At 42.7% G+C, this 72089-nt stretch overlaps 1 protein-coding gene and 1 long non-coding RNA gene across 2 annotated transcripts in view; one reads left to right on the plus strand and one right to left on the minus strand.

Moving 5' to 3' along the window:
* Window positions 1-3891: 3891 nt before the first annotated feature.
* On the plus strand, window positions 3892-56044 carry LOC140740548 (palmitoyltransferase ZDHHC1-like). The gene is made up of 11 exons (XM_073069798.1): window positions 3892-4017; window positions 8806-9021; window positions 11620-11795; window positions 13025-13126; window positions 21139-21263; window positions 26725-26880; window positions 35266-35381; window positions 39282-39352; window positions 40564-40666; window positions 43850-43951; window positions 55344-56044. The coding sequence occupies exons 2-11, from the start codon at window positions 8806-8808 to the stop codon at window positions 55422-55424; spliced, it is 1248 nt and encodes a 415-aa protein (XP_072925899.1). The 5' UTR covers window positions 3892-4017; the 3' UTR covers window positions 55425-56044.
* A 14674-nt stretch (window positions 56045-70718) lies between these two features.
* Window positions 70719-72089, minus strand: part of LOC140740953 (uncharacterized) — a 1680-nt gene continuing 309 nt past the window's right edge. Inside the window, exons 2-3 of the long non-coding RNA XR_012101968.1 lie at window positions 71671-71781; window positions 70719-70892 (exon numbers count right to left, since the gene is read on the minus strand). This is a non-coding gene — a long non-coding RNA (uncharacterized lncRNA). The remainder of the gene's footprint in view (window positions 70893-71670; window positions 71782-72089) is intronic.

A 72089-nucleotide genomic window follows, 5' to 3' on the forward strand; every position in this document is an offset into this window, starting at 1 on the left:
AAGCCATTTATAGCTAAGCAGCAAATTAAAGAAATACGTAAAATTAATGGGGATCTGACAACTGACCACTTTGAAATTAATGACACTTTTAGGGAATTTTATTCCAAATTGTATAGCTCTGACTCTGTTAATGATAATACTGCAATGAATAATTTTTTAGATCAATTAAATATTCTTAATCTTTCGATAGATGACCGTAGGCAATTGGATCAACCCATTTCCCAGGAGGAAATTGCTCAGGCTATTCAAGAATTGCATTCTGGGAAATCCCCAGGACCCGATGGATTCTCTGGAGAGTTTTATAAGGCTTTTTCCTCCTTGCTTATATCACACTTATGTTCTACCCTTACAGATTCCTTCAACATAACAGCATTATGAAGGACCCCATACACCCCTCATACAATCTCTTCTCCCTTCTGCTGTCTGGGAAAAGGCACCAAAGCATTCGGGCTCTCACGACCAGACTATGTAACAATTTCTTCCCCCAAGCTGTCAGACTCCTCAATACCCAGCCCCTGGCCTGACACCTTGCCCTATTGTCCTGTTAATTATTTATTGTAATGCCTGCACTCTTTTGTGCACTTTATGCAGTCCTGGGTAGGTCTGAAGTCTAGTGTAGTTGTTGTGTGTTTTTTTTCTCTCTGTGTTTTTTTTAAATGTAGTTTTGTGTACTTTTGCTTCTGTTTAGTTTCTCAACATTTTTTAAAGTTAGCCAAACCTTGTGGCTCTTCTGAAGTGGGTGAGGACTGTCTTTGGGAAACTCCCGGTCTCTTCCTGATATATTTCTCTCGGTCTCCTCCCGTCTCCTGCCTTCTCGATTCTCGCATTATTTCCCAAGCGGAGCGGGATAATTCCTCAGTCAGGCTTTCCCTCGATTTGGTCACGCTGACGGGCAACCCTCTGGCCTTCATGTCTGCAGTCACCTCTTCCACTGTCTGGTACAACCGCGTCCCATTGTCATAAAACACTCGAAGTTTAGCAGGTTACGGAGTTTGAAATCTAATCGTATTTTGCCTTAGTACTCGCTTTACTTCAGAGTATTCTTTGCATTTCTGGAGGACTGCGGGGGGGGGGGGTAATCTTGGTCGAAATATATTAATTTATCCTCGAAAAACACTCTCTTCTTACCCCAGGCCCTTCGTAGAATCTCCGCCTTGGTGCTGTACCGAAGGATTTTAATTATTATTGAGCGTGGCTTTCTATCCTGGGTAGGTTTTGGGACTAATGCGCAGTGGGCTCTTTCGACTTCCAGCTTCATAGCTGGGGGAAGATCCGCAGTAACTTTCCGACAAACTCCGTCATAGACGAGCCCTCTGCTCCTTCGGGAACGTTGTAGATTCTGATATTTTTTCACCGTGATCTTCTCTCCAGGTCAAGCAGTTTACCTTCTTGGTGATATATGATTTTTATTGTCTTACTCAGTATCCGTTCCACGTTTTGAATGCAATCTTCCACCTTCTCAATTCGAGTCTCTGCTACCGCTATTTTTTTTATTAATGCTGGCGAGCTCTGCCTTAATATCATGGCGCTGCTGTTCTATTTCTTTCCGGAACTCCCTTATCTCTTTCAGGATTTCAAAGATATTCACCGCTTTGCCTGAACGAGGCCCAGCAGCCGCCTCGCTCGCACGCGGTCGGGTTGGAGCGCCGCTCGCTGCACTCCTCTCGGCCGCAGGCTCCACAGTGTCGCTTTTTTTATTTCCATTACTTTTCCCCAGTCTTGCCCCTCTTTTCAGTTCAAACATTTTTTGAAAGATATTATATTTGGTGAATTAACGGGGCTTAATACGCATTTTTCCGGAGGAGCTAGCGACTTAAGCTGCCATTTTTGACAACGGCATCACCGGACAAGCTCTCTTGTTTCTATGCAGATATTTCCCCCTACTGTGATAAATGTACTAATGGAGTGGCCACACTAATTCATATGTTTTGAACATGTCTGAGACTTGAAAATTTTTGGAAAGGTGTATTTCAAAGTTTTTCTGTACTCTTTAATGTGATTTTTAAGCCAAATCCCTTGACTGCCATGTTTGGTATTGCTGAGGATAGTATTACAAAACTGAAGCCATCTAATTTGCGGGTATTGGCCTTTATGTCTCTTATGGCCAGGAGGGTGATCTTGCTCAAGTGGAAGGAGGCTGCCTCACCCACTCATGTTCAATGGCTACCTGAAGTTATGTTGTGCCTTGATCTAGAGAAGATTCGTTGTTCGATTTCTGATTCTAAACATGATTTTCTAATGTTATGCTTATTCCTGATAACGATGGATAAATATCCTGCTGAGAAACAGAAGATGCGTCAATACAAAGTTACATACTTGGAGTATGGTTTTATTCCGTTCCCATCAGATCAGCAATGCTCCATGAGTCTTCTCTGTATTGCCTAATGAAGGAATGAAACCATCAAGATTGCAGGAACACTTCGGTAAAAGACACCCTCAAAAGGCCGCTTATGGTGTTACTCAGTTCCAGAAGATGAAAGAAGCATTTGAAAAGCGTTGAACACTCAAAGACCTTGATAGTGGTCTCATTGCTTCTTATAACATTTCCAAAATTATAGCAAAATGTGGAAAATCTCATGCAATTGGTGAAAGGTTAATAATGCCAGTGTATCAGAAATGCTCACCACTGTTTTCAAAATGGATACCAGCATTTTAAAATCAATTCCTAAGTAATTACTCTGTAGCTTGTCGTATTGACAAAATGAGTGAGGACATTGAGAATAATCTGTGCACAGAGCTACAAAAACAGAATTTCTGATACAATTGGATGAATAAACAGTGCAAGGCAACGAGGCATTGCTAAAGGCATATGCATGGTTTATCAAAATTGGAAAAGCTTATGAAGAGATTGTCCTTTGTAAAAAGTTAAAAACAAATATCTGTCAAAAGGCTGCTGCTTAACACGTTTCTATGATCTTTTTGACACGGTGGTTCAGTCTTTGCTCCAATTCAACAAGAGCTTGGGAAGTAAGATTGAACTTCTACATGGAGCTGTAGCGTACCAAGCCGATCTGTGTGACGAAATGAACATTCTAAATACGAAACTGTAGGGTGAGAATTTCAATTTAATCCAGGCAAAAAGCACAGTGTCCACTGTGGGTAAAGAGTTGGACGTTTGGAAATAAATAAGCAAAACATTGGGAGAAGTATGTTCTCACAGTTTCCCTGTGTGGAAAGTCTTTCACAGATGGTGACTTAACAGAGTACTGCAGTCACTGTAGAAAGATTTTCAGAATGGATTCAAGGACTTGAACGATCTGGAAAATCTGGACTGGGTAAATAACCCGTTTCTTTGCAAGATGGAAGAACAGGGAGAGCGCTTGCAAGAAGAAATGATCAAAATTCAGGATGATAAAGAAGCAATATTTTTTCAAAAATGTTGGCTTTTTTGGTGTGTGATTACACTGTCGTACGAAGTTTCCTAGTCTTTGGACAAGAGCCAAACTGCTCTTCATTGCATTTCCATCCTCCTACCTTGTTGAAAGAGGCTTCAGTGCAGTGAACGACATACAAAGAAAAAAGAAACCGCTTGGACATTGTTACGCGTGGGGTCTTAAGCCTTTTGCTGTCACAACTTGAACCCGATATTTCAACTCTTGCTAAAAAACCACCAAGCTCAAAGATCACAATGATATCGAAGATGCTGTACAACGTGGTGTGTAAGATAGCTTCTAAAGACAGATAAAAGTTTAAAGCAGAATCATTTTCTCATTTTAGCATATGGTAGATTTGATTTTACACTATGGGGGCGCCGGAAAGTATATTGCGCCTAAGAGGAGTGTTGGCAAGTAGGAAAGGTCGGAAAACACTGGGACTTTTTGGGAAGGGAGGAGCGGGCAGACGATCGGAGTTGGAAGAAGAAAACAGCCCCTCCCCCAGCGACCCGCAGTCTCCCGCGCCGCGCGGGCGTCGGAACGCGCAGGCGCAGTGTGTGTCGCGTCACGAAAGGCGGTTTGTGACGTGGACAGTGGTGACCATGGTGTTGGCGGTTGCAATGGCTCATAACGTGTTTGAAAGGTATGGCGAGCGGACGTGTTTTCTGCTCGGGGAGTGGCGGCCATCACTATCCGCTGTCCGCCCGGTCGATACCCGCCGTGGCGCGGTTCTTGGCGATATGGTGGTGCAGGGTGAAATCACAGCCGGTCATTCACTCGCCCTGCGCGATGGTGTGGGCAGCGCTCCGGTGCCGAGCCCCGGGTCGGGCTGCCGAGGGGAAGGGGATGGTTGTGTGTTGCTGAACCGAGTTACTTTTCACGGGGACGGATTTAACGATAATGATCCGCTTCGAAAGGATCTCAGACCCAGAGCCAATGTCACGACCCAAGGTAGGAGCATGGCGCATCGTAAACTTACATTGCGATGTCCTCCAGCGCCGGCCTTGTCGCCACCCTCGTCTACTACATTTACAATACTATCCCGAACATGCGAAGTAGTGACCAGGTATGACAGTGTAAAACCACTCTAGTCAGTTTTCTTTCAATTGTCGGCACAAATATTCATTTTCATCATCATTGTATGCCGTATCAGCCAAAGTGTTAGTGCTGTCAAATGGGACTTAACCTGCTGTAACCTGGGCTTGGGTGCCCAATTCTGGTTTTGCCTGGATCACACAGCAGAGGTGAAAATGTAGATGAGACAGCAATTTTCAGGTAGTGAGGTGAGAGTGACCAACATTGAGGCACTTCAGTGTGTGCAATGGCTTGTGGTATCAAGGAGTCCTGGTAAATTTGAAGCTTGCTGGCATCACTCTTCTGGCCCAGGTAGTGCCAGTGAACAACGCCACTTCAGGTTGATGTCCAGTCACAAACTGGAGAAAATCTGCAGATGCTGGAAGTCCAAGCGACACACACGAAATGCTGCAGGGGCTCAGCAGGCCAGGCAGAGAGTGCAGTTGACATATTGGGCCCACTGTACTCTTTTCCATAGACACTGCCTGACCTGCTGAGTTCCTCCAGCATGTTGTGTGTGTTGCTCAGGTCGATGTTCTTGTTGCTGTTCAAGGGATTTGTTTGTTGTGCCGGGGAGGGAGGGTGATGTTCTTGCTGCTGTTCTGGGGATTTTTTTTTGCGGGGGGGGGGGGGAATGTTTTATTTTGAATGGGTTTTGTGACTGTGGAGAATTTAAGTCTCAGGGTTGGCTACTGCATGCAATCTTTGATATAAATATACTTTGACCTTTGATCAAAGGGACAATAGAGAGACAGATTAGGGGTGCTGGAAAACTGGAGTGACACGTGCTGGATGCTGGAGGAGTTCGGGGGTCAGGCAGCAGCTAGGAGGGAAATGGACAATCCCTTCATAAGGCTGGAAGGAAGGGGGACATGCGCCAGAAGGAAAGGGCAAGAGGGGAAGAGGTGTTGATGGGTGATGGGTAAATCCAGGTGGAAGGTAGGTAAATGGGATTACTGTCAGGTGATAGAAGAGGCAAAAGGTTGAACAAGATGGAATCTGATAGGAGAGGGCAGTTGACTGTGGAATAAAGGGAAGGAGGTGAGGAATCTGAAGGTGCTGGTCTGTGATGTTGATGCAGGTTGGAGACTATCAGGATGGTATTGCTTTGAGCAAGCCTAACACTCTAACATGGTAGTCGAGGAGGCCCTGGACAGATACGTCAGTGTGAGAATTGGAAGCGGAATGGAATGGCTGCTCACGAGGATATCCTGACCGTTAGCATCTGGAATGAAGGTGTTCAATGCAGTGGTCCCCAAGTCTGCTTCAGGTCTCTGCAATGTAGAGCAGGTCACGCTGAGGGCACTGAATGCAATACATGGCGCTGATGGAGTTGCATGTGAAAAGCTGCCTCTCCTGGAAAGATTGTTTGAGGCCCTGAATGGTGATGAGAACGATGAGTAGGGGCAGGTTGCTGGGATAAGAGCCTGGAGGGGAGTTAGCGAGCGATGAGCAGACAAGGGAGTTGTGGTGAGTGATCGCTGCAGAAAGTGGAGAGGGGAGGGGAATATGTGCCCTAAAGTGGAACTCTTGTAGTTCTTCTCTCACATTTTGGACTGGGTCAGGAGTTAGCTTTTTCATTGCAGTGCTTGTAAATCTTTGAGATTCTCCGTTGTCCCAATGGATTGGAGCTGATCGACTACCTTCACAGCTGAGACTGACAGCTTTTGGTAGAATGATTACATGTTATAGTTCTTCAGTCATTATATAAACTGTTCAATCTCAGCAATAATATTAAAGCACAGTCTTCAGAAAGAATTTTAAATTACTTTGTATATTTAAAACAGTTTCCTGTTGCTACCTACATGATAATATCTTGTGGTTACCTTCCATTTCAAAAAGCTATCAGTTGCACTGAGTGCCTACAAGCTGACTGGGCTGGGAAATTTCAAACATTTACTCTCCTCAGTGAAAAGGTCTTCGTCACTCGGTCCTAAGTGACTGTCATCTCCTTGGATTTAGGTCTCTCTTTTCAGAATATACATCAAGGCTCATAGATTGTTAAAACCTAATGCAAAAATGTTACCGTGTGGTCTCCGCTTGTTCCTTTAAACTGAATGGGATGTGTGTCATGCAGGTGAGAAACTGCTAGAAAATTCATCAGTCTAATGAACAAATAGGCAATTAAAAGAGAGAGGACTCTGACTTGGTTTTGATAACACTTTTAATTGTGACCTTGAGAGAGAGAGAGAGAGAGTGAGAGTACGGCGCCAGCTGAGACACGAGTTGGGAAGTCACCATGGTAACAGCTCAGAGCAGTTGAGCTAACGGACGGCTGGAATTTCGAATGGATTATAAAAAGTTGAGGCTTTTGGTCTGATAACGGCAGAGGAGACACAATATGGGAGAAGTGCGGAAGCTACCCGAGAACCCACTGGTGGAGTTTAAGACCACCACGAGGGTGGAGGCCACAGACCGATTAATTTCCACCTGTAATTACCAGTGTGGGTAAGAGCTTGCCGGTGGGGGGTCTGCTGGTGGTGAACCCGTGCTGTGGGTTAGTAGACCGTTCCCTAGATGGGGCTCTGTCCGTCTGTGTGGGGTTCACACAAAGTGACTCTAAAGACTTTGGAAGCAAGAACAACTAAAGCTGCCAACTTAAACATCAACTCAATTAACTCTCTCTCTCTCTCTCTCTCCCCATCAATTCAACTCGACGCAGCACAAAGTGAACTGAACTACTTAAACTTACCTGACACCGTAAGACTGATATCTACCTCCGGGACTATTATCTTTGTATCCACACACATTTGTGGAGAGATATATATAATATAGTTTATAACCTGTATCGTATTATCCGGTTTAATGATATTAATTCGTAGTAGTAATAAATATAGTCTTAATTTATAGTAAACCAGACTCCAGGTGTGTTCCATTTCTGCTGGTCCTTTTCAACTTGTCACGGGATTCGTGACATGGGCCTGTTTGGATATATGGAACAATTTCCTTATCTCCGGGAACAGGAAAGTGTTGGATGCTATTGGAAAGAGGTTAAAGCTCGGGAGAAAGCACAGAAAAGAATGATTTGTCGGAATGAAAGGCTTTGTATGTTATGACAGACAAAAATAACTTGTTTTCACAAAGAGAATGTTAAATAAAATCTACATATTTTGTTTGAATTTGGGAGGTTTTAGTAAAACAGGTGTGCGGCTGACTGAAAGATAAAAATCAGAATCAGGTTTATTATCACTGATAGGTCATGAAGTTTGTTGTTTCATGGCAACAGTGCAACACAAAGATACAGTCTACTATAAATTACAAAATAAATAGTGCAAAATCCAAACTAATGAAGTAGTCTTTGTGGACTATTCAAAAATCTGCTGGCAGAGGCAGGAGGCTCCTGTACCTCCTCTCCAGTGGTAATTAATAGAAGCGGGCATGCTTGAGTGGTGAGAGTCCTTAATGATGGATGCTGCTGCTTTCTTGGGAGTCCGCCTCTTAAAGAAATACTTAATGTCGGGATGGTCTCTGCCCATGATGGACTGGCTGAGTGTATGTCCCTCTGTGTCCTCTGTCGATCCAGTCAGAATGCTCTCCACCACTCAACTATAGACATTTGTGACATGCCAAATCTCTTCAAACTCCTAATGCAGTACAGCATGGAGGTGCTTTATTTCAATATTTTGGGCCCAGGATAGATTCTCTGACACACAGAAGCTTGAAGCTGCGACCCTTTTCCACCGCAGACCCCTCAATGAGGACTGGTGTGTGTTCTCCCAGTTTCCCCTTCCTGAAGTGCACAGTTAATTCCCTGGTGTTGCTGACATTGAGCACGAGGTTGCTGTATGACACTTCTCAGCCAGCTGATGTATCTCACTCTCTCACGCCTTTCATTTTCAGATTACTAAAAGAACATGGGGAGATTATACTGCAAATACAACAATATGACAGGAAATACAGCAACATTAGCAGTATTTTGCAGAAAGGGCCACAGGATTATTGATTTAAATACATAGTGCAGATCCTTAGAATACAGACCTTTTTATAGAATTTGAGATATATAGGATTTCGATATCCTGATTCACACTCCACTTCAGAAGGTGGTGGTAATGCACCTCAAAGCTGTTTGCAAGCTGCCATATAGCCGGAGGAGAAGAAAAGTAACTAAAAGGAGAGGGTGTGGCAGATGTGAAAATGTTTGTGTAAGGAAAACCATCTCACAGAATAAATAAAATCAAGGTTTATACAAAGGGAAAGTGAATTGAAACTGCATAGGAACTACTATGAGAATTCATTTTACACTCATGACTGGGGCATAAAGTTAACGCAGTGTAAACTGAATTGCCTCTATAGTGGAACTAACATAACTTTCATTTCAACGTTAATTTACTTATGACTTTTTAATGTTACATTGCAGATGGATTGCTTCCGTAAGGGTCATAAAACTGAACCAGAGGAAAACCGTCGTAGTCAAAGACGCTGCACCCCCAGGCGTCCAAAGGTCAATGGTTGGAGCTGGCCACCCCATCCCTTTCAGATAGTATCTTGGATCGCCTGCTTGTACTTCCCTATCGTTGTAGTGGGTATACTTATCCCTCTTCTTCCATCGAGATGGGTACCTGCTGGCTACATTGTATCCTTTTTAACAGGACTGCAAGACCTTACTAGTGCGCGGTTAAGGAAATAGTTGCACAGCCTGACCTGTTTCCTTGCAGTGATCTTATTTGCGAGTTGCATCTTGCAGATAATCTGCTGGTTTCAGGTTTGGTGAGCATGGAAATTTACAAGCATTTGAGCTGATAAAGAACTGTAGTAGAAGTGGGTATTAATCATGTAAAAATATACTGTATGAATTTTATAATTTATTCTTCTGATTTAGCACATTTTCCTGTAATAAACTAGAGTCTAAAGTATTAAGGTGACTACAAGACCAGGAAATCTTACTGCAAATGGCTAGCAAGTACTGCCTGTCTCTGCAGGCAAACCCTATCATAGAATGGTTACAGCATAGAAGGAGATCATTTGGAGAATTGTGTCCATGCTTGTTGTCCATCCGAGTAGTTTGTCAGTTCTACCCATTGGTCATTTCTCTGCAGCCTTTCAAGATTTTCCTCACCATTTATTTATGCAAGGACAGAACGGAACCTGCCTGCGTCACATATGCAGATTACTATCATTCCAGATACTCATTGGCCACTTTATTGAATACAGGAGTGGAACTCCGTGTGTCCTTCTGTTGCTGGAGCCCATCCACTTCAAGGTTCAAACATGTTGTGCATTCAGAGAGGCTCTTCTGTACACCACTGTTGTAATGCAAGGTTACCTGAGTTACTGCCACGTTCCTGTCAGCTTGAACCAGTCTGGCCATTCTCTGACCTCTCATTAATGAGCCATTTTTGCCCACAGAGCTGCTGCTCACTGATTTTTTTTTTTCCTTTTTGGCACCATTCTCCGTAAACTCTAGAGACTGTTTTCTATGAAAATCCCAGGAGATCAAGAGTTTCTGCGATACTCAAGCCACCCAGTCTGGCATGGTCACAGTCACTTAAATCACATTCTTCCCCATTCTGATGTTTGGTCTGAACATCAGCTTCACGTCTTGACCATGTCTGCATGTTTGTATGCATTGAGCAGCTGCCACATGATTGGCTGATTAGATATTTGCATTAACGAGCTGGTGTGCCTAATAAAGTGAATATATATGTTGCATAATGAAAATGAGATTTATCTTAAGTCACTCTTAATTGATTTTCCCTTAGTTATATACCTGTGACTTTTAGTTCTTTACCCCTTCACCAGCGGGGACAGCTTCCCACTATCCCCTCTGTCCAGACCCCTCATCGCTATCAAATCTACACTCAGATTTCTCTTCTTTTAGAAAAGTGACGCAAACTTTTGTAATATTTCTAATTGTCGTATCACATTCCAGGAATCACTCTCATAAAGTTTTTTTATTGCAGTCTGTAAAACCTTCACATCTTTGCTGTCATGGGATGACCAGTACTGAATGTGATACATATGTTTATAAAGGTTCAGCATGACTTCTGTTTCTTTTAATAAAAGATAAAGTTGTCTCACATAGTCTACTGTAGTTTTGTGTTGTTTCATGTAGCGCCATGGTCCTGGAGGAACGTTGTTGCATTTTTACTGTGTACTGTGCCAGCAGTTCATGGTCGAAATGACAATAAAAAGCTATTTGACTTGATTATGGATCACCTTCATTTGCCTGTGGATGGGCAAAGTGACTGAACTTCAAAGACACGCGGGACCAATTTATGAAATATGAGAATCTTTAGGTTGAAAAACCCATGAGGGAATATTTCTGTTTAATGGGAAAAGCATGAACTAATGATAGAATAGTTACGGAAGAATGATCAGTATTATCAGTTTAAAAAAAGTATTATCAGTGATTTGATTCGATATTAAATCTAAGCTTTAAACCTGAATACGCTACAAAACATGCAACATAAGTTGGGGGAACTACATTAAAGAATATAACAGTAAGCAAACAATGAGTCTCTCACACACATGCGCACAGCTGGAGGAACTCAAGAAGTCATAAAGCATCTATAGAAAAGAATAAAGAGTTATGCTTTGGGCCAAGGACCTTAATTAGGACTGAGACGTCGACTCTTTAGTAGAACAGGGTTTAATACAAACAGCCTAATGATTTTACCACCTTAGAAGAACTTACAGTTTTTTCAATATTCGTGCATATATTTTGGAGCTATTCACTTTTACAATCCTAAGGAATTTTAGCATGGATCAAATTGATTAAAATATTTTACTTGGGTGATGGTTTGACCAGCTTAACACCAATAATGCAAGACATTTAACTTGGATCAAAGCTGAAATAGCTGACTTGTGTGTATTCATGTGTGTATAACACTACTGTATTTAGTACTTCCAGCTTTAAAATTATAGATAGGTCAGGTCAAGTCAAGTCAAGTCAATTTTTATTGTCATTTCAACCATAAATGCTGGTACAGTGCATAGTAAAAATGAGACAACGTTTTTCAGGACCATGGTTCACATGACACAGTACAAAAACTAGACTGAACTACGTAATAAAAAAACACAGAGAAAGCTATACTAGACTACAGACTACAAGACAAGTTGTTATTTGGCTTGGTCATGTCTAATTTTATTTCAGTGTTTTAAAACTGATAAGCAAAGAGTTACAAAATTTCATCCATAATATTCAGAACATTTTAACCTTAACCCGTTTTAGTGGTTTGGTGGTACTTTTATTTGGCACGTAGCTTTTCAGGTGATTGCAGCCACCATCGACCCAGCTGAGGATATCGTTCGGGCCAAGGGATATAAAAGATTACCCCCGGTGTACAAAGGCAAACCACTTAAATCTGGTCGCCATAAGCGCTACTGCCCGCTTTGTGAAGTTATGGTGTAAGTATCAGATTGAGTAATGCTTCTGTTGCTTAGAACTGAAAAATATACAAAGTAGAGGATCGGCGAGGTTCATTTGTTCAATGGTAGTGTGGCAGTCGGAGTAACACTTTATAGCACTAGCTGGGAGATGAGGTTCAATTCCCAACGCTGTCTATAAGGTGTTTGTATGCTCTCTCTGTGATTGAATGGCTTCCCTCCAGGTACATATTCCAAAATGTATGGGCTAGGGTTATTGAATTGTGAGTTTGCTACATTTGTGCTGGAAGCATGGTGGTACTTGTGGGCTGTCCCCAGCACAAGTGATGGAGTTGTTCTGACTGTATTGGCCGCTGAGACAAAACAGTGCGTTTTACTGTAAGTTTTGATGTTTCAATGTACATGTAACAAATAAAGCTGATCAGATCAGGTTTGAAGAACTTTATACCTAACCTCTGACCTTGTGTCTTTGTAGACCTATGATGTCGTAAGCCATTAGAATAATACAAAATCATGTATATTACTCAATGCAGAATTAAGATTGTCTAAACTGATATCTTTATGTCTATATCATATTAACAGTTTTGAACTCCAACCAGTAGTTACTTGATACCTTTATAGTAACTGCAAATAATTGCCTTAGAATTGTAAAATTGATTGAAAATACTTGCAACAAAGAAATTATTTCTTTAAGTCCTTGACGACGAGGCTGTTTTCCTGTGACAATGCTCCGAAGTTTCTTTTGATATTGAAGAAAAAGTTGCAAATACTAAGTAAGGTTTTAGAAAGTATGATATTCGGAATATTCAGAGTAAAACACGGTACTGTATTATCTATCGAACATAATACATTGGAGCACAATTAGTTCATTTGGCCCATTAAGTCTGCTCTTCCATCCATCATGGCTGATTTAATATCCCACTCAACTCCATTGATCAATCTCATGAACCTCCTCTGGACCCTCCCCAATGAATATTCTGATCTGTGCTCTCCTTCAGACTTTGACTGTTTATCTGTTACTACTTCCCACCATGTCGTTTCACTACAGATGCTGTTTTAGAATGCTGTACAATATGTAGGCTATTTGCACTGCAGTGTTAGTGTAATTTATTTGTATTTTGACCAAATTAGAAGCACACTAGGACCCTACAGTTATTCCTCTGTGGGAAAAGTATAGAAGTTCCTATCTTTTAATATTTATTATAATTTTGGGATGATAGATTATATTTTCTTGTATTTCTGATTCACAGGTGTCGAAATTCCCATCACTGCAATAGATGCAAGAAGTGTGTAGGTAATTTTGATCATCACTGTAAGTGGCTGAACAATTGTGTAGGAGGCAGAAATTACCGGTAAGGCAGGTTTTTGTATGCTTGTCAATAAGAAAAATACACATAGCTATTTCGCAATATTTTTGAGTGGAACAGAAGTTGAATTAAACTGTTATGACCATGTATAGTCACATGGTCCTGACTAGAGGCTGTGGTCGGGTCTGGTTTTAACATCATTAAGTTGAAAATTTGCCCAATCAGAACCAGTTCAAACACAAACCAAGCTAAAGTACTTAAATTTTCGACCAAACCCTCACCATCACTGTGAATGTAAGTTTCGTATGTGCTATTGATTGGAGGTATGATATAATGGTCCTGATATATTAAGTGGTGTTGTATCGATGGTTTTGCCTAATTCCGAGTGCTAACTTACGTAGAGCTTTATTTCAGTACATCTGTTAATGTTTTCATTCAGTAAAGTGCAGATGATTTAAACGAGTGTTACTGGACTCACTGCTGTCCATTTCGCGCACGTTTGGGAGTGCTGGGTACCAAATATATCTCCAAAGTATGTTCAAAGATCGTGTAACTGTAATTTTGCATCTTGACATTTAATAGCCGTGTTTGTTGTGAGGGTGCACAGAAATATAATGTAGAAGGAAATATACAGAATGTACTGTTCACTATGCACTGAATGCTTTGAATACTGTATTGGGAATCAGAGCTGGAAAACGAATGCCTCTTTGCTTTTGAGATCAGTTTTTCAGGTACCACTAGATGCAGATATTTAACCTCCTGTTTGATTGTGGAACAAGCATAACATTTCATTTTCAGTTCAATATTATTTTGCTTTCCCTGATTAAGCTCAACCCATCTCAGCATTTGCTCCAGTTTCCAGATTTTGGTTATTGGTTTATTATAGTTATGTACGGAGATACAGAGGAAAGCTTGTCTTGCAGACTGTTCATACAGTCAAATCCTTTGAAGTAGAGCAAGGTTATACAATATGATGATACAGAATAAAAAGTTACAGAGGTCACCAGGAGATACTCATGGAGTGAGCACTGTTTTAGATTCGCTCCATAACCTTTACTTTTTTACCCTATGATCACCCTTATTTAACTTATTTTTACCTACACCAGAAGATTCTTACTACTTTTTTGGACTTTAAGAGGGTACTGTGAATTTTGAAGAAATGAGTACTGAAATGGCTTTAAGATCTAAAGGGCGAGACCCTGGGAAAGATTCTAATGGCAATGGAAAGAAAAAAAGACTGATCCTAAGCGTACTGAATTGACTTATGATACGTTATTGGAGCTCTTGAATGAAAAATTTGAAGAACAACAACAAACTTTCAAAGCAGATTTAAAGGCTTTCCAGGATTCTCTGGATAAGATTGGTCATGAAGTTAAACAGCATCAAACTTTAATCGCAACTCTGCAAGAGGACGCTCAGAAGCGAGACTTGAAAATCGAGAAACTAGAGCAGAAATTATTTTTGGCGATTAAACAGTTGGAAATACTTAAAGCCAAGAGTGTCGATTTTGAAAATCGGTCTAGAAGACAGAACTTACGCATACTTGGTCTCCCGGAAGGTATCGAACAAGGGGACCCCTCGAAGTATTTCGCTCAACTTTTAAAGGATGCGTTCCCTTCTGTATTCCCAGATAGTCCTCCGTTACTTGATCGTGCCCATAGAATTATATGCCGATCACCAAGTTCTTCATCTAAACTACCTATTGTAATTGTTCGATTTCATTATGTGCATTTTAAAGAGCACCTTATTCGTTTGGCTTGGCGTTTAGGGATGGTTAAATTGAGAGAATTCCAATTTCGGCTTGTGGAGGATTTCAGCCCAGAAGTGATGAAGGCGCGGCTCGCTTTTAAACCTTTGATGTCCGAATGTTATGAGAAAAATCTAAAACCAGCGCTTTTATACCCTGCAAAACTTAGAATCTCGCCTTCGAATGCACCACGACGTGTTTTTCTCTCCACATCTGATGCTCGAAGCTTTCTGGATGAGAACTACCCTACTGCTTCGGATTCTCGTCTCTAATAAATGTATGGTTTTGATCGTTAGGAGATAGTTTTTGTTTCCAAAACCAGATTTTGTTTCTGACTACTGGTGTAGGTTTATTTTACATTTTATATTCCAATTAAAGTTTTTCTTTATCGACATACTAATCTTTTTAATTTACTTACTTTAACCATTGTATTTTATTTTTGGTCATTATTATTATTCCTTTTGAAGGTGTATTTTTTTTAACGTTTTGATATATTTCTTCAGTTTTTGTGTAACTAAGATAGCGGTTTCTTTTCTAAAATATTTCTTGCTTTTTTTTAAATTTTGCCTTTTTTTTGTCGTCTTCTTCCTGTAATGCCTTTCTTATCACATCCTAACTTTTATTTGTTCGGGTTTTAACCCGATTTATAAGTTACCAGTGTTTATATTCTTTTTGTTTTTTTTACTAGCAATTATATTAAGAAGTCTGTTTTAGTATAGTGTTAATTACTTTTTAGGATTTTGGGTGGATCTTTTTTTTCTCCTTTATATATCTGGAGTCGCCTTCTGGAGACATGGGGGTAGATTTAGTCTCACACCTTTTTTTCCTGGCTTCCTTTAGACTCAGGAGGGTCTCTTTTCCATGGGTGGTGGGCGGGCGGTTCCTTTCTAATTCTATTGCTCTTTTTATTAGTTTTTCTAGTTCTTTCATTTGGGCTGATTTCAAACTACTAACATGTCCGCCGTGTCGTCATTTCCGGGTCTTCCCCTTATTTTTGTTCCTCTTCCGAGAGCATGAGTTCATACTTTGGTTAACTCTTTATATACCAAAGGGTTGATTTTAGAAATATGGCTCAGTCCATTAATTTTGTCTCTTGGGATACTAATGGCTTAAACCATCCGATTAAACGGAAAAAGATTTTTAAAGTATTCCAAAGACTAAATGCGCATTTTATTTTTGTACAAGAAACTCGTGAGGAAAGAGGGTAGTCAACGTTTTTTTAGGTTTTGGGGGGTAGTCAACAGTACCATTCAAATTCAAATGCTAAAGTAAAAGGCGTTTCAATTTTTATTGACTCCTCTATAACTTTTGTTCTACAGGATATTATTTCGGATCCGAGTGGTAGATTTTTGTTAATTACTGGGTTACTTTTTAATAAGAAGGGTGCTATGGTTAACGTTTATGCTCCAAATGTGGATTATCCTGATTTCTTTAAGTCTTTATTTACTTCTGTACCTAATCTAAATGAATATATGTTAATAATGGGTGGTGACTTCAGCTGCTGTTTAAATCCTTTGCTGGATAGATCTATATCCATTCAGACTTTACCAAATAAGTCAGCCACTTACATCAATTCTTTTTTGACTGATAATGGAATTTTCGATATTTGGAGATTTCTGCATCCTAAGGACAGAGTTTTCATTTTTCTCACATGTTTATCATTCTCGAGAATTGACTATTTTTTCATTGACTCTCGTTTTATTCCATCTGTAACTGGTTGTGATTATGACATTATAGCCATCTCTGATCATGCTCCAATGAAACTTCCTATTAAATTAATGGATACAGCTTCTAGTACTAAGCAATGGCGATTTGATTCTACCTTACTGTAAGATCCGGATTTCATTAAATTTATGAAGGAACAGATTGATTTCTTCTTTTCAACTAATTCCACGGATGAAATTTCCTGCGGAATACTTTGGGACACTTTTAAAGCATATATACGTGGACAGATTATCTCCTACTCTGTTGGTTTGAGAAAGCGTATTAAGAAGGAAACTCTTTTATTGGTTGATAAGATTAAAGAAATTGACAAGAAATATTCGATTGCTCCCAGTAAGGAGCTTTACAAACAAAGGGTTGAGCTTCAACTGGAACACAGTTTATTACTTACATCTTCAATTGAAAATCAGTTACTGAAAACCAGAACTGATTTTTATATACATAGTGATAAATCGGGTAAACTGTTAGCTAACCAATTGAAAAATGCTGTGGTTAAACGTCAAATTATTAAGATTCGTCAACAGAATGGTGAACTGACAGTTAACCATGATGAGATAAACAAATCTTTTCAAGATTTTTATACTTCCCTGTATCATTCTGAATTTCCTCATGATCATAATACCATACATGATTTTCTTGGGAAATTGAATTTTCCAAAATTATCATAAGAACTTTTAATATTAGAAACTCCTATTACAAATGCAGAAATTAAAGGTGTTATTTCCTCCAGGAATTCTGGGAAAGCACCAGGTCCAGATGGGTATACAGTGGAATTTTTGAAGAGTTTTTCCTCTACTCTTTCTCCTTGATTATGCAAGGTTTTTGAAGAAGCAATTAGACTCGGTAAATTGCCACAATCATTAAATAGAGCTTCCATTTCTTTAATATTGAAAAAAGATAAAGACCCTACTGACTGTGCATCCTATAGACCAATATCCTTATTGAATGTAGATTCCAAGATCTTTTCCAAGTTACTGGTGACCAGGCTGGAGAAGGTATTACCTCAAATTATCTCGGAGGATCAAACTGCTTTCATTAAAGATCGCTATTCTTTTTTCAATATTAGGAGATTATTGAATATTGTTTATACTCCTTCAAGCAGCATCTCAGAATGTGTCATTTCATTCGCTGCAGAGAAAGCATTTGATAGAGTTGAATGGCCATATTTATTTACTGTGCTTGAGAAGTTTAATTTTAGTCCGACATTTATATCCTTGATTAAATTGATATATCATGCTCCAGTAGCCTCGGTTTTTACTAACAATCAAAGATCTCCCTTTTTTCGTTTATTTCGGGGTACCAGACAAGGCTGTCCTCTTAGTCCATTATTATTTGATATTGCTTTAGAACCTTTGGCAATTGCTATTAGAGAATCACCTAACATTTTTGGCATCACTCGCGGGATGGATATACATAAGTTATCATTGTACGCAGATGACTTGTTATTATATATTTCTGATCCTGAGAAATCCATTCCTGCAGTTATATCATTGTTGGCTCAGTTTAGTAATTTTTCCAGGTATAAATTGAATCTTAATAAGAGTGAATTGTTCTCCTTAAATAGACAGGTTCCAATTTATGGAAATTTACCTTTTAAATTAGTTAATGTCTTTTTTATATACTTGGGGATTAAAATTACAAAAAATCATAAGGAGTTATTCAAGGTTAATTTTTTACCCTTAATTGATCAGATTAAATGTTTGTTCACTAAATGGTCACCATTGTCTTTATCTCTGATAGGTCGGATTAATGCTATTAAGATGATTATTTTACCCAAGTTCTTATATATATTTCAAGTGGTACCAATTTTTATTCCGAAATCCTTTTTTGACAATGTTGATTCAAAAATTTCCTCATATATATATGGCAGAACAAAAATCCCAGATTAGGTAAAAGATATTTACAGAAGGCAAGAAAGGAAGGTGGATTGGCATTGCCTAATTTTAGATTTTATTATTGGGCAATTAATATTCGATATTAAAAACCTTATTGGTTAAGGGATTGGGATTGGGATTTATCTCCTAGCCCTCATTGGGTAAATCTGGAAACTAAATCTGTACAAGGATTCTCATTGGGTTCTATTTCAGGGACTTCTCTTCCCTTTGCTTTTTCTAAATTGCATAAACGAATTGACAATCTGATAGTCAAACACACTTTACATATATGGTTTCAATTTTCGAAATTTATTGGGTTGAATCAATTTGTTTGAACTATTCCTATTGTATCCAATTTCTTTTTTCACCCTTATATTATGGACTAAGCTTATTCAGCTTGGAAGACTGAAGGAAGACTACAATTTTCTGATTTATTTTTGGATAATTGTTTTATTGCTTTTGAACAATTATCTAATAAATAAAATTTGCCCAGGTCTCATTTTTTTCGATATTTACGGATTAGGAATTTCTTAAACACTGTACTTCTTACCTTTCCAAATCTTGATTCTTTGGGTATTTTGGAGAAATTGTTAGAACTAAATCTTTTTCAGAATGGTGTAATATCAAATGTTTACAATATAATTATGAAAATACGTTCAGAGGACTTTTATAAGATTAAAAATGATTGGGAAAGAGAACTTAACTTTACTATCCCTATTGAGAACTGGGATAAAATTCTTCAATTAGTTAATTTATCCTCTGTATGTGCTAAACATTCATTGATACAGTTTAAAGTTGTGCACAGGGCTCATATGTCCAAGGATAAATTTGCTCATTTTTATTCCCATATAAATCGTATATGTGACAGATGTCATTCTGAGATAGTTTCTTTAACTCGTATGTTTTGGTCATGTCCACTTTTGAAAAAATATTGGAAAGACATTTTTGATATTATTTCCACAGTATTGAACATTGATTTACAACCTCATCCTATTACTGCAATCTTTGGTTTACCAATGATGGAGTCAATCCATTTATCTTCTTCTGCTTGTCGGATGATTGCATTTCTTACATTAATGGCTAGAAGATCTATTTTGTTGAATTGGAAAGAAATTAATCCCCCTACCGTATTTCATTGGTTTTCTCAAACTATGTTATGTCTAAATTTGGAGAAAATTAAAAGTGTCGTATATGATCCTTCTATTAAATTTGAAAAGATTTGGAGGCCATTTATTCCATATTTTCACATGATGTAATTTGACCCTGTTCCAATCCTATTTGTTTTTCCGGTTTTGATTTTTATATATATATATATAGAGAGAGAGAGAGAGAGGATCGGAGTTGGGGACACTGATGATTTTGTAATTTTTTGAATAGATTCTATAAACAGCCCATTTTTTCCTCTTTTTTTAATAGTTAGTGGTTAGTTTGTTAGTTTAGTTTTTCTTAGGGTATTAATATTATTTATTTATTCATTTTTCTTTCTCTTTTCTGTTTTTATTTCCAATATGATTTACCTAGTTTTTTTTGTTTCATTTATGTGACATTTGTATCATTCATGATTTGAGAAGACTTAACTATGTTGTACTTATTGCTTGTGTATCCTTTTATGTTCATTTTAATTTTGTAAGTTTGTAATCCCATTATTTATGTACTAGTCTTATCATGTTGATATTAATAAAAAGAGTGAAAAAGAGAAAAAAAAGAATAAAAGGTTACAGAGAAAGTGCAGTGCTGATAAGCTGTATAGTGCAGCATCATAATGAAGATTGCAAAGCCAAGAGTTGATTTTATTTTACAAAGGAGCAGTCTTATAACAGCAGGATAGAAGCCACGTTGAGCTTGTTGTAGTTGCTTTCAGACCTGTGCATCTTCTGCTCTGTGGGAGAGGGGAGAAGAAAAAATGCCTGGAGTGGGTGGGGATTTTGATTATGCTGGCTGCTTTACGGAGGCAGCAAGAAGTATAGACAGAGTTCATAGAGATGAGGCCGATTCCCGTGAGGTGCTGACCTGTGGACACAACTCTCTGCAGTTTCTGCAATCAAAGCCAAGGTGTGATGCATTCAGATGATCTGGCGGCTCTCCTGTACAGTGACAGAGGGATCAGCAGAATATTCACAGGCAATAACCAGCTACTGGAAGGTTATCAGATTGGCTGCCATGCTGATTGTGTCAGGTGGACCTCACCACTGTAGATTCTTGCCAATGACCAAAAGCAAAGGAGGGTGATCCCACTTCCTCCCAAATCCCAAAGGTGGGTTAATGAGCTGCTGTAAATTGCCCCTAATGTGCAGGTAAGAGGTGTAATCCAGGGAGTTGGTGAGAATATGAGGAGAATAAAAAGTGAGAGTACTGCAGAACTGGTGTAAATGGAGAGCTGGTGTAACATTTGTTGCATCAAGGTGTAACACACGCAAAATGTTGGAGGAACTTATCAGGTCAGACAGCATCATGGTGAAAAATAAACAGTAAACGTTTTAGGCTGAGACCCTTCATCAGGACTCGGTTGACTGTTTATTCATAGGTGTTGAAGAAAAAGCTCGTTTATTTAATCTTTGCTAAAATTGCTCAGCCATCCCTTCTGCACCACACCTGTTCAATAGGCTTTGACAGCAGAAAATCAGAATTGTAACAGCTCAGGTCACTGAAGTCTTTACAGTGCACATGCTTTAATATTCATTAACTTGATGTTTTTAATTTGCTTTCTCATGTAGGTACTTCCTGAGCTGTGTTATCTCTGCTGTCCTTGGTTGTCTGATAATTATCACCATTTCAGGCTTTGTCTTTGTTGGATTCTTTTTAAATCCAAAACTGCTTCGAAGCAACCCAAAATTTGGATGTAAGTTTATTTGCTAAATTTTAATTTCAGTGATGTTATGTCTCGGATGCTTTGTACAACGCAAGTTATTTTGCTACCTGTTTTAATTGACTGTGTTTGAATGATGTGAGAATTCTTTCAGGAGTCGCTTCTATTTTGAGTCTTTTTCTTGTGTGCTCACACAATTATGTTTATGAATAGAGATGTCTGACGTTTTTGCCTCCTTTTGGTAGGAGCCCAAGAGCATGTATAACCATATAACCATATAACAATCACAGCACGGAAACAGGCCATTCCGGCCCTCCTAGTCCGTGCCGAACTCTTAATCTCACCTAGTCCCACCTACCCGCACTCAGCCCATAACCCTCCACTCCTTTCCTATCCATATACCTATCCAATTTTACCTTAAATGACACAACTGAACTGGCCTCTACTACTTCTACAGGAAGCTCATTCCACACAGCTATCACTCTCTGAGTAAAGAAATACCCCCTCGTGTTTCCCTTAAACTTTTGCCCCCTAACTCTCAAATCATGTCCTCTCGTTTGAATCTCCCCTACTCTCAATGGAAACAGCCTATTCACGTCAACTCTATCTATCCCTCTCAACATTTTAAATACCTCGATCAAATCCCCCCTCAACCTTCTACGCTCCAATGAATAGAGACCTAACTTGTTCAACCTTTCTCTGTAACTATAAAGTTTATACTCTGTAAGTATAAAGACTCTGCAGTTCCATTGGCATATTTTAGCTGATTTTCCAGAGATGATTTCAGTTTCCCTATCAAGGGGTAGTGGTAGATGCAGGTACAATACTGGCATTTGAACAACATTTAGAAAGGCACATGGATGATTGAAGGAGGGGAGGGTTAGATTGTGGTTAAGTAGTTGGCTCTGAAGAGCCTTTACTATGCTGTAGTTTCTCTGAATCCCATGTTACAAGTGGGGCTGTATACTTACACAATACTTCCTCTTGCATTGAGCCATTTTATCAGTGAGGACAAAATAACGCACTGCCATTGTTTATTAGTTGTGGCTAACATTAGACTCCGGGGTTGGACAAGACTACTGCGGAAGAAACAACACAAATTGTCAGGTTTGACTTCTGGTCACTGTACTGTTGATCCATAAGATTTGGACACGAGTCACTGCTTTGAGTGGGTTAACAGTCACAGGCCAGTCTCTCCTTTGCCACACTCTCTCCAGTCCAAGGATGCGAAGATGACAAGAGGTGTTTCATGGTGCTGTGTTCCTCTGTGAGGCACATTTTCCCTGGCGCGTAAGGCTGAGGGATTAGGAAAGGGTTCAGCAAATGGGGCTATGAGGGAAATGGATGAAATTCAAGGATTGGGGATCATGGAAGAAATAGAAGCAGATTGGGGGGGGGAATAATGGGTGCAAACATTGTGACTTAGTGGAAGTGCAGTAAAGGCTTTGGGAATACTGTACTTTAATGAGGTAGCCATGGTACTGCATCTTCCCACAATGCTTTGCAGGTGCTGAGCTTGGCAGCGCTGCACTCTGACCTGTGTGTTCCTGTGTCAGCTGACTGGAGGAACCCGGCAATAATTTTAAATTCAATTGACATTATACCAAATCTTATTCCCTCACCTTTCTGTGTGAATAAAAACTGACACTATTCTTTTGTTTCTTTTAAACATTTATTTTTTTCCTGATATAACTTCTGTATGAGCAAAACTTATTCTGTATCTCAATTTTTGGATACTGATTTGTGAAATCTGTAAGTGAATTTCTGTAACCTAAGTGGCTTGTAACCCAAATGCAAGGTCACCTGTACATGTCAAACAAAAAGAGGTTCATGCTGTGGGATCTTTATAAATTCCTCAAGATGGCAGCATCCATCATAAGGCCTGCCATCACCCAAGACATGCCCTCTTCTCATTTTTACCATCAAGAAGGAGGTACAGGACACTGAAGATACATACTCAATGTTTCAGCTTTTTTCCCTTTGTTATAATATTTCTGAATGAACAATGAATCCAAGAACCCTCCCTCACTTTTTACACTACTTACGTAATTTAATTATATAGGTAGCGAGACAGAGAGATATACTTACTACAGTACAGTGCAAAAGTCTTAGGCGCATATGTATAGCTGGGGTGTCTTTACTGTAGTAAGCTTATATATTGCACTGCACTGCTGCCCCAAAAATAACAAATTTCATGACATATGTAAGTGATGATAAACCTGATTCTGAAGTGAGTCCCTACTGTGGACTGAGAGTGGGAAGGGGACAGGAAGAGGGGTATCATGTTTAGGAAAAGGGGTCGGGAGAGAGAAGAGAGCAGGAAGCATGAGGGAGATGTTCTGTAATAATCAAAAACCAATTGTTTGGGATCAAGTGACCTTGCCTGGTGTCTCAGGGCTAGGTATGTCTGCAGCCATGTCACCCCTGCCCCAGCACACCTGCACTGCCACCTGTACCACACCCCACCTGCAGTGCTCCCCCCTCACCATTTCCAGCATCCTTTGCTCCTGTGGATTTACAAGTTTGCTCAGCACTCCATGTTGACAGGTACAGCCCTGTTCAACGGTGTTAGGCACCCTATTTACATAGTTCTAAATACAAAGCTTTTTGCGCAGTACTGTATATATACCTCATGTCAATTATAATTGTATAATGATGTATTGCAATGTACTCCAGTGATATTAAACCTGATTCAGATTCTTATGGAAATATTTCTTGGAGAGGAGCAGTGAGTTCTGTGGTTGGTCACTTTAAATTCAGACCATTATGTTTACAAAAGTAATGAGTGCATTCCAGCCTCATATAGGCACCACTTGTTAGTTCGGTTTGGGTAATGGAAACTCTCCCTTGCAGAATTCATAAGCGTGACCCTGAAATCCGATGCGGACTAAGAACTTGCTGTTAAGAAATTCATGTATGGTGGGGATGGGAAACATATAAGCAATTATATTCATCTCTCAGTCCTTTATGCATAGATAATAGGCCTGTCAGTTTGACGTCAGTGGTGGGTAATTAATGAAAAGTATTCTTAGAGATGGTATATATAATTATCTGGATAGACAGGGTCTGATTAGGAATAGTCAACATGGATTTGTGTGTGGAAGGTCATGTTTGACAAATCTTATTGAATTTTTTGAAGAGGTTATGAGGAAAGTTGACGAGGATAAAGCAGTGGATGTTGTCTATATGGACTTCAGTAAGGCCTTTGACAAGGTTCCGCATGGAAGGTTAGTTAGGAAGGTTCAATCGTTAGGTATTAATATTGAAGTAGTAAAATAGATTCAACAGTAGCTAGATGGGAGATGCCAGAGAGTAGTGGTGGATAACTGTTTGTCAGGTTGAAGGCCGGTGACTAGTGGTGTGCCTGAGGGATCTGTATTGGGTCCAATGTTGTTTGTCATATACTTTAATGATCAGGATGATGGGGTGGTAAATTGGATTAATAAGTATGCGCAGGTAATACTAAGGTGGGTGGTGTTGTGGATAATGAAATAGGTTTTCAAAGCTTGCAGAGAGATTTAGGCCAGTTAGAAGAGTGGGCTGAACGATGGCAGATGGAGTTTAATGCTGATAAGTGTGAGGTGCTACATTTTGGTAGGAATAATCCAAATAGGACATACATGGTAAATGGTAGTGCTTTGAAGAATGCAGTAGAACAGAGTGATCTAGGAATAATGGTGCATAGTTCCCTGAAGGTGGAATCCCATGTGGATAGGGTGGTGAAGAAATCTTTTGGTATGCTGGCCTTTATAAATCAGAGCATTGAGTATAGGAGTTGGATGTAATGTTAAAATTGTACAAGGCATTTGTGAGGCCGAATTTGGAGTGTTGTGTACAGTTCTGGTCACCGAATTATAGGAAAGATATCAACAAAAGAGGGAGTACAGAGAAGATTTACTAGAATGTTACCTGGGTTTCAGCACCCAAGTTAGAGAGAAAGGTTGAAGAAGTTAGGTCTTTATTCTTTGGAGCATAGAAAGTTGAGGGGGGTCATGCTAGAGGTATTTAAAATAATGAGGGGGATAGATAGAGTTGACTTGGATAGGTTTTTTTCATTGAGAGTAGGGGAGATTCAAACAAGAGGACATGACTTGAGAGTTAGGGGGCAAAAGTTTAAGGGTAGCACGAGGGGGAATTTCTTTACTCAGAGAGTGGTAGCTGTGTGGAATGAGCTTCCAGTAGAAGTAGTAGAGGCAGGTTTGGTATTGTCATTTAAAGTAAAATTGGATAGGTATATGGACAGGAAAGGAATGGAGGGTTATGGGCTGAGTGCGGGCCAGTGGGACTAGGTGAGAGTAAGCGTCGGCACGGACTAGAAGGGCCGAGATGGCCTGATTCCGTGCTGTAATTGTTATATGGTTATAATGTGGCTTTGTATTATGTAGCATAGACATCTGGATTGTTTTCTAGGAGCAGAACCCTATCTCCACCACGTCCCAACCAAATAACATAGGTTTGCCTGTATTCACCAGCTACAGATTTGGGAAAAAACAGTTTGATCATCGATTCTAATGCATATTTATAATTTTCCAACTTTTTCCCACAATAAATGAGGTTCTGAACAGGCTCTCTTCTTGATAAGCTCCAATTTGCTTGTATTTGCTAGATGCAACAGTTCTACTTTGCCATAGGATTAAACATTCAAAAATTAGTATCAGTTCAAGGTTTTTTAAACACTTAGTTCCAATGACTTGATAATTTGAATAATTACTGTAAAGAAATATTTAAAATCCTGAATTGAAATTCTTAATTATGTTAATATTTTGTGTAAATGTGTTTTGAAATATTAATGGTAATCAATACACTTGGATCTTGATTTAAGTGTGTCTTGGAGATCCATATTATCTAAGGCAATATGAGTTTCTGGCTTTCATGCAATTATGTGCAAGAACACTACATTATCAATTCTTTAGTATTTTTATACTCAGTTATTTCTCATAGTTAATAATTCCTTGACTCTAAACAGAAAATTGAAATATTATTTCATATTAGTGTATACAGTCTACCCTCCCCACAGTGACAGAAATATTATTGCGTTTTGGTGTATACAGTGTACACCCCCCACAGTGACTAAAAAGCTTATATCATGTTAGTGTATTTACTTTCTTTGAACATTTTTAAGTCCCACTAATTTTATTGCTCTGATGGAATTATTTTATCACTTTATGTACTTTATAAAAATTGTAAAGTCATTGATCTTTCAAAAAGCTTGAAATCTTTAGTTATGTTTGTAGAAATGTGGATAAAAGGACGTGCATTTTAGATTAAGTTTGATAATTTTATACACCAAGCGCATTTCACAAAAGAAACAATAAGGACTTTTATCAAGTTTAAGTCGTTTTATGGAATCAGGCAGTCTGATTATCAATAGAGGTTCTGCTGCTCTGAATCTTCAGAATTATACCTTAAGCCCTTTTTAAAAAAAAAAACGTAGACTGGGAAAGAACTGGTGGAACTTAAATCAAGTTTAAACTTGTACTCTTTATTCCAACAGTTGTAAATGATACAAATACCTGGCTTGTATTTCTGCCATATTTTTCCATTCATACAAATGCAACTACTATTCTTGGTCTCGCTGTGGTGACTATTGGACTAAGTGTGACTGCACTGATAGTTTTGTGCGAACTTCTGTTCTTCCACTTCTACATCAGTAAGTAATGTACAGAATGTCTGCTCCCGTTTTAATGTCAGTAAGATTCACCGCTAGTATACTGTTTTTTTAAAAAAGAAATTCAGACCTCTTTAAATTATGTCTTAAAGATTGTGTTACAAGGAAAAGATTGTTTACAAGTTGAACTTGATCCGTTCTGTGCGATGGAAGGTATCTACTTTGACAGATCATAGAAAATATGACTGACGATAAAATAGGCTTAGCATATGGTTTTAACCACAGTCGAGCAGACTAATCCTACTTTCCCAATAGAGAACTCCATTTATTAAATAGAAAGTTGGTTTTCCTGGACTGTTCCTTGTAATTATCAGCAGCAGGGTACTGTTCCATAGTTTTAGTTTTACCACTTCTGTTCTGCTTCAAGGCTGCAGACCTCAAACCTTGCATTTCTTGTGCTGGAAGATCATATGAGCAGCTGGTGCATATCATAAGTCCTGGTTATGTGACCGCTGACACCAGGCAACCTCTGAAGAATATTGATAATGGTTGGGGTCATCTGTCTTGTAAAGAAACTGCCCAGAAGGGTGCAATGGCAAAGCATGTCTAAAAAAAAATCTACCAAGGACAATTGTGGTCATAGAAAGATTATGATGCCACAGGTCATATGACACAGCACAGAATAAGTGAACGAACAAACGAAACTAATCTTGAAGTTTGATGCCTGACCAAAGACAGTTAATCGTTCCTGATTCTGACAGGACAGGTTCAAATCTTGGAACAGATTCAAAGAATGTAGAAATGAAGGTAAATAGAAATGGCCTTTGCTGTTCTCATACACATTCAATTGACCATCAGATCATTTATGTTTCATAGTTCTGTAGCTCTTGGTTGTATTCAGATTACAAAGCCAGTTCATTATTAGCAAAGTGGACATTCTGAGATTGAATTTTTTTCAAATAAAGAAATTGATGTATCATAGAAATCAAAATATAGTAATTGAAGACAATAAGACAGAGAAGCAGAATTAGGCCATTCAGCTAATGAGTCTGCTTGCCTTTGTATCATCACTGATTTATTTTCCATCTCAACCCAATTTTCCTGCTTTCTCCCCATAACCTTTGATGTTCCGACTAATCGAGAACCATCAAACTACACTTTAAATATGTCCATCGACTTGGCCTCCATAGCCATCTGGTGAGGCTACCCGGAAGGAATATGAGTTGTTGCTTCTCCAGTCTGAGAGTGGTCTCATGACAGTATGTGAGGCCATGGTCTGATATGTCGGAATGGGAATGGGAAGTCAAATTGAAATGTGTTCCCACAGGAAATCCCATCTTTTTGCGGCAGATGGAGTGAAAGTGCTCATTGAGTGGCCACTCAGTCTACATTGACTCTCACCAATGTAGAGGAGGCGTCACCAGGAGCACCAGATACAGTAGATGACGCTGACAGATTTGCAGGTGAAACGTCGCCTCATTTGGAAGGAATGTTTGGGACTCTAAATGGAGGTGAAGGAGGAGGTAGGGGCAAGTGTAGAACTGGTCACGCTTGCAGGCATAAGTGCCAGGAAGAAGATGAGTGGGGAGTAGTAAGTGCCCCAGGGTGTCATGTGGAGAGAGATCCCTGTAGAAAATGGAGAGTTGGGAGAGGTAAAGATGTGCCTAGTGCTCGGATCATGTTGAAGAGGGCAGAAGTTAGGGAGAATGATGTGATGGATATGGAAAAGCATATATTCTTTGTACCATTGTAAAGGGGATTTCTTCTTTTTCTTTGTAATGTCCAGCCCTAAAGGGGCGGAGGCGTGGGCGGAGCGGACCTCTCAGTTGTTGGGTGAGTGGCAGTGCTTGGCTGAGGGAAAGCGACAGGGATTGGTTGGAAGTTTTAGTAGGCGGACTGGTGGCGTTGTTAGAACTGTCGGGTACAATTACCTCGGGGTGACGGCTGTCAGTTATGTGAAAGTGTGGGAAAATGCGTGTGGCTCGACTGGAAGTCAAATGCCGCAGCTTGGGGGGCTTATTATATCCGTGGCAGGAGATTGGTGGAAAGTTTTTAGGGTATCCCTTTTGGCTAGGGGGGCTGATAAATTGCTTGCGGTGCCAAGGGGATCTGTCAAGGGTATCAGCTCCTCCCTCAGTTGTTCAGTTGATCTGAGAGGTGTCAGGGAACTTGGAGGAGGCCCAGTGGGGGAACGGCTTGGGGTCTCTGGGGGAGCACGTTCCCAGCAATGTACCAAAGAACTCCCGAAAGGAACAGACCCTATTCCTGAAGGCTTAGAGGGACCACACGCACAGGTGTTGTTACGGATGGATGGAAGTCAAGTTAAAGCCATCTTCGGCACCGGGGCGCCGGTTAAGTTGCTGTACAGTTTGTTTTATAACCGTTATTGGAAGCATTTACCCTTGACGACATTGAGGGCACTGGAGATTTGGGGTACCAGTGCCGGTGATTATCCAGACGACAGTTGTTGGTCAGTGAAAATGGAGTTCTTAGAGGTAAATGTAGAGGGGGCTGAGGTTCATGAATCATTAATGCTGATGTGACCGGACACCGTTGAGACGGGCAGCGTTTCGGTTCTGGAGAGAACCAGTATCCTGCTGGTGCGCTTGGGGGCCTGCCCGGAGGAGGCGGATGAGAGCTGTTTGGAGGCATTGTCGATGCACCCAGAGTTTCGAGCTGCTTGTGCGGATGTGTGTAGCAACATTGGGCCAGTACCGAATTCAAACAAGAGCCGGTGGTGGTACGGCCTGGGGGAAGTATCTGAGGGTGAGACCCTCTTAGTGGACGCTGCGAAATACCACGAGGGAGGGGAGTTGACCGCTGAAGACACCTCGGTGAGAGAGAGAGGTTGCGGCGACTGGACCCTGAAGCCGTGGAAGACGTAGGTAGCGTGTGTGTGGATTATATTGCGCTGAAGAGGTGCACTGTCAGTGACCAGAATATGGCCCTGAGGGCCGAAGAGGCCATGGCCTATCTGAGTGGTGCGAAGTGGTTTAAGGTGCTGGATCTGAGGAGTGGATGTTGCCAGATCCCGATGAGTGGAGCCGACAAGGAGAAGACAATAGGTGCAGAAGTCGACCATTCGGCCCTTTGAGCCTGCACCGCCATTTTGAGATCATGGCTGATCATCTACTATCAATACCCGGTTCCTGCCTTGTCCCCATATCCCTTGATTCCCCTATTCATAAGATACCTATCTAACTCCTTCTTGAAAGCATCCAGAGAATTGGCCTCCACTACCTTCCGAGGAAGTGAATTCCAGACCCCCACAACTCTCTGGGAGAAGAAGTTTTTCCTTAACTCTGTCCTAAATGACCTACCCCTTATTCTCAAACCATGCCCTCTGGTACTGGACTCTCCCAGCATCTGGAACATATTTCCTGCCTCTATCTTGTCCAATTCCTTAATAATCTTATATGTTTCAATCAGATCCCCTCTCAATCTCCTTAATTCCAGCATGTAGAAGCCCAGACTCTCTAACCTCTCTGCGTAAGACAGTCCAGACATCCCAGGAATTAACCTCGTGAATCTACGCTGCACTTCCTCTACAGCCAGGATGTCCTTCCTTAACCCTGGAGACCAAAACTGTACACAGTACTCCAGGTGTGGTCTCACCAGGGCTCTGTACAAATGCAAGAGGATTTCCTTGCTCTTGTACTCAATTCCCATTGTAATAAAGGCCAACATTCCATTAGCCTTCTTCACTGCCTGCTGCACTTGCATCAGTGACTGATGAACAAGGACTCTTAGATCTCTTTGTATTTCTCCCTTACCTAACTCTACACTGTTCAGATAATAATCTGCCTTCCTGTTCTTACTCCCAAAGTGGATAACCTCACACTTATTCACATTAAACGTCATCTGCCAAGTATATGCCTACTCACCCAGCCTATCCAAGTCACCCTGAATTCTCCTAACATCCTCATCACATGTCGCACTGCCACCCAGCTTAGTATCATCAGCAAATTTGCTGATGTTATTCTCAATACCTTCATCTACATCGTTGACGTAAGTTGTAAACAGCTGTAGTCCCAATACCGAGCCCTGTGGCACCCCACTAGTCACCACCTGCCATTCGGAGAAACACCCATTCACCGCTACCCTTTGCTTTCTATTTGCCAACCAGTTTTCTATCCATGTTAATGTCTTCCCCCCGATGCCCTGAGCTTTGATTTTACCCACCGATCTCCTATGTGGGACCTTATCAAATGCCTTCTGAAAATCGAGGTACACTACATCCACTGGATCTCCCCCGTCTAACTTCCTGGTTACATCCTCGAAAAACTCCAGCAGATTAGTCAAGCATGATTTACCCTTGGTAAATCCATGCTGGCTCGGCCCAATCCTATCACTGCTATCTAGATATGCCACTATTTCATCCTTAGTAATGGACTCTAGCATCTTCCCCACCACCGATGTCAGGCTGACAGGTCGATAGTTCTCTGTTTTCTCCCTCCCTCCTTTCTTAAAAAGTGGGAAAACATTAGCCATTCTCCAATCCTCAGGAACTGATCCTGAATCTAACGAACATTGGGAAATGATTACCAATGCACCCGCAATTTCCAGGGTCACCTCCTTTAGTACCCTAGGATGCAGACCATCTGGACCTGGGGATTTGTCAGCCTTCAGTCCCATCAGTCTACTCATCACCATTTTCTTCCTAATGTCAATCTGTTTCATTTCCTCTGTTACCCTATGTCCTTGGCCCATCCATACATCTGGGAGATTGCTTGTGTCTTCCTTAGTGAAAACAGATCTAAAGTACTCATTAAATTCTTATGCCATTTCTCTGTTTCCCATAACAATTTCACCCAGTTCATTCTTCAAGGGCCCAACATTGTTCTTAACTATCTTCTTTCTCTTCACATACCTAAAAAAAGCTTTTGCTATCTTCCTTTATATTCCTGGCTAGCTTGCGTTCGTGCCTCATTTTTTCTCCCCGTATTGACTTTTTAGTTAAGTTCTGTTGTTCCTTAAAATCTTCCCAATCATCTGTCCTCCCACTCACCTTAGCTCTGTCATACTTACTTTTTTTTAATGCTATGCAATCTCTTACTTCTTTTGTCAACCACTGTGGCCCCTTTCCCCCCTCCTTCCTTCTCTGGGGGATGAACTGATTTTGCACCTTGTGCATTATTCCCAAGAATACCTGCCATTGCTGTTCCACTGTCTTTTCTCCTAGGCTATCCATCCAGTCAACTTTGGCCAGCTCCTCCCCCATGGCTCCATAGTTTCCCCTGTTCAACTGCAACACTGACACCTCCGAGCTGCCCTTATCCTTCTCAAATTGCAGATAAAAACTTATCATATTATGATCACTACCTCCTAATGGCTCCTTTACTGCAAGATCGCTTATCAAATCCTGTTCATTACATAACACTAAATCCAGAATAGTCTTGTCCCTGGTCAGCTCTCGTACAAGCTGTTCCAAGAATGCATCCCGTAGGCACTCTACAAACTCCCTATCCTGTGGTCCAGCACCAACCTGATTCTCCCAGTTCACCTGCATGTTGAAATCCCCCATAACTACTGCGACATTACCTTTGCCACGTGCCAATGTTAACTCCCTATTCAACTTATAAGTTCCGTTATAAGTTCCCTAGGAGTCTTCCGGTCCAAAACGACGCCACAGGGCATATCCGGAGCCCTTGCAACCTTCCTGCGGGGTATGTGGAAGACCATGGGGGATGTGGAGGCGTTTGGAGTTTTGGCGTATGTGGATGATCTCTTGGTATTTGGATTTGCCTCAGGAGAATATGAAGTGAGGTCGTTGCAGGAGCGGCTGAGAACTACAGAGTTAAAGTGTTTTCTGGACACGTGCCAGGGCTGGCGAAGGTCGCAGCTAGTGAGTAACTGTCTCTACGGAATGAAGTTTGAAATGAAGACGGAGAGACTGGAAAAAGTTGATCTGGAAGAAGTCATGAGGAAGAAAAAGCTGGAGAGAAGTGCAGTGAATACTGAACTGGAGGCTGACCAATCTTGAACTGCTGCTTTTCAGGTCGGGTGGAAGTAAGCTGTTGGAGTAACTGTGTCCCAGATTGAGATGGCCGGGATGCGTGAGTCAGAACTGCTGAGCCTGTGGCGAGATTTGCAGGGGCCAGAGAAGAAGCTGATATCTCAATTGCAGGAGGCTGAAGAGACTGCAGGAGCAGTGCAGGCCACGTGTTTCCATTTGGAGAAGTTCAAACAGCAGCTACCGATAGCAGAAATGAGGACGAATACAGATTCGATGGATGATGTGCTAGATGTGTGGTACATGCTGCCTTTAGCTGACTTTCCCTCGATTGAGGACGAGACCTTTGGCCCTTCTCCCACTGAGTCATGTGTAGTGGGGAGGGTTAGCTGTGTGCAGTGGGTGGCATGAGTGAGAGGTTGAGAGAGGAATTGGTAGCGGGCCCGAGGTATCCCCAGTTGTGTCCGAGCCTGAAGGGTTTAGGTGAGGGGGTACGGAGGTCTCAGAAGGGTTAGGGAACTCCCAGATAGTTGGCCTATGTAGCGCCTGAGGAACAGGGCATGAGGTTTACTGTGTGGGGAGGCGATGTCACTGTTTGTGCTTGGGTTAGGGTGTGTTGTCAGGAAAGGTGGCGAGTTATTTAATAGTCATGAGGACATGACTTTTATTTGGTGGGGGGAGAGTGTAAAGGGGATTTCTTCCTTTTCTTTGTTACTGTGTATGTAATCAAAATGGCTTCTTTGTTTTGTTAAAAGTAGGAATGCTTCTTTGTTGTGAGAGAGTGCGGGAAGCTTGTTTGGATTAAAATTTACTGATAACGAGAATTGTATTCCTTTGTAAACCAATTGAGATTAATGTTGTTCTTTCTTCTGAGTCTGTAAGCTATTGTTGGCAGGCTTTTGGGGAGATCGGCGCGAGGGGTTGAGAGAGAGAGGACGCGATGCTGTAAACTGGGCGAGGAACGGACCTAAAGCAGGGGTCCAAGGCCAGGAGGTACCCCGAGGAGAGGAGATGAAGCTAGATGTGCTTGGTTGACCACTTCGGATGGTCCTAAGCTGCGAGTCGAGGAGATCGAATGGTGGCCAGAAGACTTCAGTAATTGAGCTCCAACGGTTGTGCACGAAGTGGTTTGGACTTTGATAAGTTTGGCGCCTTTTCTTTATTTTTTTTCTTCATATATACTGTATCGTTATTAATCACTTAGTTATAGTAACCTTTATATATTGTACTCATTTAATCGCATATGGTGTACTGTCTGTTTTTGGGGGAGGTGGGGACATCACACAGCATCCACACAAGCTGATTACCTAGTTTGGCGGGGCCAAAGGCTGCTCCCCCTAGACGAAAACGAGCTGAGCGAGCCTGAGGCGACCCAGGGGGTTACATTTACAGCCTTGGATTATAACTTGAAGACAATTGAATAATTCTAGAATGCACTAGCTGTGGTAATTATAGAAATAAAAGTTTTATCTTAGAAAGGTTGTTGGATCCAACCTGATGACATGGGCATTAATGTCTCTAACCTATGGAAATTTCTCCTGCTTTCCCATCCCTCTTCCATTCCCCAATCTGGCTCCCCGTTGCCCCTTCTTTTCTCCTCACCTGCCCATTACCTCCCTCTGGTGTCCTTTCTCCTATAGTCCACTGCCCTCTCCGATCAGAGTCCGTTTGCCTTTAGCTCTTCCATCTGTCACCTCTGATCTCTTTGTCTATCATTACCCTTCCCCAACCCATTTACTCTCTCCCTCCCCTTGTTTCACCTATCATCCCCCACCACCTTATTCTGGCTTCTTCCCACCCCCCCACATCTAATCCTGATGAAGGGTCTCAGCCTGAAACATCAACTGTCTATTCCACTCCAAGATGCTGCCTGGCCTGCTGACTTCCTCCTGCATTTGTCTGCGTTGTTCAAGATTTTCAGGACCTGCACAATCTCTTCTGGGTTTCTGTTTTACTGATGGCTCACATGTTTTGCCTGTGTTTCTTCTGTCCATTAAATTATGGCCAGAATTGCCTTTTTGTTTATCAAGATACACCACATGCATGTGTGCCAATTCTCCATCCATAAGCATATAACTGGAAAATATCTTGCTAATGTTCCACCTAATTGCAGAAACGATACATGCATCCAAAACCACTGATATATTGCATAGTAGCAAAAATGAACGTTTTAGCATTTATCAAATAAACCTCAATGTTTCCATGATAAAAGTCGGTTCAAATGGTGTTCAGCATTAAAAAATATATTTTGATTTTCTAAAGTCTCAAAAGCTCTTAAAACATTTTACATAATATTTTTCAGTTTGTTATCTTAATAAATTTTACTTCTAAATTTGATTCTCATTTATGTACAAAGCCCACAACTAACATGCAAAATGAATTTAATATTATTACTCATTTTGCAAGATGTTGTTAGAGATTCAGTGTAGAATTTGCAGGTGTCACATAACTTGGATATGTTCTTTATCTGACAGTGTGGAAACAAATAAGCACTTATGAATATATACTTTTCCGCCGTGAACAGAAAGTGTCGAAAGTTTCACCACAAAATGATCATGACATAGAAGCTTTACGATGGAAGTCTAATCAGGTAGCAAGGTGTCAGTTTTCTATATGTGATATGTGCATTTTATAACTTCTGATACTATCCTGCGCCTGTTCAGAAAACTTTGCTTTATGTTCTCAGATTAAGATATTGACAGTGGATTGTGAATCTTGAGAGAGTGGCAGAAACAGGAAGTATTTTGTATGTAGAGAAATGAATAGAAGTTAATAGATTCTAACTAATAAAATGACATGGGCTGGAATTTAGGATATAAATAGTCTAGGAAGATTTGAGTAAAAGTAAAAAGTGGTAACGTGGAGGTCTACTAAGCATTGAGACATCATGCTAAGAAACATGAAAACATGTAGAGTACATCTGTGCTCCAGTATTGGACAATGAGGAAGGTTGACAAATGATTCAGCAGGATCTTAACCAGTCAGGAATATTGTCAGAGAAATGATGGGTGGACCTTCAGCTGGACCTATGTGAGGTGCTACACTTTGGGAGTTTGCACATAAGATGAAGGTATAGAGTTTTTAGGAGGATTCTTAACAGCATTGATTTACAGAGGCATTTTGGAGTACGTTCATAGCTCCCTGAAAGTGGCACCTATCGTAAGAAGGTGATAAAGCAGGCACGACATATTTGCCTTTGTCAGTAGTGGTATTCAGTGTAAAAGTGGTGAAGTCATTTTGCAGCTGGTGTGCTACAATTTGGAGATTTGTGTGCAGTTGTGCTTGCTTCATTTCAAGAAGGATGTAGAGGCTTTGAACAGGGTACAGAAGAGTTCACCAGGATGTTGTCTGGATTAAAGAGATCAGCTGTAAGGAGAGGATGAACAAGCTTGGACTTTTTTATTTGTACTGTCAGAGGCTGAAGGGAAGACCTGACTGAAATATGTGGTCTGAATGGAATGGCGTGTTGGTATGGCACTGATGCAAAAGTGTTGCATTGTATCTTAGTACATGGGGCAATAATAAACCAATTTCCAATGTAAATTTGTGAAGCATAGATAATTTAGATAGTCAGAAGCATAAGGGAGGTCTACAGTTGCTAGAAATCCTGAACAACTGATGCACCATCAATAACTCTCTGAGACGTGAGGCGAGATATCGGCTGGAAGAAAGAACAAGCAGCAATTGACCACCATGCTACATCCTGGAGACTGAGGGCAGGTCTCAGGCCTCAATCACCTTTATACCAGGGTCTGTGGGAAGAGCCACGGTCAGTGGGAGGAGCCACAGGAGCAGTCAGTGGGGGGGGGGGGGGCGTGTCCAGACAGGTATATGTAGTTCACCACAACAACACACAAAGTTCTGGAGGAACTCAGTAGGTCAGGTGGCAGGTATAGAAGGAATTAAACCGTCAACATTTCAGGCCAAGACCCTTCAACAGTCTTTGTTTCAGAGTGGAAATGTTAAATGCTAAGGGGGATAGCTTTAAGGTGATGGTAGGGGTGGGGGGAGGAGAGTTCAAAAGATTTTACATGGCAAGTTTCTTGTACAGTGGTGAGATCAGCACTGAGATTGTGGTTGAATAATAAATTTAAGTGATGTTGACTGAGGAACCATTAGAGTAATTCTCTTTTACTTCAGGGTATCTCTATCAGGTTTCAAAGGGTGTTGATAAGTTGCTGTATAAGAGATGAGTGTTGATTTTGCCCGACGCTGCCCTCCTAGGCCTGAGTCGACATAGTAGTAGTAGTTGATTTTGGGAAAATAGCCGGCTAAATTTGTTGCTTTTTAAATTTGCTTTGTATGTGTATTAGTGACCCACAGTATCAATGCCAAGACTTTTTTAATATGAGCATTGGTGCAAGTGAAGATGATATGTTTGTTAATGGCCATATAAGGACCATGTTAAGAAAAGATATTAGAGTATGTCCTAAATGATACAGTTTTAAGGGGATGAGATTGGCAAACATATTTAAAGGTGATTGTACAAAAAGATAAAATCTGAAACAGGTCTATTTGTCACATAAACCCTCCCCACTCTGCAGGGGTACCTGCAGGTCCTGTCTCAGTGTCTGCCAAAGCTGCAGGCCTCTTTCTCCTTCACCTACCATGGACCTGTCCAACATTTCATCCTCCACCATATCCATGCCTTCAACTGCCAGTTCTTTGCCTTCCTCACTTCCAGGAAGGATCAGATCTCCATACTCCAGACCGCAGATCCCGCTGACTCAGACCCCGGTTCCGACAGCCCTGGACACCTCCATTCTGGGGATACAATCCTCGCCAACTCCAGCTCCAAAGAACCCGGGCAGCACCAGACCTTAGACTCCACCACCAACTCCAGTTCCAACAAACCCAGGTGGCACCAGATCTCAGACTCCACCACTCCCAACTCAGGTTGCAACAAACCTAGACAGCACTAGACCTCAGATTCCACTACCAGCTCTGGTTCCAATGTACCCAGGCAGCACCAAACTTCAGATTCCACCACTGCCAATTCCAGCTCCAACAAACCTAGACAGCACTGGACCTCGGAGTCCACCACTGCCAAATCTCAACTCCAGCTCCAACAAACCTAGGCAGCACTGGACCTCGGAGTCCACCGCTGCCAACTCCAGTTCCATGACCCTGAGCAGCACTGGACCTCAGACTCCACCACTGCCAGCTCCAGCTCCAACAAACCTGGGTGGCACTAGACCTCAGATTCCATCACCAGCTCCGGTTCCAATGTACCCAGGCGGCACCAGACTTCAGATTCCACCACTGCCAACTCCAGCTCCAATGAACCCAGGCAGTATCAAACCTCAAACTCCACTGCCAACTCCAGTTCCAATGAACCCAGGCAGCACTGGACCTCGGACTCCACTGCCAACTTGAGTTCCAACAAACCCAGGACCTTGAATTCCACCTGGCTTGACCTTTTCCCTTTTCCTTCCCTACTTTTTCATTCTGGCATCTTCCCGCTTCCTTTCTAGTCCTGAAGAAGGGCCTCGGCTCGAAATATCAACTGTTCGTTCATTTCTGTAGATGCTGCTTGATCTGCTGAGTTCCTACAGCATTTTGTGTGCGTTGCTTTGGATTTCCAGCATCTGCAGAATTTCTTGTATTCACTATTTACATTACTTGTATTCCTTGAAAACAGTATAATAGGCCATCTGCTTGAGACGTCAGTTGAAAGTAAAGTAGAAGCATCAATGGTTAAGAATTGAAGAATAAAAGGTTTTAATATTAGAGATCAACCATTTAAAGGCAAGATAAAAAGTTTCTCTTGTACAATCTGTAACTCAGTTTAAAAGTAAATTGGATAAGCTTCTTGGAGGAAGTGGCCAAAGGAAATTAAACAGAATAAAAGTAATTTTCTCTATCTGAGGAAGCACTATCATTGGCTGAAATTGTATGATGTACTTTTATTTTCAGATTTTGGCTATTGATAAAGCAGTTACTGGTTCTGAACTTGATATTTAATGTTCAAATATTGACAGTTACATTCCAGTATAACAATTTGAATTGGACAAATTACTTTTATCCCCTTTATGCCATTTCTAAAGATATGGTGAAAATATCTTTAGATATTGGTGAAAATTCAGTTCCAAGGGCAAATATTCTTTAATCTGGACAAGTTGCACCCAATGTCAGCCCTCCACACATGTGCATCTTCCAGCAGAGCTTCTTACGATTGACAGTTTAGCTTTGAGCTTAGCAGGCTTGGTTTATGACTTAACAAATTTGTACCAATCCTAGCATATATTTATCATTAAATATTAAACAAAACTGAAATTCTGCCATTTTTATCTTTAATTGTATAATCATTAACCTTTGGTTGTACTGATGAAACGTTTTGCTTCCATCCCGAGAGACCAGTAATGAAAAGCTGATTGGCAAAAATGTGTGTTTCTACCTGGGCCACTTTGAAAGAAGCATGTCTATAGTGAAGATTGTATTTTTTTTTAAACGGATGCTCAAATGGTATGGTAACCCTTCTGTTTTCCAGAATACTAATAATGCGGCATCTCATCAAAAGGGTAATACTCACATTCACTTTGAGAGCACCTCAACAGATGGGTCAGTAACAAATGAATAATTACTCGTTCTAACTTGTCTCAGCATCCAAAGCTAAATTGATAATCATTTTAAAAGAAGTGTTAGAGTAAGTCCATAAGATAGCATTATGTTAATTTACAACATTAAATCAAATCCATTCAAATTAATTTGATGGCGGAGGAGAGGGAACTGTTCCTGAAATGTTGAGTGTGTGTCTTTAGGCTCCTGTACCTCCTCCTGGATAGTAGCAATGAGAAGAGGGTATGTCCTGGGTGATGGGGATCCTTAATGATGGATGCCTCCTATTTGAGGCATCACATGTTGAAGATGTCCTCGATGCTGGGGAGGTGAGTGCCACATGATGGAGCTGGCTGGGTTTGCAGCATTCGACAGCTCTTTTCAATCCAGTGTAGTGGCCCCTCCATATCGAACATATACCACCAAGTTGAGTCTTCATGTACAATATTTATTTATACCAGCATGCAACATCTTAATTTGCTCACATTATCTAACTATAACCCTGCAGTTAGATGTATTATTGAAATTGGGTGTATATTTTTTACAACAAAATATTCTTTTAAATAGGCTTGTTGGAATTCAAGTACATTTAACTCTGAGGACATGTTTATAGTGAATGCCTGATTCGGTATACATGATAGTCCTTAGATCAATATTGGTACTGGGCCAGGAAGCAGATATTTTTTAAATTTGGAGATGTTAGATGTTTTCTGCAATCAAAATCAGTTATAAAAAATATACTGGGAACCATGGTAGGGTGTAGGAGAACTGATTTTATTCTGTTTCCTAAGTGCTTGAGATTTTGCGTACATCAGAAGAACAATACAGTGAGATACCTAAATGGGAAGTGATAGAAATGGCAAGATAGACTTTTGTAGATGGGAAGAGAGAAAACTCGGAAACACCAACCTGTTAGCCTAACATCAGTAGTTGGACTCTATAATAAAGCTTGTGAGATCGAGACTCAGAAATACTAATAGCATTGAACAAAGTCAGCAGCAAAAGAATGCTTGACTGATTTATGCTTATCAGTAAAGTTAGACCAGACACAGGATTGAATGTGTCAGGTTACATGTTTACATAGATAACCATCAGACAACAAGGTAAATTTATCTGTCATTTCCCTCTTTACTAGTGTGAAAAATCTTGCATCTTACCACTGACTGTCTATACATCACTTTGTTTTACTTTGTATCCTATCATCTGTTTCATAGGTCAACATCAGAGTATCGCCAGGACACTGTCATGATAGAGGATGAAAGTTTCCCAACAGTTGCTTCTAGTTGTAATCAAGACAGAAGAAAGAAGATTTCGCAGGTAAAGGAGGCTGATGCAGAGAACATTTCGAAGTATTTATAATTAATGAATTCAGGATAGATCTTCAGAGATATTGATCAGAATCAGGTTTATTATCACTGGCATGTGTTGTGAAATTTGTTAACTTACCAGCAGTTCAATGCAATACATAATACAGAAGAAGAAAAAAATAATAAAATAATAATAAATAAATCAATTACAGTATATGTATATTGAATAGATTAAAAATTGTACAATAACAAATAATATATATTACAAAAAGTGAGGTAGTGTTCACGGGTTCAATGTCCATTTAGGACTTGGTTAGCAGAAGGGGAGAAGCTGTTCCTGAATTGCTGAGTGTATGCCTTCAGGCTTCTGTACCTCCTACCCAATGGTAACAGTGAGAAAAGGGCATGCCCTGGCTGCTGAAGGTCCTTAATAATAGACGTTACCTTTCTGAAACACCGCTCCTTGAAGGTGTCCTGATTTCTTTGTAGGCTAGTACCCAAGATGGAGCTGACTAAATTTACAACCCTCTGCAGCTTCTTTTGGTCCTGTGCAGTAGCACAGAACCTGTCAGAATCATGTTACATCTATAGATGTTTTTGAGTGTATTTGTTAACACACCAAATCTCTTCAAACTCCTAATGAAGTATAGTCGCTGTCTTGCCGCCTTTAACGTATAACCATATAACAATTGCAGCATGGAAACAGGCCATCTCAGCCCTTCTAGTCCGTGCCGAACGCTTACTGTCACCTAGTCCCACCGACCTGCCCTCAGCCCATAACCCTCCATTCCTTTCCTGTCCATATACCTATGCAATTGTTTTTTAAATGACAGTATCGAACCTGCCTCTACCACTTCTACTGGAAGCTCGTTCCACACAGCTACCACTCTGAGTAAAGAAGTTCCCCCTCGTGTTACCCTTAAACTTTTGCCCCCTAACTCTCAACTCATGTCCTCTTGTTTGAATCTCCCCTACTCTCAATGGAAAAAGCCTATCCACGTCAACTCTGTGTATCCCCCTCATAATTTTAAATACCTCTATCAAGTCCCCCCTCAACCTTCTACGCTCTAAAGAATAAAGACATAACTTGTTCAACCTTTCTCTGTAACTTAGGTACTGAAACTCAGGTAACATTCTAGTAAATCTCCTCTGTACTCTATTTTGTTGACATGTTTCCTATAATTTGGTGACCAGAACTGTACACAATACTTCAAATTTGGCCTCACCAATGCCTTGTACAATCTTAACATTACATCCCAACTCCTGTACTCAATGCTCTGATTTATACAGGCCAGCATACCAAAAGCTTTCGTCATCACCCTATCCACATGAGATTCTACCTTCAGGGAACTAAGCACCATTACTCCTAGATCACTCTGTTCTACTGCATTCCTCAATACCCTACCATTTACCATGTATGTCCTATTTTGATTATTCCTACCAAAATGTAGCACCTCACACTTATCAGCATTAAACTCCATCTGCCATCTTTCAGCGCACTCTTCTAACTGGCCTAAATCTCTCTGTAAGCTTTGAAAACCTACTTCATTATCCACAACGCCACCTAGCATAGTATCATCTGCATACCTACTAATGCAACTTACCACCCCATCATCCAGATCATTAATGTATATGACAAAGAACACTGGACCCAGTATAGATCCCTGAGGCACACCACTAGTCACTGGCCTCCAACCTGACAAAGTTATCCACAACTACTATCTGGCATTTCCCATCCAGCCACTGTTGAATCCATTTTACTTCTTCAATACTAATACCTAACGATTGAACATTCCTAACTAACCTTCCGTGTGGAACCTTGTCAGAGGCCTTACTGAAGTCCATGTAGACAACATCCACTGCTCTACCCTCATCAACTTTCCTAGTAACCTCTTCAAAAAATTCAATAAGATTTGTCAAATATGACCTTCCACGCACAAATCCATGTTGACTGTCCCTATAACTTTTTAACTGCATCGATATGTTGGGACCAGGTTAGATCCTCAGAGCTCTTGACACCCAGGAACTTGGAACTGCTCACTCTATGAGGATTGATGTTATGTTGTGCTGACTTCCCCTTTCTGAAGTCCACATTTAATCCTTGGTCTTACTGACGTTGAGTACAATGTTGTTGTCACAACACCGTTCATCCACCCTCCTCGTCACCATCTGAAATTATGCCAACAGTAGTTGTGTCTGCAGCAAATTTATAGATGGCATTTGAGTTGTGCTTAGTCACACACAGTTGTGGGTGTAGAGAGAGTAAGCACGTATCCTTGAAGCACACCATTGTTGATTTTCAGCGAGTGGAGATGTTATTTCTGATCTGCACAGACTGTGGTCTCCTGGTGAGGAAGTTGCAGGGGGAGGTACTGTGGCCCGAGTTTTGGAGTTTGTTCATTAGAACAGAGCGTGCTATCGATAACATTGAGCGCTGAGCCATAATCAATAGACAGCAGCCTGAGCTAGGTATTTCTATTGTACCAAGAGCCAGGGAAATTGCATCTGCTGTAGACCTATTGTGGTGATAGGCCAATTGTGCTGGATCCAGGTCCTTGCTGAGGCAGGAGTTGGTTCTAGCCATGACCAAGCTCTCAAAGCACTTAATCACAGTAATTGTGAGTGCCAATGGGTGATAGTCATTGAGGCAGCTCACCCTTCTCTTCTTGAACGTTGGTGTGATTATCACCCTTTTGTAGCTTGAACCAGTTTGACTATTCTCCTCTGACCTCTCTCATTAAGGTGTTTTTGCCTGCAGACCTGCTGCTCACTGTATGCTTATTGTGTTTTGCACCGTTCTCTGTAAATTCTAAGGGCTGTTGTGTGCGGAAATCTCAGGAGATTAGCAGTTTCTGAGAGATGCTAAACCACCTCATCTGGCACCAACAATCATTCCATGGTCAAGGTCACTTAAATCACATTTCTTGCCCATTCTGATGTTTGACCTTAATAACAACTGAATCTCTTGACCACGTCTGCATGTTTTTATGCATTGAGTTGTTACCACATGATTGGCTGATTAGATATTTGTATTTACAAGCTGGTGTACAGATGTATCTAATAAAGTGTCTACTGGACGTAATTAAAGTAGTACTTTGCATGTGAACAGCTCTGTCAGTTTCTGAATGAAACGTATATATCCTTCTGGCAGTATTTTACATTCGGTGAATAACTGATATGAATCTTTCTGTAGTTGAAGGAAAACGAAGACGTAAAATGTCTGCACGTAGATTTAAACGCACGGCTGCAATCAGGACCACTAAAAGACCATTTCAACCTTCTCAACTACCACCAGGTAAGGGTTAAATAGTTACTACCTGAAGTAAAGTTTTTAAAAAAGTTTGTACTTAAAACAAATTGAAGGGATTGTGAACTTTTATAATGTCCTAATAGCCTGATTTTCTAAATTTTCATAATTTGAAATGAACTAATCTATTTATCAAAAGAAGAACATTTGTTTAAATGGTATCAACATATTGCGACAAAGTTAATGTAAAAGTCATAAAAACACAAAATGCTGGCAGAACTCAGCAGGCCAGACAGCATCTGTGGGAGGAGGTAGTGACGACGTTTCGGCCCAAAACCCTTCATCAGGAGTGGATTGAGGTGTCAGCCCAAAACATCGTCACTACCTCCTCCCATAGATGCTGTCTGGCCTGCTGAGTTCTGCCAGCATTTTGTGTTTTTATTTATTTCCAGCATCTGCAGATTCACTCATGTTACCTTTTAATGTAAAAGTCTATTGATTTTAGTTAATAGATAGCTAAAGCATCATATTTACTGCACTTTATTTCAGTCTTCTGAAATATATTCAGCTATTTGAGTCATGTTGATTTTCATCTTGTGCTGAATTACTCAACTAGTTTCTTTCACTGTAGTTTTATTGACTTTCATGCATTGTAGGTAAGGGGCAGGGCATAAGAAATCACTCTGGCTCCCCACATTCCAGGTTGTCCCTTCCCTTGTACCTGTGCCATAGTCTCCCACCCACTGCTGGAAGCTTTTCTATTGTGACCACTTTCTCCTCGGGGTTCTGGGGCATTCCTGATCGTTCTAATTGTAGGTGATCTTTGTACCTTGAGTTGGTACAGCCAGCCACCCCTGTAGGGTGTAGGTTGATTTTAAGAGGCAGTTTTGTTTCTTCTATTCATCCTTTTAATCAGCCCTGATGCTTGGGCCGTCATGGAGGATGTGATACACCATTGCTGGTGGCCCAGTCTTTCAGGCTCTTGTTATTTAGAGATACAGCACGGAACAGGCCTTTCTGGCTCAGCAAGCCGCACCAACCAGCAACCCACTGATTTAACACCAGCTTAATCACAGGGCAATTTACAATGACCAATTAACCTGCTAACTGGTACCTCTTTAGACTGTGGGAGGAAACCAGAGCACCCTTGTCCTACAAAATGAGACCCGGTATCCGATTGTATATCCTACGGGTCCCCAAAACAATGCAATCCCTTCAGCGTATGGTCCTGATCAGACTCGAATATGTGTTAGCCATGGTGAGCAAGTATTTACATCGTTACTGCTGTGGCAGGGCTTCGATGTAATCCATCTGCCACATTAGGGCTGAACCAGTTTCCCTTTTAGTGTGGTGGGAGTAGTGGTCTTTCAGGGAGAGCTGTCTTTTTAACCTGCTGCCAAATGAAGCCTGTATCGACAGCTTCCTTTGTTGCGTCCACGGGTTGCAAGCCCATTCAGTGGTGTCAAGTGACCAGCCGTGTTCCTTTTCCCCAGGCACTCAGCAAGATTCATTAGGCCATAACCTTATTCTCCTTTTGTTTGGAAAACCCTATCTCATTTACCAGAGTGACTTCCTTAGTCAAGGGGCTGTCATTAGTGCTTTCCATCAACATGGGAGAACACCTTCATAAATAGGGGCGTCACAGCATGAAAATTCAACATAACCCCTTTGTGCAAAAGATCACATCTGAAGTATAGTATCCAGTTTTGGTGACTATGCGAAGGCCTTCAAAGGCAAAGAAGATTTACTGGAAAATTTCCAGGAATGAGTGATTTTTGCTTCAAGATGAGATAGGAGAAGCTGGAGTCATTTTCCTCGCACTAAAGAAGATTGACTGGATATTTGATGGAGTTGTACAAGATGATGACCAGTTGGACATTTGTTGGACCTATACAAGACTATGACCAGTTAGAGATTTGATGGACCTGTATAAGACAATGACGAGATGGACATGTTATGGAGCTGTACAAGACTATGACCAATTTTAGGTTAAAACCAAGAAAAGCTCTCTCAAATATGACTTAAGGATCTTATTTTTGGAGGGGTTGGTTGGAACCCAGAGATATAGTTGAAGTGAAAGGGAAATACAGTAAAGGAGAGGTATAAGGAGAAACACTATTACACAGTGAGAGACAGATCTGGAACTCTGTGCCTGAAAGAGTCCTAGAAGCAGGAACAGTCAGGGATAAGAGAAATGGAAATGGAGAAAATAATTTTCATAGCTCGGGGGAAAGAAGATAGTTTGGGACCAAATGAGTTGCTCTTTGGGTACCCACAGTGGGCAGTGTGCTGAAAGGCACACTCCTGTGAAGCAACTGATCTGTGATTCTACAACAAGCCAAGGGGGGAAGGGAGGGAGGGAGAGAGAGAGAACTTTGACAGCTCAAAGCATTGATATTAGTCATGGAGAATTGAATACAGAGATCCTCAAGAGGCTAGACTTAGAAGAGTGCAGATATGGTATATTATTCATGAGATTGCAAGACAGAAATGACTAGAGGAATATGAAAAACAAACATTTATGAAATTGAGATTTTGCTTTACCATAAATCAAGAAGCCAGAGTAAAGGATGTATAAAATATAGACAACAGAATTCTGAATGATTATATTTATGGAGAAGAAAAGAAGAAAGACAGGCCAGGAATTCTTTGTGCTTCATCAAGTGTCCAGTTAACAAAAAAAGAGGTTTGAGTGGTAGAGCTTTGGCAAGGATGAGGGGATGTCCATAAATAGAGGGGAATACAGGAGATCTTACTGATGACACGCACAAGGCCAGTCTATTAATTTTGAGAAAGTTTAGGATCAAGAGAAGTTGTCAAGTGGTAAAGCTGAGGTTGTCATTTCAAATAATGTTGACAAGACGATGCACATACAGGGAGAAGGGGGAGATGTGATCGGCAGAGGTAACGGTGCAAATGATGCAAGTGCTGCACAAAATTCTACTGCTGATGGCAGTCTGGTGAGAGCAGGTGAATGTGATTCCATTCATCCAGAAAACACTGAATAGATATAGGAAAAGGAAAGTGAAATCAACATTGAAGGTTGCAGACAAGTTGAGAAGGAAGGACACAAGTCCTTGTTTCAATCAAATCAGATGATAGTAGTGATCAGAACTTTAGCAATAGTGTGGCACAGGTGGGAATTTGATTTGCTGGATAACAAGATCTAAGTGAGATCGACAGAGATGTAGGAAGCCCAAATATCCTCAAAGTTTGGAAAGGAAAGAGCAACTGGAGCTGAGGTGTTCGACAAAGAAAGAGTGAGGGACTTGTAGTTATGAGTATCATGTTTTAATAAAAGAGCGTTGTAGCTAAGGGACCAGAACTATCCACAAAAGACCAGCACTAGAAGCAGGAAGGGTGATACCATATTTATGAGTTTACAGCAAATAAAATCAGAGTGGGAGATGCACTGAGCTCCCACACCACCAGGTTCAGAGTGGGAGGTGTGCTGGGGTCCCACACCACCGGGTTCAGAGTGGGAGGTGCACTGGGGTCCCACACCACCCAGGTTCAGAATGGGAGATGCACTGGGGTCCCACACCACCGAGGTCAGAGTGGAAGGTGCACTGGGGACCCACACCACCAGGGTCAGAGTGGGAGATGCACTGGGGTCCCACAACACCAGGTTCAGAGTGGGAGGTGCGCTGGGCTCCCACACTACCAGATTCAGAGTGGGAGATGCACTGGGGTCCCACACCACCAGGTTCAGAGTGGGAGGTGCGCTGGGCTCCCACACCACCAGGTTCAGAGTGGGAGGTGCTCTGGGCTCCCACACCACCAGGTTCAGAGTGGGGGGTGCGCTGGGGTCCCACACCACCAGGTTCAGAGTGGGAGGTGCTCTGGGCTCCCACACCACCAGGTTCTGAGTGGGAGGTGCGCTGGGGTCCCACACCACCAGGTTCAGAGTGGGGGGTGCGCTGGGGTCCCACACCACCAGGTTCAGAGTGGGAGGTGCACTGGGCCCCTACACCACCCAGGTTCAGAGTGGGAGATGTGCTGGGGGTCCCACACCACCAGGGTCAGGATGGGAGGTGCACTGGGGTCCCACACCACCAGGTTCTGAGTGGGAGGTGCGCTGGGGTCCCACACCACCAGGTTCAGAGTGGGAGGTGCGCTTTGGTCCCACACCACCAGGTTCAGTGGGAGGTGCACTGGGGTCCCACGCCACCAGGTTCAGAGTGGGAGGTGCTCTGGGCTCCCACACCACCAGGGTCAGAGTGGGAGGTGCGCTGGGGTCCCACACCACCAGGGTCAGAGTTGGAGGTGCGCTGGGGTCCCACACCACCAGGTTCAGAGTGGGAGGTGCACTGGGCTCCCACACCACCAGGTTCAGAGTGGGAGGTGCGCTGGGGTCCCACACCACCAGGTTCAGAGTGGGAGGTGCGCTGGGGTCCCACACCACCAGGTTCAGAGTGGGAGGTGCACTGGGCTCCCACACCACCAGGTTCAGAGTGGGAGGTGCGCTGGGGTCCCACACCACCAGGGTCAGTGGGAGGTGCACTGGGGTCCCACGCCACCAGGTTCAGAGTGGGAGGTGCACTGGGCTCCCACACCACCAGGGTCAGAGTGGGAGGTGCACTGGGGTCCCACACCACCAGGGTCAGAGTTGGAGGTGCGCTGGGGTCCCACACCACCAGGGTCAGAGTGGGAGGTGCGCTGGGGTCCCACACCACCAGGGTCAGAGTGGGAGGTGCACTGGGCTCCCACACCACCAGGTTCAGAGTGGGGTTGCACTGGGCTCCCACACCACCAGGTTCAGAGTGGGAGGTGCTCTGGGGTCCCACACCACCAGGTTCAGAGTGGGAGATGCGCTGGGCTCCCACACCACCAGGTTCAGTGGGAGGTGCTCCGGGGTCCCACACCACCAGGTTCAGAGTGGGAGGTGCTCTGGGGTCCCACACCACCAGGTTCAGTGGGAGGTGCACTGGGGTCCCACACCACCAGGTTCAGAGTGGGAGGTGCACTGGGCTCCCACACCACCAGGGTCAGAGTGGAAGGTGCTCTGGGGTCCCACACCACCAGGTTCAGAGTGGGAGATGCGCTGGGCTCCCACACCACCAGGTTCAGAGTGGGAGGTGCACTGGGCTCCCACACCACCAGGTTCAGAGTGGGAGGTGCACTGGGCTCCCACACCACCAGGTTCAGAGTGGGAGGTGCACTGGGCTCCCACACCACCAGGTTCAGAGTGGGAGGTGCACTGGGCTCCCACACCACCAGGTTCAGAGTGGGAGATGTGCTGGGGTCCCACACCACCAGGTTCAGAGTGGGAGATGCTTTTGGGTCCCACACCACCAGGGTCAGAGTGGGAGGTGCGCTGGGCTCCCACACCACCAGGTTCAGAGTGGGAGGTGCACTGGGCCCCTACACCACCCAGGTTCAGAGTGGGAGGTGCACTGGGCTCCCACACCACCTGGTTCAGAGTGGGAGGTGCACTGGGCTCCCACACCACCAGGTTCAGAGTGGGAGATGTGCTGGGGTCCCACACCACCAGGTTCAGAGTGGGAGATGCTTTTGGGTCCCACACCACCAGGGTCAGAGTGGGAGGTGCGCTGGGCTCCCACACCACCAGGTTCAGAGTGGGAGGTGCACTGGGCCCCTACACCACCCAGGTTCAGAGTGGGAGGTGCACTGGGCTCCCACACCACCTGGTTCAGAGTGGGAGGTGCACTGGGCTCCCACACCACCAGGTTCAGAGTGGGAGGTGCACTGGGGTCCCACACCACCAGGTTCAGAGTGGGAGGTGCACTGGGCCCCTACACCACCCAGGTTCAGAGTGGGAGGTGCACTGGGCTCCCACACCACCAGGTTCAGAGTGGGAGGTGCACTGGGCTCCCACACCACCAGGTTCAGAGTGGGAGGTGCACTGGGCTCCCACACCACCAGGTTCAGAGTGGGAGGTGCACTGGGCTCCCACACCACCAGGTTCAGAGTGGGAGGTGCACTGGGCTCCCACACCACGAGGTTCAGAGTGGGAGATGTGCTGGGGTCCCACACCACCAGGTTCAGAGTGGGAGATGCTTTGGGGTCCCACACCACCAGATTCAGAGTGGGAGGTGCGCTGGTCTCCCGCACCACCAGCTTCAGAGTGGGAGGTGCACTGGGCCCCTACACCACCCAGGTTCAGAGTGGGAGGTGCACTGGGGGCCCACACCACCAGGTTCAGAGTGGGAGGTGCACTGGGCCCCTACACCACCCAGGTTCAGAGTGGGAGATGCACTGGGGTCCCACACCACCAGGTTCAGAGTGGGAGGTGCGCTGGGCTCCCACACTACCAGATTCAGAGTGGGAGATGCACTGGGGTCCCACACCACCAGGGTCAGAGTTGGAGGTGCGCTGGGGTCCCACACCACCAGGGTCAGAGTGGGAGGTGCGCTGGGGTCCCACACCACCAGGGTCAGAGTGGGAGGTGCACTGGGCTCCCACACCACCAGGTTCAGAGTGGGGGGTGCACTGGGCTCCCACACCACCAGGTTCAGAGTGGGAGGTGCTCTGGGGTCCCACACCACCAGGTTCAGAGTGGGAGATGCGCTGGGCTCCCACACCACCAGGTTCAGTGGGAGGTGCTCCGGGGTCCCACACCACCAGGTTCAGAGTGGGAGGTGCTCTGGGGTCCCACACCACCAGGTTCAGTGGGAGGTGCACTGGGCTCCCACACCACCAGGTTCAGAGTGGGAGGTGCACTGGGGTCCCACACCACCAGGTTCAGAGTGGGAGGTGCACTGGGCCCCTACACCACCCAGGTTCAGAGTGGGAGGTGCACTGGGCTCCCACACCACCAGGTTCAGAGTGGGAGGTGCACTGGGCTCCCACACCACCAGGTTCAGAGTGGGAGGTGCACTGGGCTCCCACACCACGAGGTTCAGAGTGGGAGATGTGCTGGGGTCCCACACCACCAGGTTCAGAGTGGGAGATGCTTTGGGGTCCCACACCACCAGATTCAGAGTGGGAGGTGCGCTGGTCTCCCGCACCACCAGCTTCAGAGTGGGAGGTGCACTGGGCCCCTACACCACCCAGGTTCAGAGTGGGAGGTGCACTGGGGGCCCACACCACCAGGTTCAGAGTGGGAGGTGCACTGGGCCCCTACACCACCCAGGTTCAGAGTGGGAGATGCACTGGGGTCCCACACCACCAGGTTCAGAGTGGGAGGTGCGCTGGGCTCCCACACTACCAGATTCAGAGTGGGAGATGCACTGGGGTCCCACACCACCAGGTTCAGAGTGGGAGGTGCGCTGGGCTCCCACACCACCAGGTTCAGAGTGGGAGGTGCTCTGGGCTCCCACACCACCAGGTTCAGAGTGGGGGGTGCGCTGGGGTCCCACACCACCAGGTTCAGAGTGGGAGGTGCACTGGGCCCCTACACCACCCAGGTTCAGAGTGGGAGATGTGCTGGGGGTCCCACACCACCCAGGTTCAGAGTGGGAGGTGCGCTGGTGTCCCACACCACCAGGTTCAGAGTGGAAGATGTGCTGAGGGTCCCACACCACCAGGTTCAGAGTGGGAGATGTCTATAAGCTCTTTTTGCAGTTGAGGGTGAAGGAGATAGTTAAGAGGGGTATAATAAGACAACTTACACAGGATGAAAACAGTTGAGGTTATCCTTACACCGCAGAATGATTTTTGGAGTAGTGACAACTTTTGGTAGCTACACAGAGGGTGAAATAATTCTGCATCCAGTTTAACCAGATCAGATGCTAAATGGCTAAACGTTTCCACCTCATCCATTAAGGATCCTCAATATGAGGTGAGGAGTGCTGTGCCAGGCCAGGGTGAGGGAAGTAGTTTGAACAGGAGGGAGGCAGCAGTACTAAGATGTTGCAGAACTGCTGTAGTGAATGGAGATTGGACAGATGGAATTAGGATTGTCCTTATGAGGATGAGTTTCTTCCTCTGCACTTCTGTGGCTTTGGAGGTGGCCAATGAACTTTTCCACTGATGAGGCAGGTAGTTTGTGAGGTGTGCTCCTTCCACTGCTACTGCTGGAACTGCTGAGTTCCTCCAGCAGTTTGTCTTTTGCTTTGGATTACAGCATCTGCAGTCTGTCCTGTCTCCAGACGAGAGCTCTGAGTTCAGTCATTTTCTGTTCCCGTTTAGTGACAAAACTCTAAAGTACTGTTATAGTACTATTATAGGTTCACCAGTGAAGGGCAGAGTTGATTGGGATAAATCAGTTCCTGCACTGCAAACTAATTTTCATAGCAGAACCTGAAAGTGAGATGGGGAAAACCAGACAATCAGCATCAAGGCTGTCAGCAGTGTAACCTGACTATCGGGGCTGCAGTTATTTGGTTTTCACTATAGCATCAGGTGGATGATGGCAAGTCAGTCACTCATTTTCTACCCGATCAATGAACAAACGAAGCAGGCAGCCTTGAATTGGGTGCTGATTTACAGTTTCTAAGGTCCAGTCTCATCGCTGACGTTGTGTGCTTTTCCATTATGACAGATAATAGGCTTCGTCGTACAACTTAATAAATAGTCAAGCAGGTTTGTAAAATAGTCTGCAAATGATTACTACAGAATGCAGTTTTGCATGTCATTTTTCAATGATGTAATATTTGTCAATGTTCAGAAAGAAGTTTGTTATCACTGATGTATGTCATAAAACACATTCTTTTGTGGCAGCAGTGCAGTTGCAAGACATAAAATTGTTACTAGTTACACTAATAAAAAGTGCAAAAGAGGAATAGTGAGGACCGTTCAGAAATTTGATGGTGGAGGGGAAGCAGCTGTTACTAAAATGTTGAATGTGCTGGCAGTAATGAGAAAAGTGCATGTCCTGGATAAGGAGGCTCATTAGTGATGGATGCTGACCCCACCGTTTGAAATGGTGGGCAGAGTTGTGCCTGTGGAGCTGACTGAGTCTAACAGCCCTCTGCAGCCTCTTTGAGTACATTGGAGCCTCCACACCAGACGGTAATGCAACGTCAGAATGCTGTCACTAGTAATTTGCCAGAGTCTTTGGTAACATTCCTAATCTTCTCAAATTCCTAATGAAGCATGATTGCTGGTGTGCTTTCTTCATTAATTTTGGGTCCAGGATAGATCCTCTGCAATACTGACACCACAGTGCTGGAAGCTGTTCACCCTTTCCACTGCTGGTCCCTCGATGAGCACCGGTGTTTGTTCTCCCTTTCCCTGTCCTGAGGTCCGCAATCACTTCCTTGGTCTCACTGACATTGAGTGCAAAGTTGTTATTGTGACTCACTCGATCAGCTGATCCATCTCACTCTTGTACACCTCCCTGTTGCCATCTGAGACTCGGCCAACAACAGCGGTGTCATTAGCAAATTTAAGGATGGTATTGGAGCTCTGCCTGGTCACACAGTCATGAGTGCTGAGAGTAGAGCAGTGGGTTGAGCATGGGGTTCTTACAACCATTCAGCACCACTTACAAATAAGCTGGATGAACTCAGCAGGTCGGGCATCATCCATTGAAATGAGCAGTCAACGTTTCGGGCCGAGACTGACTTTCAGGACTGAAGAAGGAGGGGGCAGGCGCCCTATAAGGAAGTTGGGGGGAGGGTGGAAGGTGCCAGGTGGAAAAACCAATCAGAAGAATGATCAAGGGGTGGGATAGGGGAAGAAGGTAGGGGATAGGCAGGAGAGGTGAAGAAGGAATGTAAGGGGAAAGCACTATGGGTAGTAGAAGAAGGCAGAATCATGAGAGAGGTGATAGGCAGCTGGAAGAGGAGGCAAAGTGAAAGTGGGATGGGGGAAGGGAGAGGGAGGGAATTACCGGAAGTTGGAGAATTCGATGTTCATACCAAAGGGTTGGAGACGGTATATGAGGTGTTGTTCCTCCAACCTGAGTTTGGCGTCATCATGGCAGTAGAGGAGGCCATGTATGGACATATCTGAATGGGAATGTGAAGCAGATTTGAAGTGGGTGGCAACCGGGAGATCCTGTCTGTTGTGGCAGACGGAGCGTTGGTGCTCGACGAAGCGGTCCCCCAATCTGCGTCGGGTCTCGCCGATGTAGAGGAGGCCGTACCAGGAACACCGGATGCAATTGATGACCAGCAGACTCACAAGTGAAGTGTTGCCTCACCTGGAAGGACTGTTTGGGGTCCTGAATGGTGGTAAGAGAGGAAGTATAGGGACAGGTGTAGCAATTACGCTCGCATGGATAAGTACCAGGTGGGAGATCTGTGGGGAGGACCACAGTAGTTTCCTGATGAGGAAGTCAGGAATCCAGTTGCTGAGAGAGGTGCAGAAGATCAGGTTTTGAAGTTTGTTGATTAGTATTGAGAGGGAGATGATGCTGAATACTGAGCTGTAATCGATAGACGGCTTTCTGTTGTTGGTATTCCTGTTGTCCAGGTGGCCTAAGGTCGAGTGGGAGAGCCAGTGCAGTTGCATCTGCTGTAGATCTGTTGTGGTGGTGGGCAAATTGCAGTGGGTCCAGCTCCTTGTGCAGGCGGGAGTTATCTCTAGCCATGACCAATCTTTCAAAGCACTTCATCACAGGAGACGTGAGTGCTACCATGCAGTAGTCATTGAGGCAACTCACCCTGCTCTTCCTGGACGCCAGTACGATTAATGCCCTATTTAAGCCTGTGGCTGACTGTAGCAATGAGAGGTTTGAAGATGTCCTTGAACACTCCAGTCAGTTGGCTGACATAGGTTTTCGGTATCCTGCCAGGTTCAGCATCGGGGCCTGACACCTTGTGTTTTATTTAATATCTTTCTCTTGTTTTATGGAACATATTTTTTTCATGGTTACCCCGATGTTTCAGTTTTGTGTTCTGTTTTACTTTCTCGTTGTCTCATCTCCTGCATCTTCTCCACTTGTACCCTGCTTTGTGGATTCTTTTGGAGCCTTTAAGTAGTCTGAGATGAGCTTCAAGGAAGAAAGATAGTGGGAATCTTGCAGGCATGGACCTTTTTTGAGAAATAAGGCATGGGGGATTAGGTGGGGTGGAGGGCCCAGGTGGGCAGAGGCATGAACATATGACCCATGTACTCAATCTTGACCATCATTATCCCCAGGCCTGAGCATAATCATGCCAAATCCTGAAGGTTAAAGCTGTCATGTCGACATCCTTGAGCTTTTCAGCCATATACTATATCAGAACAAGCACAGCTTTAGTGCAAGATTTCTGTAGTACCTTAGTTGTGTCTGCGAACTTTGTGGTGATTTGCCCCACTAATATGATGAGCTGAACTCTGAGGCTTTGGGCCTATCCGGGCTGCTCTGGAGATTTGGATCTCGGGACTCGGTTTGGTTCAGAATGCTGCTGTTGTTCCTCGCTTCCATTGTTTGCATGATTTGTGTTATTTTTTTCTCTGCACATTTGGTGGTTGGTCTTTACTTTTATTAAATTGGGTTCTTTCAGGTTTCTTGCTGTGTGGCTGCCTGCAAGCAGACAATTCTTAAGTTTGTATTATTTATACGTACTTTGAATCTTTAATTCCACTTGTTTGTTCCATTCCACAGCTCTCGCTGCTGCTATTCGGAGTTCAGTGCTCTCTGTCCAATCCTTCCCATCGATGGATTATCTGTCTGCTTTATCAGTGAGCGCTGTCCGCTCCGTGCGGGCTGCAGGACCTCCAGCTGAGTACCGTTCAGACTCTGTAGAGTCTGAATGAAATCCCGGTGGTCCAGACAAGACTCGGCAGTGCAGCAGTGGCCATGCAGACCAGCACAACCTTCCACAGCACAGAGAAATTTTGGAGATTCTCTGCAGACTGCTATTTCTAAAGAGCGCCACAACAAAAGACCAGATCAGCCAACTGAAGCAAAAAATCGAAAGGCTTGGATCCAAGCATTGAACAGTTTTCCAGCATTTAAGGCCATTTCTTAAATGGAACTGCTTCTCAGGGACTGGTTCAGTGTGATGATTTTTAAGTATCACATCACATTTTAAGTACCCTCCATTAACAAATTGTTCATTGTGACAATCTGAGGGGAAGAAAACATCATTTAACAGCTTCTTTTAAACACTTTTCCTAAAACCACAGCATTTATTTTGTGTGGCCTTGGCAATCTTTTAATGGCAATGTGACATTGCTCTTGTTTTATTGAAATTTTATTTCTATGTTATTTAATAGTTAAACTCTTAAGTGCCAAAAGTATTATAGATACAATTTTAATTTTTTTAAGACTACAACATTGTTTCTATACTAAAATAGATTGTTTTAAAGTATACGTACCTCTTGTGAAATTTATTTAAACATGACTGCGGAACACTTGCATCACTAAAATGCCATGTCGTATACACATCATTATGGTTATTTCTATTAAGCCTCCACACTGGAAGACCAATTTAACACCTTCATCTCCTTACCGTACACTGAAATCTTTTCCTCTCAACTCAGTTTGCAGACATTAGTATTGCTCCATCACAAATGGTGGTGCACCTCAACAGAAAGGCAGCCAGCACTCCAAGATTCCACTTGTGGAACTAAACAAGGCCACATTGCTGAGATCAGAGCACTGCAAACAACAGCCACTGACTGTCTCCTAACAGTAGCAAACATAGAGTCTAGAAGTGAAGCATCTGTTTTCTGCTGTATTAATTATATTCCTGCAAACCCAGCACTCTTGTCTCATAGTAGGATGGAGAATGTGTGGGGATTAACAGACCAAATCAAAACAATAATGGTGAGAGAAATTCCAGCCTTGTGTCCAATTTATTGGAGGGCTGTCTGGAACAACAACATGAATAAAATATAAACTGCTCTAAATTTGTTACAATCCATACAAAGAAGATGTAACTCATTTATCCCGGTAGAAGCCCTTCTAAGCCATTGTGATACACAGTGGCTTGTTTTCCTTCCTGTTACGAGCATTCTCGTTTTCATTTCACAACCGAGCAGCAAGGTAGTGTAACGGTTAGCGTGTTGTTTTGCATCGCCACAGACCCGAGTTCAATTCATGGTCCTGTATGTAAGGACAGTGTGGATTTCCTCCAGTGGCTCTGGTTTCCTCCCACGTTCCAAAGACATACAGTTTGAGGTTAATTGGTCACATGGATGTAACTGGGCTGTGCAGGCTCATCGGTTGGAAAGGCTGTTACCGTGCTATGTCTCTAAATCTTTTTAAAAAAAAATCTAAATCTAACGATGTAAGCAATGCTTGATCTCAAATGTTTCTTAGTACCTGAAGCATTGAATCTGAGCAGGAGCAGAATTAGGCCGTCCAGCCCATCGAGTCCACTCCGCCATTCCATCATGGCTGATCCTGAATCCCATTCAACCCCATACACCTGCCCTCTCACCATATCCCTTAATGCCCTGACTGATCAGGAATCTATCAACTCCTGCTCTGAGTATGTCCACGGACTTGGCCTCTACTACATTCTGTGGCAGAGCATTGCACAAATTCACCACTCTTTGGCTCAAAAAAATCTTCCTGTTCTAAAAGGTCACCCTTCAATTTTGAGGCTATGCCCTCTAGCTCTGGATACCCCGACCACAGGAAACATCTGCTCCACATCCATGCTATCTAGTCCTTTCAATAGTTGGTAGCTTAACCCCTTCATTCCCAGAATAATGCTGCCTGACCTGTATTTCCAGTGGTCTGTTTTCATTTCAATTTTGCAAAAACAGATTTTTTGCAAATGGTCCTGTTGTGATTGTAGCAAAGAAAGTCAAACTTTTGACTATATCATCAAAGCTGGCTTCCTAGATCTTTCCCAGATCTCATGATCAAGATTAGGCAAACCAGATCTATGTTGTTATTATTGTCCGATAAGAAGATGGGAAGAGATCTAGTTATGGCTCTTAACAACTATGGATAGTGCCTAGCCTGATGAGGAATTAGGGAAGATTTAGCTTGCTATACCACAGGAGATTAAGCCGGGCAGATCAGAAGAGATCTGGCTTCCTTGCTGAAATCTGTGCTGTGTTAACAGCTCTCAAGTGGTGGTGGATATTCTGAAATTTGCCTCTGTAGGATCAAAGGGGCAGAAAGGTAGGAGAAATCAGACAGGGTTTCTGATGTGCGCTCAAACTCCTGCTGGAAATGCATGTGTTGATGTCAGATAACAGCTTAAATAATAACTGTTGGAGGCCAAACTATGTATGAACATAACTAAATTAATTGGTAAAACAATTAAAGGGTATTAGTAGAAAAGTTTGAGGGTAGGAGACTGGGACTTAGAATAAGTAACCTACAGGCCAGAGCTGCCGAACTGAAAAGTGAATTTTGGATGGGTATCTCTTTTACAGTGGGATAAATGACCAGACATTTCTGTGAACCATTCAGATAGTAGAACCGTTATTTTAGCAATCCAGAGTTCTGTTACACCAACCCAGAGATGCTCGTTTCCAGAGTAATAGACCATGTGTTCTGCACATAACAATTATTATCTACTCTTTGATTTCTCAAAATGCAAGTGGTAGTTTGCACTGAAGTGTCGGGAGATCAGAATCAGATCTATTATCACTGACAAATGATATTATATAATGGTGATAGTATTTAACTCCATACTTGTCGTCGCAGTGCTTGTCGAGACTTGGACAGAGGGCGTCAATGCTTCGCTGCCTGTTTGCCTTCGGCCTTCCCTGAGAAATTGGATTTTTGAGTCAACTGACTTTGAAGTCTAGCATTATTCATTTAATGTTTAAATTTTCTTTTCAGCTGCTGTACAGGCTTCAATTCTCATTTGAGAGTTTTAGTTAATGGCCCTATTTGGCCTAGTGTTTATTGTTTATTTTCCCTTTAACCCTGTTTGCATTAAAGTTTGTGAACTATCGACCTGCTTCATTGTCTCTCACTCTGCACTTGAGCCATATCTGAACCTGGTAAGAGCAAGTCTTGACCACACAAAGATGGACCCAGCAGAGAGAGAGCAGCTGACCTTGGCCGTGAGATTCATTTTCCAGGTAGCAGACAAGCTACAGGCAATGGAAACCATTCTCAGTGAAGTTACGCAGGCAATGAGCCAGATAACCTTGTGCCACCAAGCCCAGTTTCACCTGGAGGAACAGGTATCGTCCCTAGCTGCAACTGTTCAACAGCTCACCACAGACAATCGGACTCTATTTCTGCACTCACGGCCGCAGTCCACGAACTTACTGTGAACAGCCCGCATCAGCTGACAGCCATTAACATTCTAGCCAGCTCAATTCAACAGCTTCAGGCCGCCTCAGTCCCACTCCCAGCAGCTCACAGCTCCTCCTTTTCTGCTGCCCCGACAATCTTTACTACTGATGCTCCTGCTCCCGTGCCCGACCAGAGCCGACTCCCATGACTGTACAGGAACCAAGTATTCCACCACCAGGCAGATATTCTGCTGATCCAGATGGTTGCAGTAATTTTATTGCCCATTGTCACCTGGCATTTCAAGCCCAGCCTGGTCAGTTTGGTGATGATGCACAAATATTGGCATACATGGTTAATCTTCTTGATGGACCTCCACGCTTTATGGGAGCAATGGTACCCCGCAGCCCAGTTGTTCCAACATTTCGTGGAAGAGTTAAGGTGGGTTTCTGATCTTCCAGTACGGGGTCAGGATGCTGCCCACTGACTCTTGGACCTGCACCAAGGCAGAGTAGCAGTGAGAGGAGATGCAGTGAAATTCCGTACCCTTGCTACCTTGTGGACTGGGAAGGGTATGGCCGAGAAGAATGTACTTGGATCTCAGCAAAGGACATCATGGACAAGTCGCTGATCTGAGACTTCCAGATGACAAAGGTCTGTGGCGGCTTAGGGGATGCACCTAAAGTGGGGGGCCTTGTCACAACCACGGATGCAGCAGTGAGATAGATATAGCAATTGTGCTTGTGAATTTGAACGTGGCAGCTAATTATTTAATCGTGATAGTATTTAACTCCATACTTGTCATCGTAGTGCTTATTGAGAATTGGACAGAGCACAGCAATGCTTTGTTGCCTGTTTGCCTCCTCCCTTCCCTGAGAAATTGGACTTTTGAGTCAACTTACTTTGAAGACTAGCACCCTTGCTATGGTTTCCACATCCTTCCTGTAGTGAGGCGACCAGAATTGAGCACAGTACTCCAAGTGGGCTCTGACCAGGGTCCTATATAGCTGCAACATTACCTCTTCGCTTTTAAACTCAATCCCACAATTGATGAAGGCCAATGCACCATATGCCTTCTTAACCGCAGAGTCAACCTGTATATTAGCTTGGAGTGTCCTATGGACTTGGACCCAAGATTCCTCTGATCCTCCACACTGCCAAGAGTCTTACCATTAATTCAATATTCTGCCATCATATTTGACCTACCAAAATGAACAACCACAAATTTAGCTGGGTTGAACTCCATCTCCCACCTCAGCCCAGTTTTGGATCCTATCAATATCCCGTTGTAACCTCTGACAGCCCTCCCCACTATCCACAACACCCCCAACCTTTGTCATCAGCAAATTTACTAATGTTGAGTGTATTAACAATTTTTGCAAACTTTGATGTATTTTGTATGCAGTGTCCTTTGTTGGGTGAATGTTCATATATTCTGTTAGTGTAGTGTTAAATATTAAGATAATTTTGTCTGTTAGCTCGGCTTTGACATCAGCATTCTGCAGAGGCCCTGGAACTGTATTTTCACTGTTACTGTCCGTTTGTAAAGCAGTTGAAAGAATTGTATTTTCATCAGGGCTACGGTGGGTTGCATCTTCATTATTTTATTGCGCAGTATTGTCGTTGTCTTTCGGTTGGTTTCTTCCTAACTCTTGAGCAACTTTATGTTTTATTTGGTTTAACATGTCCATAAGGATTAAGCTATTTTATTATCACTCTATGCTGAACTGCTATTCTTTGTGTATGGAGGGATATTGTGCTATAAACTATCGAATAAGTTTCTCCCTGTATCTTCTCATATCAGTCTCAATTTGTCATGGTACGATAAGTGAAATCCGCATTCTGGTTCACGGTCCGGTCCATGTTTCTTATTCCAGGTTTTCTGGTTTTCCCCACTTTCTGTTGAGGCAGCTGTTTCTTGATTGGGCTGGCTTCATCAATAGCTTCAGGATTCAGCCTCTGGCTGCTGGATTGCTCCTCTCCAAACTCCTTGTCTGTATCCCTTCCCTTTGCCTCGCCTCAGCCTGGAACCTTGCCTCGCCTCACCTCTGCCTGGAGCCTTACCTCGCCTCGCCTCTGCCTGGAGCCTTACCTGCCTTGCCTGTGTCTGGAGCATTACCTAGCCTTGCCTGATTCTGGAGCATCTCCCTGTCTGGATCTGTCTGTCCATGTCCATGCCTTCTCTAGGTAGTTCCGACTGTTTTGCCGCTACCTAGCATTGGAAACTGTCTCGTCATGTTTGGTGTTCTGTGTAATGAGTCCCGGCCCTACATCCTGTACCCTAGGAGTGATCCCGGCTCTGTGTTCTGTGTTATGAGTCCCGGCCCTACATCCTGTACACAAGGAGGGGTCCCGGCTCAGTGTTCCATATCCCTGTCTCTCTGTAGGCTCTGTGTCCTCGTCATGTCCATGTGCCTCGCCCAGCACAGGAGTACCTTGCCCAGCCCGGTGCTGGGATTCTCTCGTCCTGTGCTGAGGTTCCCTTGTCCCATCCAGTAGTCTCTTGTCCTTGTCCTGTAACCTCATCATGTCCTCGCCTGGTTCTGGACTACATGCCCGAGTCAAGACCCAGATTCTGGGTCCTTGTCCAGTCTCTAGCTTGGAGACCAAGCCCAGGCTCTTAGTTCCCAGTTCCTTGTCCTGGTTCGGCCCCTCAGAGTTGTGGCACATTCGTAACAGGGACCACCGGGTTGGGTGGGTGGGGAACTTGCTGCAGAACATATATGTGTCTAACGTGAGAAAAGAAATGTAAAAAGCCCATGAGCTAGCAGCAGTTTCTGCTAGCAATTAAAAGCAACAAAACCGGAAGAGATATGATCAAAGGATGATGTTCTCCCAGTTGATGCCTCGAGAAAGAGTTCTAATAATAAATTTGGGACTACAGTGGAAACATATGTTTCCCAACCACTGGGGTTCTTCGCCCTGCCTAGTGGAGAGCAAGATGTCAAATTTGCCAGTTTTCCAGGTGAAGCCCTAAAATGGCAATGGTCTTGTCAATATTCTCCATTAGAACCATCTTTCACCCCGAGGGCAGGAAGTACACGTTTGCCCGGAGTCTGACGTGGAGCCTACACCAAGTAGAAATCTCTGCACAGGAGAACAGAAAGGTAACAACTGACAATAGTGTGATTTCAGTGGGAGTTCATTAGAATGTTGTGATACTAATAATGAATTAACAACTTCCTAAAGTTTATGAATGTAATGCCCAGGTTAAGGACATGTTCTATTATATTCCTACCGCTATGCTGTTAGGCATTTCAATGTTCAGCACATTTTCTGCAAAGGGCAGTGTGTTCTGCTAATTAAGCGTTATAGACTCGTAATTTGGTCTCGGTTAAGTTAAGAAGCCGTTTTCTCATCTTAGGAATGTTGTGTCAGCCATTCGGGTTTGTCTTAGTACAATCTGTCCAGTGGGATGTCATACAACATTCGAGAGAGCTGGACGGGATCAGATGTCTTTGACGCACAACGGCGTGATTTTCGGTTTTTTTTTACAAGTGTTGGAAGAAGAAGTAGAGACGAGCACAAGCGAAGACGCTCGCAGAATACGCCTGAAAGGGAGACCCTGCTGTAAGAGGTGCTTTGAGCAGACGAATGAAGAAGATATGTAAATATTTCTGAGTTAGCCAATTCCTTCATAACTATCTTCCAGGGAAGTCTGGACTGTGGCTGCGGGACATGGGTTCATCGCCGTGAGTACTTACAGTGAAGCATCCGACTATCCAGAAGTGATCTGCGACTTTCACTGGTTTAACTGGTTTAATTATAATGGGCTCTTTACTTTTATTGTTCTACTAACTGTTTGTTCAAGTTCAAACATCTGTAAATATATTTCCACTTTATTTTTATGCCGGTGTAAGATCTGTAATGTCCTGGTGAAAGATAACAGTGCATGGGGCAGTAATGATACAACATTCACCGTTATTTTCGTTCCCTCAATGGAACAATCCAACTTTCCATTTTAGCTGAACTCGGATTATACCGACTCTAGACTTGTGTTGCTTATTGAATGTGGCCTTCTCACCGTTACCCATGCAAAACTGCGTCACGTGGCTGTTAGCCAGGGTCAGCTAACAAGCCTAGGCTGTTACGAGCGTCAATGAGAGGGTAACACCAAAAATAACATTTCACAAATTTCCCGTAAGCGGCGTTAGTCAAATTGCAAAGAGAGGAAAATGTTCTGCTTCCAGGAACAAAGGCACCAATTAACAGAGTAGCCGACAGCTATTTTTATTTCCGAAAAATTGTTGCTGACCTTTCACTTGACGGCAACAATCTCCAAAGCCTGCGTTACGAGCATCCAGGGGGATAAATTTGCCCTTGCTATTCTTTACATTGAACCACTGTTCTCTGCTGCCTGGTTCTATAAATGCGCCCCTCCCAAACGGAATTGGAAAATTGGATAACATGGATGCAGTTCCACCGATTGCGACGTTTAAAATCGGAGGGTTTGTTCCTCTTTGGCCGAAGTTGCTTTTACTGTTGACAAAACATAAGTGAGAATGATGAAAACAGTTGCATACAGTATACAAAAAATCAGCAAAATAAGTAGGAAGAAGAATGAAACAACGTTAATATGCGAATTGGATATGTGTTATGGCCGAAGTTCCACAGCGTAATTAATCTACAATGTAACTAGTGTATAATATTATAAATTGGCTTAGCTCCGAAAAATCTGTACAATAATGAAGCGTACCTTGTCAAAACACAGCGAGAAATGTCACACACCGAACTGTTACATTTGAACACATGAGAAAAGGGGAGGGATGGTGATGGGGCGGAGGATAGGCGGGATGATGGGTGAGTTCTGGTGGTGTAACAACACAGTATGTTTGATCAACCTAATCAAATGTATCGGTCGACATTGTGGGAAGTTAGGACAGAAATTGAAAGGACAATTGCAGTGAGATGACCACCGTCTTTTAGCAGGATTGTGGTACCAGAACACTAGAGTGTGACTAATATGCATTTATTTAAAAGGCGTGCAAGGATAAGCCCAGAGTTCTGGGTGGCAAACCTGACATCCGTGCTGGGAACGATAATGGAGTGGATTCTGAGGCAAACGGTCTCTCAGTTTGGAAAGACGAGGACTGAAAGGGTAAAATTCAGCATGGATTTGTCATGGGGAATCTTATCTCACAAATCTCATTGAGTTGTTTTGAGATGTGAGGAAGAAATTTGCTGAGGACACGGCAGTATTCTAGACTTTCATTGAAATTGCAACGTCCAGTATGGCAGACCTAATGTAGAAAGCTGGATGACATGGGAACCAGGGTGAGCCAGCCGACTGAACAGGAGAGCACGAAATGGTGTGATATAACATCAGAAGGTGATAGTGGAGATTTGGTATTTAAGAATGAAGGTCTCTAACTACTGATGTACTGGAGAGGGCGGTTCAGGTTTCAGTACTCTTTGTCATCAAGTTCTGAAACACCGAAGAGGATAATATTGTTAACATCATTAATAACTTTGGGGAGGCAACGAAATTGTTGATGTAGAAGAATGTGAAAGCTAACCAAGATAATGAACTGGGAAACTAGTCCATCAAGTGCAGATATACCGTAATTTAACTTGGACAATGGCGAAATGGTGTGTCTTGGTTAGTTAAAATAAAGCAGGAATTACACAGTAAGTTGCCCTGGGCGTTGAAGTAGAACACAGTGACTGAGAGTAACGCGTACATAGATCTTTCCAAGTGGCGATGGAGGTGGAAAGAAAGGTAAAGAAGGTGTTTGTCACACATGACACAACAGTTGGGGCAATGAGTGCACGGTCTGGAATATACTGTTATTCTGTACATATTGTTAGTTAAAAACTTGGAGCATTCTGTGCATTTCTGATCGTCCAGCAGCCCTTAACACAATGCAGTAAGGACTCACGAGTATGTTTGCGGGACAGCAAGCTTTTAGCTGTAGGGAGAGGCAGGGGTTATTCTTCCTTGAGTACAAGAGGTTGAGGGATGACCTGATTTAGAATATAAAGCGACGAGGGGTGTGGGCAGGCCTAAATTAAAGTATTACACACAGAATAGCTTAATCGAAAATGAGGATACATCAATTCATGGTGTGAGAGAAACGATTTTAAATGGGTCTAGGGAAAGTTATTCAACAGATAGGAGCTTAGTAACTGTAACATGTACCAGAAGGTACAGGTGGGTTCGGTAGCAATGTGTGAAATGCAGTTGGATTGGTATGTTAAGTAATGTTGAGAGCAGAAAGATTGCAAGGGCCAAAAATAGTCCTTTGGGAGATCAGAGTAATAATCTGTGCATGGAGCCAAAAGAGAATGGGGAGATCTTAAATGGATTCTTTGCATTTGTATTTACTCGGGAGACGGACACGGGGCCGATAGAAGTGAAACAAAGCAGTAATGAGGTTATGGTCTTGTATTTCTTCATTTAAATCTTTGAAAATTGGGTCTAAGACCAAAGGGAACCCAGCATGGCCTATTATTGTATGTTCCTTCTTCCTTTCTCTTATCTCCAGCTATCTAAGCAATTCTTCATCCGATCCAACACGCTACCTTTAATTCCCAGTGTTCTCATTTTCCACATATGTCAGACATTTTCTAGAAATGCTCATAAAATAGTTTTCACATCAATAACAAGATATTTTGCAGAGTTGCTGGAAATCTAGAACAACACAGACAACGTTGTAGAGGAACTTAGTCGGTGAAGAAGCACCTTTGGAAGTGAATAAAGAGTCGTTGTTTTGGGCCAAGACCCTTCGTCAGCATTGGAAATGAAGAGGGAAGATACCATAATACAAAGAAGGTGGAGTAAAACGGCGACTAACAAGAAGGTCATGGGTAAAGCCTGGTGAGTGGGGGAAGTAGATGAAGTAAGAATCTGGTAAATGATAGATGGAAAAGCAAAAGTACCGTAGAAGAATGAATCTGATAGGATAGGAGAGTAGACCATGAGAGAAAGGGAAGAAAGAAGGGAACCAAGGAGAAGATATAGGCAGGTGAGGAGAAGAGGTTGGAGTCCAGAGTGTAGAACAGAAGAAGAAGGAAGGGAGAGAGAAAACTTAATAAAAGCAGAAATCGATGTTCCTGCCATCAGGCTGGAGGCTAACTGGACTGAAAATGAGGCGTCGATCCTCCACCCTAACAGTAGCCTCGTGGTGGCAGAAGAAACCGAGGACCAAAATGCCGCGATGAGAAGTAAAATGACCAGAATTTCAAATATTTCTGGATGCATTGGAGGTCCTTGAAAAAGCAGTCCTCTAATTTATATTGGGTTGCACCAACGTAGAGGAGGCGGCATCGGAAGTATTGGACAGAGTAGACAACCATAATAGATTTGGAGATGAAAGTTTGCCTCACCAGGGCGGACTGTTTGGTTCCCTGAATGTTGGTGATAAATGATATCTCTCAAGTATAATTTTCATGTTGTCTTGACCTGACAGGAACATTTTTCTTCCATTTAGATTTGTGTTTTTGAACTGAAACCAAATGCTGTCTTCACCCAGGGACCTGCTCATCTCAGTACAAGTTTGACAACACTTCATAGATATTTACAAGGGAAAGTCAGTCTAGAATCTACCTCAGTGTTGTAATTCATCATACAAATAAAATACCTATCGTCATAGGAAGGCCACTTCTGTTTTTAAGAGTATGTTAAGACATACAGAAGAACTTTGATAAAATTCCGATAGTTTCTATTATTTTTCTGATTCAAATGAAAACAATTTTCAATCATTCTCCAGGTATTCGCACATGACAGGCTAATCAAGGTTCTCGGCCCGAAAAGGCAACAGTTCATTCCTCTCCATTGATGCCAATTTCACCCTTAGACCGCTGTATAAACTGAATGTTTCTCTTGACATTGATATTGTTATGCGTTTTTCCGCAGGACTGTGAGGTATAACTGGTACCACAATCGATATAGTCAAAGACTAAATCTTTAGAGTTGTATTTTACTTGATGTTGTGATGACGCTTTACATTATTTTTCTTTGCAGAATGCTGAAGCCACAGAATTGAAACACGGACGTTGCAGAACATCATGAGAAACTTTTAGTTGTGAGGAAGAGGGCTGGAAGTCACTTATTTTAACTTTGAGTCATTGTCTGTAAACTGAGCGTCGAGCTTAAAAAGAAACGTCTGAAAATCGATTTTCTGAGCGACATGCAAACTTTACCCACAAAGTCTTTCCATGATATCATCAGGCTCTTTCGTGCATTTCTATTTTGTGCTATTTGTAACTTCCTGTTGACCTGCGTGAAAATTTCGTAGCCGATCTTTAGCTGAAAGAAAAAATTAAATCGTGGTGTACAGCACGGAAGGGGCCCGTCTCGAACATTCGGAATGAAATGTTTATGAAACTGTTATTTTCCCTTCCTCTATCACGGTACCACTTCCTCTGGCAACTTGCTCTATACAGCTACCAATCTCGGTGTGAAAACCCTGCCATGAAGAGTTCTCCTTTAAATATTTCTTCTCTCAGTTCAGAACGATGTCCTCTCGCTTTAGATCCCTTGGCTTGGGAAATTGACTGTGAGAATCCACTATATTCATGTCCATAGCACTGGTTTTCCGAATTTCATAAGGTAATCCGCCAGTCTGCTGTACTCCAGAGTGTACAACTCATTTCTATACAATCCCGTCATGCCACTACAGCCTCCCCTTGAAGGCAATGTTCGGGTGTGTCGCTACTGCAATCTTCCTAATGCAACGCTCCAAGTGCGGCCTAGCCAATGGCTACAGCGGCAACATGATGTGCCAACACTCGTCAATACACTGTGAAGAGGGCAAGAAGGCTAAAGACCCTTTTAGCTAATACCCTGATGTGTCGTCTTTTCAGGAGACTATCCATGTGCCCCCTCAGGTCCCTCCATACCTCAACGATTCCGTATACTGTATATTTCCTGTCTATGCCAATGGCCCAGTAAATCATCAACAGAAGATATTCTGGAGATGCAGAAATCCAGAGTAATAAACACAAAATATTCCAGGAACTTAGCAGATATGACAGCATCAATGGAGAGGAAGAAACAGTTGCTTTTTTTGGGCCGAGAAACTTGATTAGCCTGGTTGCTTTTCTTAGGGAGTTTGAAGCAAATTTTTCAGTAGCGTGGACCAACCATTTCTCTGAGCAGGAAATTTCTGTACCGCTTCTAAGAGGCTTATGCAGGGGCTGGCAGTTTATTAACAACATGCTACCGATCTCCATTCTGAGTTTGTTTTCACAATTTGTACCAGTGTTGTAACTTGCAACACTGACAATGTAAGTACGTTGATGCTCTAAAGTATTTTACATTAAAGTTATGGTACGTGTATAATGCAGAAAAAATATGGGTTGTCTTCATTAGCACATAATTATGTAGTATTTTGCAAATGTATTAACATAGATTTCATAATCATATTAGCATAATTTCAAAATTAGATTAACATTATCTAAAGGAAAGTTCCAGCTGCGTTACAGCAAAGGCTATATGCGTGGGCGGAAGTTGGTTACTACGCGGCTGCATACCCGCTCAGCTTAATGAGAACAGTGGTGGCAAGTGTATAAAGACCACACAGAGAGGAGGTTGGTTTCCTAATGAACTGAACTGCGTCTACAAACTTCTGTAATTTTGTTTTTACTCTCTTGGGCAGTCTCCCGTTATCAAAATTTTGAGTATTACCATTGACTTGAAACTTACAAAGAGCTTTGAATCATGTCAACATTGAAATTTGATGTACTACAAATTCACATTGTGATCATTACAGATGTCAATTCTCACCCTCCGTAAAGCATATTATTTTCATATAGACACGTGGATAAATTACTCGCACAGAGGCGGATGTAATATTTCCCTTGGATTAAAGAAGTGGTCATGCAGAAAACAGTACCCAATGAATTAAAAAAACCGACCCATTTTGTGTTCCATTCACAAAGTTTAATGAAGCGACAATGTCCATAAAACCTGAAACTTTTAATAACATTTCAATGAGGGCCAGTGGGGACCCATTGCCCTACCTCCTGCATGACACTATGCATTCAAATTTGTAAATATATCACTATTGCTGTATTGACGTAGAATTACCGGAAGTCTTAGCCAACAAGATAGGCAAATGATGTCTTCTCAGCTGAACGCGAAGGAAGAATTAAATTTTGCCTCACGAGGTACTAACTTTATTCGCTGTTAATTTAGTTAAGATACACACTGCACTCCCATGAAATTTTAAAGCTGATTTCAATACCCCTATTTATCGGTTTCCCTGTGGGTTGGAACACAATTCGGTGAATGTTTACAAGCTGCCAATCACTTATTTGTTGTTTTCCTCTTGTATTACGATCGAGTCACAGATTTATTTGGGCTGAAGTAAAGAGAAGCTGCTCGATGAATTAAATGGGCCAGACAATGTGTGTGAAGGCAAGAGAATGGTCAACGTTTTGTGATCCCGACTCGGAATTAGAGTGTAGAGGGAAGATGGTAAGTAAATGTTAGAAGTAGGTGTGCAATAGAAGGTGTCAGGTGATAGGTCGAACAAGTCTGTGGGCTGGAATGGTAGAGTAGTTGCAAGCGGAGCGAGAATAGTTTTTGTTATATCATTGGCAGCTTCTACCTAAATTTAAACAAGTTTTGTCTCGCCAATAGTGTGAATCTCTGGATGTTTTTTTTCCACCGTCTGAGGAATGTTGAGGTAGAATCATTGAGATGTATTTGCTGGAGATAATTCCTTTTTTTTTAATGATTGGGGAGTGTCCGATGGACCAGAAGAGGAGATTATGAATGAGCATATAAGACATTATCAGATTCGGGCAGAATAGAGAGGCGGGATGGTGGAGTCTGGCTTATTGCCGATCCTATCCTTCAAGTTTCTTACATTTTTTATTAGTGTCAATTGGCTGCAATGAAACAGAATAGTGTCGAAGACGAAAATGACTTCTCTTCCCAACTCATATATATGATATTGATTGACATTCTTTGTCTGGATGTAAGGAATGAAACGAAGAAATGCCTTGGGTTTGCACTCATTGGTGGCCTACAGCTCTGAACTACAACTGAATTTCAGCTTCACAGCTTCTTTGACATGTTTACTGTGTACCTGCGTCAATGTATGTTTGTGTTGAAGATTGCATGCTGATGTGCTCATTGAACTGTGAAGCTGCAGAGCTGCGCAAGTCAGTTTGTGAGCAACATTGCTTTAGTCTGTGAAAATAATTCAAAATCGAGCATCCAGCGACTAATTCAATCAAACCATTGTAAAATAAATTAGTGATGTAATCATCAGTTATCAATTTTAGATTGCTACATCTTTACACACGGTTTATATTAACGTTCCTTCAAGATTTCCCTTTTTGATTTATCTGGAATTTCAACGGCAAGAGCCTGTCTTGTCCCACAGAAGAATGAACGTTTCTTTCCTTACTGAAAATTAATTTTAGCAAAATCTAATTAGGAGAGTAGAGAAATCGTTGAAGTAGTAGCTATGTTACCAAATGCTTGTCTAATTCACAATACAAGCGCATGTGTTAGTTATTTCTGTCCGATTTCCGCAACCTGATTTATCTACTGAACTCACAGGTGGTTGTTTCACTAGAATTAGTGTTTAACTTGAACTGGAAATTATCGCAAAAGGACATTACGAAATTGTGATAATATATCGCCAGCGATATAATTGTTCTGCAAGCTGACGTATATGAACTAGGGCAGATTATTGATTCTCATTAAACAGATGTCGCTGTACTTCTTTTGTAATTGAAAATATGTTTATTGATAGGTTCGGAAAGAAATTTCGCCCGTATGTCACAACGTCCACTTTTTACATTCTTAACCTTCAGTATTATTTCAGCCGTCGCTCTGCAGAAGATAAGGAGAAACAATCCGTTGGGATGCATTCGTTCACAGTCCACAGAACCGGAACTTATTTCGATTTTCAGCTTCTTGCTTCTTGTAAAAGCTTTCCATCTGCCGACACTGAATCCTTGTTGCCGCGCTTAAATGCCGATACTTTATTGTTGCAGCGGCAGAGCGGCATATGTCAACTTCTCATCTCTGCCACATCGAGTCTGTGGAAGTAATTCAATATCGAGTCTTTGTCAATTGTCCAGCAAAAAAGCGAAGCGATAGAGTTTAAGGTACAAACGTAATGTATTTACTGATTTTCATTTTCAAATTACAGCCATTTGAAACAGTTTGTACTGAAAGAGACAAAAGAGAAACTGCTGTTTCTTTGGTCTTCACTGAAATTTCGTTGTCATGTTTTACATTATTGTGTAAGGTATCATTTTACATAGAAACTAAACTGCTTTCGGACTCGGGCTGCTTACGGAGGATGGGGAGGAGGTCTCGCCCCTGCACATGTAGCATGCAGGCCCACCAGCATGTGGACACGTCCTGGTGCTCGTGAACCAGATCCCCAGCCATGGGTAAATACCTCCACTGCCTTAGGGGCAGCCTTGGGAGAATGGAAAGCTGCGGTAAGAAACCCGGACAGCAAATCCGGACTGGAACCCCGAAGGTGGCCGGAAGTTATTGAACATCATTCCGGTAGCTTCTGCAGCCAAGCTGTTGCCAAACGTATTGCTTCATAAGCTTTTCTATGGAGTACAGTGGTGAGGCCGACAGGCGGATTTTGACGAATGGAAATCTTAGGATCTCCACACCTTCCGTCCTGCCTTGTGATGATAATCATCATCAGCCATTGTCTTCCGAGACAAAAAGATGACCACCACCAACCACCATGATGTCAAAATTAGACCAATGCGTTTTTATAGTTTAAGACATTTTATTTCAAAAAACAATGCTTATTTTGTATCTCTTCCACCCCCAATCACTTGGCTTTACCTTTGCATAGACAACATGATCGTCCTGGCGTCTGACCTGGTGAATTCTTTTGTTTTCTCTCACGTTTAGTGTAGCATAGGCAAGGTTATGTTCAACTGGCTCTCGTCCAGCCTGTTACGCAAAGGGTAGTTAACACTGTTAGTGGCGAGTCTAATGCAGTTCCAATTCCATAAAGAGAAAATGAGTTTGAAAACGTAAATGTAAATGAGTTAAGTGCGGCATAAAAACATTCTAACATCAGTAAATGATATTGCGATGTATGTTGTTTCAGAAACGGTACGAAATGTGTTTTCCCTAGTGCTGAAAGTCTTCATGATCGCTTAAGATTGAAATTGCTTTTCAAGCACCATTTAAAAGCTATTCTACGAGTAGAGTGAGTTTCCCATCTCTCGTCATCTTTTTCCTTCCGCAGTTATTTC

This window comes from Hemitrygon akajei, chromosome 17 (assembly GCF_048418815.1).
Source record: "Hemitrygon akajei chromosome 17, sHemAka1.3, whole genome shotgun sequence".
NCBI classification, from domain to species: Eukaryota; Metazoa; Chordata; class Chondrichthyes; order Myliobatiformes; family Dasyatidae; genus Hemitrygon; species Hemitrygon akajei.

Excerpts from the sequence above, each read along its gene's own strand:
- LOC140740548 (XM_073069798.1), top strand. The coding sequence starts at position 8,806 with ATGGATTGCTTCCGTAAGGGTCATAAAACTGAACCAGAGGAAAACCGT. Across the intron at positions 39,353-40,563 it reads GAGAGCACCTCAACAGATGG|GTCAACATCAGAGTATCGCC; the intron begins GTCAGTAACAAA and ends TCTGTTTCATAG. Across the intron at positions 40,667-43,849 it reads GAAGAAAGAAGATTTCGCAG|TTGAAGGAAAACGAAGACGT; the intron begins GTAAAGGAGGCT and ends ATCTTTCTGTAG.